Genomic DNA, 67,501 nt, shown 5'->3' on the forward strand with positions numbered 1-67,501 from the left:
TCTTTTCTTCTCTCTCTTTTTTTAAGGAACAAACAGAGTCCCAAACAGATCATTATGCATGCACTTGTAAATAATCACTACTTAGAACTAAAAGAAATTCTGTACTTTTCTCCTGACCTCAAGCCAAACACAGAGCTGAATGGAACCTTCTGGTTTGCTCTGTCTGGTCCCTTCCTGTGGTAAGCCTTGAACATAACATCTTTCTTCTCTTTTCAAATACAACAAACCACTGAAGGACAAAAACAGTTAGGTTTTTCTTTTTGCCTTCCACTGTGGTTTGTTGGAAGCTGCTTTTGAACTCAGCTGGTCTTGTGGTCAGAAACCTCCTTCTAATTGTCAGCCCTGGGAGCCCAGTCTGAGACCAGGGCTTTCTATACTGGGTGGGGAGTCACTGCCCAGCGTTTAACCAGGCTCAGCGTTTGTTTCTGTCGGTGTATAAATGCTGCATTTACAACATATGATTTGCTCTAACATTGGAACAGACAGCTGCAGATTGGTGAGGCCAAGGATTTGCAGGGAGGTGAAAGCACGCCCAGGGTCAGCTGTGGGCAGCAGGGATCTCACCAGGGTAAGCGCTGGTAGCCCGTGTGTGCCACAGAGTTCTGAGAACAGGAGTCAATTAGTGAAGTAGCTGCAGCATGGAGTCCTTCTTCTGTGCTTATTGTGAGTTACAAGACGTGTTCTGTTAAAAGGCTGAGTTTGAGGCAGCTATAAATAAGCAAAAGTGGCAAAGGGAAATTATAGAGTTTAAATACCTGTTTCATAACACTTCTAATTTAGGGCTGAGATAATGGACCAGGCTGCATACTGAGAATCAGATTGTCTTGTGTGATACACCTTTCATTAGAAATATATTTAGCATTGTGCTTGGCACCATACTAGGCCAGGGATTTGTTTATTTTTCTTCAATTGGTGTCTTGTAGACCTTGTGACAGCCTGTTGTTCCCAGGTGGCCCGAAGGTCTTAGCTGAGCTTTCCAGTAGCTGACAGTATTGCTGTTGACTTCAGGAGAATTTTTTAGTTGTAGAGAAAGATGAAGCTGGATTTTGCTGGGACTCAAATCTCTGGGTTTGCATTTGGAAAGCGTTTAGGAATCTGTTACATCCAAACACAAAAATTTTAAAATATTATACCTAACTAGATTAGAAAAACTAATGAGGATCTCAACTCCGGACCTGCTGTGGTAGGCCGGAGCATTCAAGCTAATTGAGAAGCTCTTAATAAGGGTATCTTATTGCCTTTGATGTGGAAAGCTGTCATCTTCCTCCTCTCATGCCCATCTCTTCCCATTCGTTGCAGCAGGATCCATTCAGAATACATTGCCATTGAGTGATTTCAGGTTGCACACTGCCATGTTTTCGTGTTCTTTGCAGGATGCCCATGCAGACCCTGCAGCTGCCTGCTCTGGCATGCAGTGCTGTGGTGCTGCGGCAGCAGTGGAAGTCGGTGCCTTTGTTTTTACTGCATCTTTCAGAATCTTAAAATTACAAAAGTATTACTGTGGAATGGGGCAGCTCTTGCTATAGCTGCGTCATGACCTCTGCTGTGTGAGTCGTGCTAGGCATTTGTGAGAATCACAGGCTAGATGTGAAGGTCTGCCTTTTCCCTCCCGCCCATTTAGGAGTCTGTTGCCATTCTTTCTATGAGCAGATCTGTTTCTCTGGCATAACTCTGCAATGACTTACTAATTGTCTTCCATTTTGTATCGTTAAGGTGGAAGGATTTATATCAATTACTTGCTATTATGGCGTTCCATGTGTGTCTCTGTGAGGCTGATTCCATTTTGGCTGGGTTCAGAGTGGTCAGAGATATCAGTATGCAGTACACTAATGATCGTGTGGCATTCAGGGAACACATTAAGGTCTGTACTGAGCTCATCAGATTGACGCATCTCGTTGCTGTGATTTGGAAGAGTAAAACATTTGCAGATAGGAGTGGGACATTAAAGGCTTCAGGCTGCTTTTGACACGTTGCGTTGACTTGAGGAGTTTCAGCAGAGCTTTGCAAAACTGACGCAATCTGAGTGATGGTCATGAGAAGCTTTTACCAGATCGGTTTGACGTGGCTCAGTGTCCTTGCAGTAGAAGCTGGAGGTTTTCTGTTTGAGTTGTTCTGGGCTTGCTTTGAGCTAGCTGGATTTCTGTTGCAATGTGTGGGTTCTGTGGGCGAGTTAGGTTTCTTTGAATCTGTACATTTCTGCCAGATTTCTGATGCAACAAATAGGCTGGGGAGTCCAGGTCACTTTTAACTTGGAAGATGGCCTTTGAAGCCTGATGTGTATAAGCTGCTACTGGCTGCTGAGTAGTAAGCCCTGTGTTGTTTTGCTCAAGGATGGACAGCAATGACTTATTTATTTACTTTTTCATCTTTCCCACTGCATGTGTTATGTAGGGACTTTGGGAATTCCTCTGAAATTATTAGAACAAGACTTTAATGCATGGCCTGAAACTTGATGTTAATGAGACGACTGGACCTCTGCCATGAAGCTAATGTGAGGAAACATTCTAGAACTGGTTTTTGATACCTTTTGTGCTAACAGCTTTAGAGTACTTCCAAAATAAAAATCAGTGCCTGGAATGTAGTATAGGTTTAGAATAAAGGAATGAATGAAAATAGCAATGAAGCCTGCAACCGCTACTCCAGCCTTAGATTGATAGGGATTACAAGTTTTTCTTCCTTACTGCAAATTGTTTTGCCTGTTGAGGACCTTGAAAGTGGATTGTGTAATCTAAATTTGAAATTCTGTTCTTGAAATACTGCCCAAACTCTCTGTGCACTTTCACATACTTACGTTGAGCAGGGAACTTCTACTTTGCGGTGTGAATCAATCACTTTAAAAGCACATTTAGAAAAAGGGAAAAAAACAAAACAGCAGTGAGTTTTTTTTTTTCAGGTTATATTTTTCTTAAGACTTTGTAACAGCCCAGCCATGTATAGTTGTATATCAAGTATTAGAATTGCTACCTTTTGGAACTGCAGCAGGTGTCTTGTGTGAATTCCTAAATAAAGGCAGCAAAAAGAAAAGAAATCAGTTTTATTTTTCTGTATTGTGACATTGTGCCCAGTATGATGCTGAGGTCTGTTCAAAGTGATGTGAGTCTGTGACAGTGATACTCAACCAGTGTATTTGTAACAATAACATGAATGAAGTTAACTTGAACCTTAATGATTTGCATGAAGTTTGGGAGCCTTGAAGTTTAAAATTTTTTGAAAAAGATGAGATGCTCTGAAAAATGAGAGAGAGCAGTGGAAATCACTTGATCTGTGAAGCTGTAGGCTTTTATTGCAATGTTTGTAAAGATAAGGGGTGTTCTGAAACACGTGTGTCTTGGCACTTCAGGGGGCTTGGACTTGTTCTGCCAGATCAGGCTGTGCAGACACCAATGGTTCACATGAGAAGGGAAAGGAGAAGCTCGGCAGAGCTGGAAGCTGCGGGTGATGTAGGAGGATGGCGTTCCGTGTGGGAGCTGAGGGAAGGTGAAGTGTCGGCATGTGAACACTTCCAGAGAAACAGAGCAAACAGGTGCTGTTCTCTAGGAATTGTGCAATTTACAAATGAGTATTGACAGACAAAATGCTGAAAACTGATGTTTATAGGGAGGTATAGGGAAATGTCCATTTATATGGTATTTTCCATTATTATCTTATAATTTAAAGCACACAGGAGGGCTGGAGCATTTCTGTTTATCTCATCTTTTGATTACTTGTTATTTTATTGATGGCTCTCAGTCCGCAGGAACCATTTTATGTGACCACGTAGTGCTGGGGACTGTAAAAGGGCAGTGATGTGCTCTTCTTACCAGAGACTGTGAGAGACAGAAAGAGGGTGCAGGATGGGACTCGGCTGCTTTCACTTGTTTGTTGGGTTCAAAGGTAGGGAAAGCGTCCGGCACTGTGAGAGGCGGTGGTATTGGTGGGCACTGAGATGTGTAGACTGAGTACAGCTTGAAATGTTTTGCAGTCATAGATGTTCTTCAGGCTTTTGTGGAAGGAAAGAAAGGGAATGAATGTAAGGCTTAGATTAAATGTTACAGATTCTGCAATCCATCTGCCCTCAAATACTTCTTCTATCTTAGTTGCCAGTAATGCATGTTTCTTCCCATACACATCTGGTGGCTGTGAGGAGCAGTTGTTAAATCTCCCATTAGGTGAAATAGGAGAATTAGGGTGGTTGTTTTCCTAAAGCAAGCCCGATATACTGATTTCACTGATGGCTACATGGAGCCTATCCTAAATGTCAGGGGAAAAAAGTATGGGGGAAAAAGTATGAAGAGCTTAAAAACCTAGGAGGTGGTAAATGGGAAATATGGATTAGTCATAAACAACAGTAGAGGGTAACAGCATGTGTTTTGAAAGGCCATGAAAATGTATATGAGCAACTTGAATTTGCATCAACAGAGGAGGAGAATTAGTACAGCAAAGTATTAAATCACCAAAAAAAAGGACTAGAAGAATACTGGTTCAGCAGTATTCTGAGCAGAAATTTCAGTGGGTTGGGAGGCTTGTGTTTTAATGGATGCTTTGCCAAGAGAATCTGTATGATAGCCAAAGAGGCAGATGGCATTTTAGTTCTAGGGCTGGCTAAGAGGCAGCTGTGGGCAGCAGTTCATAAGAACTACACTAAAACTCATGGGGCAGGGAGAGCAGGAAGAAGGACCCACGCTTTTCTGTTCTTGTTCTTAGCAAAGTGTCTAGAAAATATTATAAACTCGCAGGAATGATTGTTTTTTACCTTGTGGTTCTGTAGTATCTAACACAAGGGAACCCACTCTTGAGGGGCTGACACTATAGTTCAGACTCAGACAGTGGAAAAACAGATCAGATATTGCAGAAGAGCCACATACGATGCATCCACCACTGGAAACTGTCCAGGTGTAATGGTGGTAGTAACAGCATGCAGTCAGCTCTACAACAGTAGAGGAAGCAGCAGAGATGTGTCTAACATCCTGTCTCACAGATGGAGTGGTTCCTTCCTTAGCTGATAGCAGGGGTGTCTGCGTTGTGTTCTTCCTTAACTGCTTGCATTTCACTTAATTTTTTTTTCTCCTTTCTGCTTGTGGAGAAAATAAATTCTTCAAGGTGGGTTTCCCTATCACCTTTTATAAAAGACTGGGGACTGTTCAAAAAGACTGAATCGCCAAAATGGATTATTTTCCCCTGACGTTCTTCTGTGAAATCACTGGACTTAAGGAAGACACGTATGTGTGTTGTGTTCTTCTTTTTCTGTTTTTAAATTAGTTTTGACTGTACAATATACATATCAAACCTGCTTTCAGTTCAGGGACTGGGAAACTATTGAGATACCAAGATGCTGCCCAGGGAGGCTGTGGATGCCCCGTCCATCCCTGGAGGTGTTCAAGGCCAGGTTGGATGGGGCCCTGGGCTGGTATTAAATGTGGAGGCTGGTGGCCCTGCATGTGGCAGGGGGTTGGAGCTTCATGATCCTTGAGGTCCCTTGCAACCTTGGCCATTCTGTGGTATGCAGCTGCATAATAAACTGTTCTTGTGTTCATCTATTAAATGCTAGTAGAATGCAATGCAGCATGAATATCCCAAACTGAAAGTGTGGACTTAGGATGAGGCGCAGAGTTCTGCAGCCTGCAGCAGGTGGAGTGTATGCTTGTGTGAACACTGCAGGCCTTGAAACTGAGCAGGGTTTCTGTACAGGGAGGTGTGTAAGCAGTAGAAGCCAGGCTGTTGAGTTCAAAGCACTCAGGTCTCTCACCCTTTATTGTCTGCAGACTCACTAAAACAGGCACAGCACAATGGGGCTGCAATTGATCCTCCCGTGACACAGCAGGCAAATGTTTAATTAAGGTGCTACATCTTAAGAGTGAAACTTTTGTTAGCGATATCAGACTCTGCACCACAAAACCAGAAGAAGGGGACTGCAAAGAAACATTTGAGCCTTGAAATTTTATTATCTTGTCTGCATCAACCAGTAATTCCTTTCAGCACCAATAAAAGACAAAAAAAAACCTCTCCCTGTTATTCAAAGTACCTTGTTCTTACCAGGTCAAAGGTTGTGGTTTTCTTACAGGCAAAGAAACCAATGAAAATATTTAATTTTTTATTTTTTAATACATTTATAACAAAATGTCAGAAGGTGTGTGCTTACCATATAAAAACGTTAGGTCCCAGAAGGATACAATACCGAAAAAATTATTGAAATAAAAAAGGTTATTCTTCTTACAGGATTCTAAACCTCAGCAATAATACAAGATTTTAAAATCATCAAGATTGTATTTAAAACAAGATGGCATGGAAAAATGAGACCTTCAGTAACAATTTGAACCTCATAATAACGAATGGTAAAATTGGGAGCTTTTCAAAGTGCTCAAAATTGTAGGTATTTCTGTTCTCATCCTGTGGTGCCAGGAGGAGGTGAAATTCATTTCAGAGCTGATGATATGTGCTGACACCGATGTGTTGCTGTGATCCGAGGGTAGCTCAGAGGCCAAACTGGAGACAGTCAGATCTGCTTAATCTGGACCACCAAACAAAGGCTATTTAAAAAAAATAAATAAACAGTGGATTTCTAAGTTCCTTGAACCCTACTGTCTTATCCAGCAAGTAGGACCGAGGTTCTAGCCTGACTCACTGAGAATGCTTCTGGGACAAAACCTTGTAATAATTCTTGCACAAGACAAGTCAACTCATTAGACAAGACGGCTTCCTCCAGAGTTTCTCTAAGCTGGCCGTACCTCAGAAGGCTGCAGGCTCCCCTCGGAGCCATTGTGTTACAGTTTGTTAAGCTGCTTTGGTCTGCTTCAATTAAGCATCCAGTTGGCAACGACAATAGAACTAGCTGGCCACTACTTTAATTATTTAGTGAACACTTTCTCACGTAGCATGAAGCATTACTACCCTACCCTCAGTGGCTGAGCTGTGGTGGAAAGTAGGTGGCTCGTGTATCCCTTTCAGGCTGTCAAACAGTGCACAAAGGAACTGGCTCTGAATGTGCCTGAAAAGTTGCATACTGTTTTCTGTAGGTTGTGTTTTTGAAGTGATCTAAAGGTACTGATTTTATAAGGACCTGACATCCTTGAATCTTCTGGAAGTTCATAGTTTTCAGCTGTCCTCATTTATGTCTTTTGTTCACTTGTTCTAGAACTGCTATTGTAAAATGCAAATTGAACATGAGAAACAGAAGATGCTATCTAGCTTTTATAAAAACAGATGACACATCATGTACAGTAGCCATTGAGTGGCAGTTATTAAACCAAGAATAGCATTATCACCCACTTCTTGATGATATCTGAAACTCCTGTACAAAGTGGGGTAAGCAACAGTAGATTAAGCTTAACTCAAATTTCTTATTAATAACATCCTACTAATAAATTGTGTTGTGCCGTCCTTCAGCAAAGTAGGATTGACATCTAAAAAAGCTATCCAGGGTTTAATTTCCTGGGAATATTCTGCCCTTTTAAATTTTTTATGTGAATATGCTGTTACGTATTATCTGTCTAAGGCTTGTCATGATTGATATTCTTCCGTACTGACATTGTCAGAATGATCCTTTGTGAGATAGGGTATGGAAGAGTAGTAGTAGTGTAGATGAACTGTTTTTTATCCAGGATGTTGCTCTTCTGGAAAAGAAAGTTTCTGTACAGTTTAACGGTACATATGCTCTTTGACTTCTGCAAGATTATCAAGGCATCAGAAGGCACAGGATCAATGCAAAAAAAGCAAGGAACATCTGTACAGTGGTGCCACACAGCTGTACCTCCCAGCATCAGTCTCTTGCAAAGGTAGATCCTTAAGACAGTAAATTAGTTAAGAACTACTTAGACTGGTTAAACGTGTGTGCACTGTTTAAAGAGAACGCTTTACATCTATCCATTTATTGATCACTGAAAAGCTAAGAACATCAAAATCTAAAACGGTTTACTTCAAATTTGAAAAAATATTTTCAGCATATTTCAAAAAGTTGACAAAAGTGCCTCATTTTTGGTCAGCACAAAGCCATTGAACTAATTTTGAAGTAATTTAGACAAAGTTAGTTTTGCTGTAAATAATGAAACATTGTTTGGCAGTATTTTATGACTATGTCCCACACAGTTTCAAATTCAGCTCCTGCAACTGACACTTAGTGAAATTGATATCAAATTGTAATTTACATTGTTAGGAAAGCTATTAAAAATACTGTACCTTATATTTAATCTTACTACTGAGAAATAGCTGCTGGACAGCACACAAATTGCTACTGATACTGTTTGTTTTTTTTTCTTTTTTAAAAAGGCTAATAAAATACAAGCAAGGTAGAAAATAGGATTAAAAGCATTGTTTCAGGTACAAGTCTTTCTGAATTGGATGGAAAGATAAGAAACCAGAAAAACACATTGCACTTACGTGCACCCTCTGTATAAAGAGAAACATACAAAGTGGGAAACTGGTGGTGCACTGGGGCAGTACACTAAAATCTGATGCTGTAAACTCGAATTCCTAATTTTATCAAAAGGGGGAATTGAGTCTGGATCCATTTTTGAGTCCCCATGGGTTACACTTTGCAGAGTACCGCAGGGTTTGGCACAGTACACTTGCAAGAGGCAGTCTCTGCTGAAGGGAAGCCAGGACTGGGAATGAGGCATAGAACACGTCAATATTAGGGGCTCTGGGAGAGTGTGAGCAGGGGGCCTGCCACCTCCTGGGAATGAGCCAATACTGTGTGAGCAGTACTTTCGTGACTATGAAGAGTTTGCAACTTGCAAAATCGGGCTGATCTAAATATAAGTTCAGTTGTTTACTGTAGTTAATTAAGCCAGTACAAGAGGCTCTGCAGACTAGGATTTCTAATTTAAGTCTAATTTCTTTTGATTTAGTTCAAGCTGATTCCTAGCAGGTATACACTAAACCATAACAAGATCATCAAGAGTTTGTGGCCAGTATAACTAAAAGAAGAGTCCATTTAATGGAGTATTACACTAATTTTTCTCAACATGGGGAACTTGCAGCATAGAGGTAAGACCTCTAATACTGGAGAGGAATTAACCAATACTTAGTTTCTTCTGATTAAAACACAAGGGGTTTCATTCTTCTAGCAACACAAACCCTTTTGAATTGAAATCCCTGGAAATACTAAGAAGTCTAGCTGTGGACCTGACTCTCTCAGCTTTTTTTTTTTTCCTTTTTTTTTTTTTATAAATTAAAGTTACAGAGTCTGAGTAGGTCAGGTCATTGGGATAAGATGGCAAACTGGGGGCAGTCCCACATTTAAAGAGCTGCAGTGGGAGGACATAGGAATTTTATTGTAAAATCTCTATTGAAAGTCTGTGAGTGCATAACAAATGAACTGTGTCTCACAGACATGCATCTAGGCTCAGCTCAAAGGCAGTCATTACTGAACGCTGAGTCACGGTTCTGTTCTCTAGCTACTCTGCAGCTACCCGTGCTGTGCTTTCTCTTCAAGTGTACTGATTCCTTTGGAGAATGAAGTCAGTCCTGCCTTACTGGTTATACACTGTTCTATACTTTCCCCCAGAATGTCATTTATGTTAACTCTATATCTAACATGCATTTTACAAGCTGTTTCCCATTTACTCTTCTTAGCTAAGGCAGAATGTTGGCTCTGGTCTTCCCAATGGTACTATAGGAATCTATTCGCTCTACTGTAATACATACATCATCCCATACCATAATTCAGAACTGCCCCATTTGTGGGTAAGAAAGAAAAAACATTACAGGGGAACCTTGTTTCTTCTTAAGGGAATGACTTGGAGTTAGAAAAGCAAAGGCCCAATTCTGGAGTCATTATTCAGACAAAACACTTAACAGTTCCAGTGGCAACACAGCTGGAAGAAGGGTGATAAAATGTCGAATGTCTCAATTCTACTTTTTGTTACAAATATCTTAAAAGGGAGAGGAGAATATTGGTTTGCAAATTGAACAGAGTTTTCCTTTGTTTGCTTTAATATCTTTCTGTAATGATGGAAGGGTTTGCCAGTCCCAGAATGCCTTGCTTTGGCTGGTATCTGATTTTTGAATTAACTTCCATTCTGATATTCCCCATGGTATCTTACTATTTTATCTCAGAGTGGCATGCAGTGCGGGCGCATGCTACTGATGCAAGCACGCTACTACAACTTCAACAGGCTAAAGAAAAGAAAAAAAGCTTTAGCTTCTTAGTTATACAAAGAAATTGAGCAAAAAACCATTGAGCAGCACTAACTCACAGACTAATTACAAACTAAATTGTGCTATATATTAGTATAAAAACATGTTTTAGTAAGAATGGCACTGGTTCAGAAGGAGTTAGGACTTCCATCTTAGTTCCATTCAGTCCACAGTGAAAACATCTTAGTACAGGCCTGCCCTGTTGCCTGAGCAACTTGTGACAGTGGCTTTTGGCCACAGCCTTCAATTTCTTCCCTTTTTTTATACTCCACTGTTGGTACGTTCTGGGGAGTAGCCTGGGTCAGGTCTGGTCATTTTTCCTAACGTGGCACCAGAATAGTTCAGTCCAATCTTGTGATATTTTCTTAATATCATTAACATTTCCTTCTTCTAATCTCTCCAAGCTGGTAAGTTTTAAGGGTCGTCTTCTCCTGTAGACACCATGAGACGCATTGCTACTGGTAGGTGATCTGTCAAGCCTGCTAGCTGGGTAATAAAGCTGAACTCTTCTACTTCCTGCAGGTGGAAATAAAAGAAAGAGGAAATTTAAAAATTCATCTGCTATATCACGCACTAAGATTAATCTTTTAGCCTCTCTTTAGCTTTTGACTGCCTTACAGTATTAGTAGATGTATGGGACTAGTCTGGCACTGGCTGGAACTGATGGTAAATAAGTGCTCTGTCACACAGGGCATGTCAGTGTGATGCAGTTAACAAGGTGCACTGCTTAAGACATAGCTGTACCCTTTTCTTTCTGCTTATAATAAAGCAGTGTTATTCCAAATAGGCTTATCTGTAATGCTGTGGTAGGTAATCCTTAATTGGAAGGAAATCTCCTCTTGGAAGGGCAGGTTGTACTGTCTTGGGCGTGGCATACAGCTGAAAGACTTTGTTAGGCTGACATTCTCATGGGAACATAAGGTGGCCAGGACCCTGCTCCTTGTGTATCAGTTCCAGCCTTTGTCCTAGTAAAATGTTGTACAATCAAATTAAATTTCTGTATGAAATACTGCTTGCTTCCCAGCTTCTGAAAGCTGAATATTAGCAATCTCAATGTTCTCTTAACCCATTTCAGTTGTCCCCTCCTGTAGGCTAGCTACTAGCTTTGCCAGTACTCTGGAAATGGCTTGCAGAAAACATAGAGATGCAGTTCTGCAGGAGCTTTTTGGCTAGCGTGAACTAGCATGTCCTAAGGGGAAACAGTCTGTAGCCTCTTCATGGCCACGTATTTCTTTATGCAGCCAGCATGAGTCTTATCAGAGGCATAATCTGGGTCAAATCTATTCAAATGTTGGCTTGATTTGCTGATTGTGTGAATGGAAGATGGGTTTATCGTACAGATGCACCGTGGACATTTTTGCATTTGAAATGGAAAGCCTTAAAAGAGGTTAGCTGCTCAGCAGCCATGCCTGTGGAGTGCACGGATGGATGGAGTTATCATCTGCTGAGTATGTTGAATTGCTTGATTACCTGCTCTTCTGGTAATTGCAATGGGTTATACAGAATAAGTGTGAACTAGTTTGTCATTTTCACCGTGGAGTTCTGTTTAAGGCAAGATCCCCTGTGAAGAAGCAGACAGTGGACTGCAGGTTCTCAATCTAGTTACTCCATGTCAGCTCCTCCATTTGTATCACAGACTTGTAAATTTTCATAAGCATAATAAAAGCACATCCAGACGCTTTAAAAGATTAAAGAATATTCAGACTGGTGGTAGGGGAAGCATCAGCCAGAACATTTTGTCTGGCAAAAGTTTAAGGAATGGAAATAAGGTTTTCTGTTTATTTTGGAGGGCAGCATATGGTCAAGTGTTCCTACAGCTCCATCTAAAATGTATCTAGTAGGCTTACAAACTCAGTACTTGCATTTAAATATAGAAGATACCAAAGCACTGTGTTTTTCTTGGAATATAAGTTGGGACTCAGGCTGAAGGGGCTGCAGCACCATTCAGACAAGTCTGTTGTGTGAGTTGTGGCTCTTCTTTGTTAACTGTGAAACTCACCACTTTCCATTCCAGGTAGAGACCTTCTTCTGTATAAAGCATGTAGTCAATCCTCCTGCCGTTTCCTTTCAATGATGCCTTCCTCCCCTTTTGACTGGAACCATGGTTCTTGCTGGTGGGATAGACTAAGTATCCTTTCCTTCCTTCTTCACTTTCCAGCACCCTGTTTCATTAGAAAAAATAAAATTACATTAAATGCTGGCTCATCCTGTGCCTCTGTGCATTACACTGGATTCTCTCCAACTCCCCAGTAAAGGCAATGCTTGTCCAAAAAAACTGTTAAATGTGCAGCATGAAGAACATTTTCTTCCAGAATTATTCAATATGAGGTTGTACCATTGCTAACGGTGCTCTTAGAGCCTTGTTTGGCATCACTGATGCTGTGCAGCGGTCCTGCAGAGCTACCCTTGTAGCCAGGAGAACAAAAAAACTGAGAGGAGAACCTTGCTCGCCTGCTCTCTGTAGTATAATGCAACCCACAGTTGATTTCCAGCATTGCTGAATCCAGCAGAAAGGAAATGATTTGCAGGTAACCGTACAGCACACCTAAGGATTTCTGATACTCTCAATTCTGTTTACCTTTGTTTGAAAGGAAGACAGCCACGTTTACATAAAGGTTATGGATGAGTGGCATGGTTTTCAGGAGCTGGCATTTGGTAGTTGGTTTTGAGCAATCCTCTGCATCAAGTTAATGTGTCTTGAACCCTGAGCTACCACGTAATAGGTATTTGATTCCTGAATGTGACAGTATTTTCATTGCCCTCGTCTTGCACAGAGATTACACAGCCCCAGGCCATGCACGTAAACGGTCAAAATGAAGAATTACTTCTCCGGGTACAACTCCTGTATTTGGGCAGATAAGCTGCACCTTTCCCATTAAAAATTTTAGTTTGGCTTCTTAAACCTTAACAGTGTATTTTATACAGAAGGTTGTTAAGGTCCTGAGTAACTTGATTTGACTTTGAAGTCAGCCCTGCTTTGAATGTGATTTCTGGACTAGATAGCCCACAAAGGTTCCTGTTACTCTTCTACAACAATCCTGTGTTTCTAAGCTATTATGTATTGATTTACTGCAAACTTGCTTTACAATCTTGTGTTCTATTTAAAAGATCTACCACGGTACCTCTACAGACAACAGATGATTGTGCATGTGAATGTTGCAGGATAGTACTCAGTTAATGTAACAACTACAGTGATAGCTGTTTTGCATGGTTACTGCATGCAGAGAGGGACAGACTAGGTGGTCTTTTTTTCTGTCTGGCTCAAAATACAGAAGCAAATGTTTTTCAGTCACCTCCCTGAAAATCATTTTCCTTTACTACTTACCTGCCAAAGTCTTAGCACGAGGTTCTGTGGTTTCCATTGTAGAATCATAGAATTGCTCAGGTTGGAAAAGACATTAATGATCAAGTTCAACCGCAACCTAACCAAACTTACCCTAATTCTGACAATCCTTCACTAACTCGTGTCCTTGAGCACCACATCCAGACAGTTTTTAAACACATCCAGGGATGGTGACTCAACCACCTCCCATTCCAGAGCTTAACAACCCTTCCTGTAAAGAAGTTTTTCCTGATATCTAATCTAAACCTCCCCTGGTGCAACTTGAGGCCATTTCCTCTCGTCCTGTCACCTGTGACCAGTGAGAAGAGACCAGCCGTGCTGTGCTGTAAGCACCTTTCAGGTATGTGAAGAGAGCAATAAGGTCTTCCCTCAGCCTCCTTTTCCCCAGACTAAACACCCCCAGTTCCTTCAGTTGCTCCTTGTAGGGCACATTCTCCAAGCCCTTCACAAGCCTTGTTGCCCTTCTTTGGATCTGCTCCAAAGCTGATTACACCACTAAGCTACATCAAACTGCTGCAAGAGAAACACTGAGCCTGAACTTGGGTCCTGGTGGGTACAAAGCCTTTAATTTTACCTTGGAAGAACATAAAGTGCTCTTGATCACTCAGTTTAGAGTACTTGACTTTGATAATTTTTATGGGTTTGGGAGATTTTTTACGTGAATATACAGAATGAAGGAAAAACAAGAGACAGGGACTAGACCTTCACAACATGTTTCAGTGTTTGAGATTTAAATGGTTTCTCTGTCAAATTGTCTCTTTCAAGTCTCTGGCTGGTCAGAGAAGGGATGAAGTACTTGGTACAGTTGATTAGGTCTCATTAATGTTACAATCAGTAAGACTAGGTCAGTTGAGATCTGCAAATACTTTGTGCTTTCGGAAGATAGCAGCGGCAAAGCTACAGTCATATAGTTAGCTACTTAGTCACAAATTCTGTAACTCTCTGTGGACTTAGCAAAGCACTGAAGATTCCTTCAGTTTACTGTAACCAGTTTACATAAAAGTAAGCTTCCTTTTATATACTGTGCAAGTTTAGACTGTCATCTAATAACTCGTGTGAAATTAGCTTACTCTCTGCAACCCATTTGCAAGCTAATTTTAGAGAACTATTGCAAATGATTCAATACCTGAAAGCAATCTCTTTGATGGAACTGACTTCTTCCAAAAATTGTATTTATATTTGGCAAAGCCAATTAAGAAACAAAGTAGAAGAAACTGCTGATTAGTGCTGCAGTATCATTCACAAAAACTTGCATACATTAATTTAAAAGATGAATTTGTTTTAGTGTCAGTTCTCTTTGTGAATGTTTACACAGGGTGTTCCCTTAACTGCACAATTGGGCAAGGAAGAGAAATATTATTTTCAGATACCTGCAGAGAACAACTTGCAAGAGGGGTGCATCTACTTTTGACTAAAACTTCTGTCACTTTATCCGTAACGGTTTGCTATCTGTCCCTACAAGAAATAGGGAGAAGTACCAAAGATCAGGCTGTGCCATTCTAACAGGTAAATGTTCACAGTTTAGGTGAACAGAACTAATGACTGTCACAAAACTAAATCTGATTTATTTATTTTCAGAATTGTTGCCTTAATTTTTTATCTTTGCCTTAGGCAAGATAACAAGTAATTGGGCCTTTTTTTCCTTTGAACATCTCCCATCCCAATTAATCCATAAGTGTGAAAGCTCTGTCAGGCATTGCTCTGCTGTTAGTTTGCAGTGCTGGCTGCAGCTTCTTTGAGCAGAGGCGCATGAGGCGCAGCATATGTAAGGAAGCCATAAGCTTACTCCTCAAGGGACCACCTCCCAGTCAGGTGAGAAGCCACTGAAACTTTGTACTGGTGTTCCTGCCAGTAGGCTGAAGCCACTGGTGGCAATGGAGTCAAGAAAAAATTCATTTTAAATCACTGGGTTTTTTTTAGTTGTGTTGTGATGTGCTCTTCTGTTCTGGACTCTGTTTAGGATTTCAGAGGTTAAAATGGCCTCGTTCCAGTCCTGGCTTTAATGCGAATGTTGTGATAGAAGATCAGCTGTTTGCATTTCATGAAGCCTCTGAGCAGAAGCTTGTGCAGCTTCTAGCACTGCAGTAGAGCCTCAGATCATTACGCCCAGTTTATTAGTTGTTCTATAATTATAAATGACTTACTCATTATTTGTACCAAGTAGGTTCTCCAATTCCAGTGTTCTGCATATGCTGTACCTAACATTAAATAGAGACTTAAGAACTAGGTGGTTGTTCTGCTTTCATTGTCTAATTAGCTTGCTAACGCAAACTACTTCATTTTATTTATAAACTACAGCAGACTGCTGACGTAGAAATAATTCTCTGCATAGCTTACGTTGCCAATTTAAATGTCTGTTTTAAATATCTGTAAAGCTTGATCAAAGTTCATTACTGAAAAATTGTAGGAATGGTTCAATTTCAGGCCGTACTCTGTTTTGCTGAGTATCTGAATGCTACTTGTTAGCTGGAAGGGGCTCCATAGCTTCAGTGCTGGCAATGGCACTCTGTAATCTCTAAGTACTTCATTTAAATGTTAGGAAAGACACTTTAAAAATGCTTGCAATGTTTTTAAAGCTGGCTTTCATTAATGACTTTAAATTTAGCTGCATTTATTGGTAATTTCTACAACTGCAATTATCAGTATCTTGCAGGGGTGAGAGGACAGGCTGTCTTGGACTCTTGTAGAAGCGACTGTTTCTCTAATATAAAAGCACATCTACATAATTTACACATTCAGATACTCATTATCCTGCAGATGTGCATAAGAAGCTACTGCTTTTTTCATAGGTTTAAAAGAATTATCATATATTGAAGAAAACTGAATGCCACTTTTAGTAGTCAGAAAGTCTTAATGTATGTTCTGTTACCAGAATTCAAGAATGTTTTCCAGTTATCTCATACTAAAGTGTTGCATATACACTTAAGTAGCACAGGTAATGTTCTCAATCTCTGTGGATAATCTGATGGCTATTTGTCTATCATTCATGTATATGTGAGTGGAATTTAATTACAAGTAACTTTTAAGGGAATAAAGCAAAATATCCCCAAATTAATTCGGTGACAGATTGGCTCAAAAGGCTGCTTGAAAACACAGATTTTATTTTTATTTTTTAAAGAGCTCCAAGCCTGCTCTTGGAACCATAAAATAGAATGTTACTCCCACACACAGATTTGCATTTGCAAACTTGATTGTAGAGGCCAAATTACCTTCCTTTTAATTCCCCAAAATCTTATTAAAAAACATGAATTTAGTACACGTGAATAGAAATGTCTAGAAATTTTGCAGGTTTTTGAATGTGTAAAATCTGACTCAGTGTAACAAATCCTTATCTTTTGAATATAAATGAAACCAAGACCTTAGAAATGGAGTAACAATATAAAATAGATGTACATTCAGAACTGATAAGAGGAGAACTTCAGGGGTAGTCTTCAACTGAGTGTCCATTTATACCGTATGCTGCACTTTGTGAATAAAAACACCAATGTAAAATGTGCTCATGGACTGTACCATTTCCACTGCATGCACTAATTGAAGAATCTGTGCACACTTATTAATTCAGATATCTTAACTTCTTCAGTATATTTTCATAACAAACAGCTAGGACATCTTTTATACTTACTCATGGTAATAATATGCTTTGTCCATGAAACTGGTTATGAAGGCAGAGGAAGTGCACAAAGGTGTAGCACATCATTAACTGCAGCTCTAAAGTGTACAGAGCTAATTAATTTCTCTCCATTGGGATATTACTTAACATAGGTAATTCATATTCATAATATTAATATATAGGTAATCAAAAAGTTTAGCTTAGGGCTCTTGCAGATTAAGAGGGTTTTTATATATGTTGGAACTCCACTAGCACAAAACAAGTACCAAACTCTTCCAAAGCAATGCTGTACTAGCATCTTTGAAAGACAATCAGTTACATTCCTAGTTATGTCTGATGTTCTTGTTTTTAACAAATTCCTCTCTATGTTTGTGAGCTTGCTTCTTACTGAGATTTGCAAGCTTTCTAGTTAATGGGTTGTTTCAAACTTTGTTTGTTTGTTTGTTTATTTATTTATTTGAGGAAAATTACATTTCACTTTTGTTTTGGTCCTTTACAGTGCCACTGCCATGGAACTGACTGCCTGTAGAGAGATCTTCAGACAAGCTGTCTGCATGCCCTTTTTGGTAGTGCTCAGAGTTCCTCCTCCTAGGGCCTGTTCAGGTAGGACTAACTCTAGAAACGATACACACTGACAGCAGTTGCTCTCATCTTTTCACCCACTGAAACCAATTCTGTCTGGCTTTGAGAAGGAGCTGCTTTTCCTTCCCTTTCCTTCCTCTACCCCAAGACTTCCACAGTAAAAAATAAAATAAAATAAAATAAAATAATAAAAAATATATATTTTATATATTTTATATATATATATATATATAAATATATAAATATATAATATATATTTTATATATATATATTTGTATTTTACAGTCCAAAAACACCACAATTTATGAAATGTTAAATAGCAAGCAATGAACTGGTTTTTTAAAGAATTGTTTAGAATATGTGGGAGAACTAGGAGTTACATACTTCTGCAGGTTGTCTGGAGTGAACACTTCTTCATCATACAATCCTTCAGGATCCAGCAAGGTACCTGTGAGCAGAAAGGGAAATGTGACTGTCCCAGCATGTGCCCTGGTACTTGCCTCTCAAAAAGCGTCTGAGGACAGTGTATGTGGCAGGGGTGGGGGACAACTCTGTTCTGATTTGAAAATGCTGTTTATATTCACTTCTGTGTTACACAAGTAATATCCATAGCAGTTACTACAGAGGCTGCATCTCACACCTGACTAAATGATGCTTTCAGTCTGAGAGATTATTTTTAGAACAAATGTAATAATACAGTTTGTAACAGTGAGGATGACAATACTTAGTACCTTTTCTTTTGCTGTCTCCCTCCATATGTCATCTTTTCCACTTTACCTACAACACAGTGCTTAGCTAAGTCTCTTCTGTTTTCCTGGTAGGCTTTCCAATCAGAACTTGAAATTTACTCTTACCTGTTGCAGTCTCCTGTTCCTTACTAATTTTAGCCTTAATTTTTCTCTTGTATCCTATTTTCAAACCAGATGCACAAGAAATTAGCAAAAGATAATAGGTTCTAATGACAAGGAACTGGCCTGTTCGTTGCTTACAGTCTTAGATGAGCAGCCTTTGCTTAGTCTTTAAAAGCAACTTCTCTCTCTAAACCTTTCAAAATATTATCTGTGCCTTTTGAGTTTAAAGGGCAGAGAAACTTCTTTTCTGTTACAACAGAGTAAAACCACATCAATAAGTAGTCCCAAATTCTTATATTTAGCATCTTCACAGTTGTAATTGCTCCTATAGGAAAAAAAGCTGTTTGTTCACTGAAAACTGTACTGAGCTCTGAATTTCAGCATGCTTGAGTATCTGAGTTTTGTGAAATCTTGTACAAGGTGAACCCTACAAGTACTAGTAATTCAGCAATGTTAGGAACATCTTCACAATGTTTCTGTAACACCAGACTGAACACTAATCAAAAGGTGCATGTTTTCACTGCATACAGAAAGCACAGAAACAATAATTTGGCTCTCCCTTTGCAAAGTGAAAAAAAAGTATTATTTAAAAAGTAAAGTAAGGGTAGGAAGGCATTCAAGTAGCTTGATGCATAAACTCTGGACTGGACTTGTGTTTGACATGTCTATTTCCTTCTTAATTAAAATTCAACAAAAAACACTGTTAAGATTTACAAAGTACATGTTGCTGCCTTTGAGATAAATTTCTTGCAAATATTTGGTCTTAGTCAAACAGTTACTGCCAGTTAGCTGTACTGCCTGCTGCTGATAGGTGTTCTGTGAGTGACAGACAAGAGCTGATATACTGATGGTTAGAGAATATCTTACCTATTGCCCATGGTTTATCCTCCCCGGGACCAATTCGACATGGGTCTTTGTAGTGTGTAAACAGAGAATGCTGTTGCTCCAGCTTGTCCTCTGCAGGGAAAGAAGCACAAGAAAAGGCACATCAGCTGTGTGTTGTAAACCTGTGGACGATTGTTTGTGTGTTCTACTGCAAAATAAAAGGTAAGCCTTCCTTCCTACTCAGTGTACATGCATTTTCTAGAGAACTGATTTGAACTAGTTTGGCAGTTTTACTGCACAGCAATATCCTGTCTTAACCAGAAATTCCAACAAATACTGCTAATTAATGTCTGTTTTCCTACCAAGTCTATCTACAAAAGATAGTATGTATTAGTTTCTAAACTGAAGCGAAGGTTTCTGACGTATTGCTTTACTCTGCCGTTCATGCTTGCATTGTATATGCTTATACTCATACAAAACTTTTGTTGAGATCAGATGATGCAGAGATTTGGACTGACTTCATAATGGCGCTGTAGGTGGCTGCTGGGGATTTATATATACATCTCAGTAAATTTGGAGATAAAAGCTAGTGCTGTGCTTGCTTCAGAAGAATTGACTGAATGCGTTTCAAGCTGTAATAAATAAGACAAAGGACAGGCAATTGATAATTCACTTGAGATACTATCTAAAGCATTAAAGGCATTCTAAATATAATCATCACGATCTCTCAGCTTTCAAATTAATCTTTTCTTAATTGCTACTCTGTTTCTTGCATTTAAAGCCAAACAGTGCATCAAGCTCCTAGGATCGCTAAATTTAACAGTATCCCTAGAAAAATACATATATCACAATTTCAGATGCTCAGTATAAAAATAAGTGAGTTGTAGTTCTGTGCACCCTGTCACTATAACATAGTGATCATTGTACGTAGGAGCAAGTACAGTCAGAACTCGAAAATACCAGCTGCTGCAATTCCAGTTTTGTTAAATAGCAAAGAAACTGGCAATAGGTCCCAATTACTTCCTTTCTTGAAGCACTTCCACCTTTTACAAGGTTAAAATTTCTAAGCAACACAGAATCTTCTCTTGGGATTGATGGAATATTCACCTGCATTTGGAGCTGCTGCTGCTATCACTGACTGTTGGCAAGACTACAGATTATGAAAGTAGGCATGAGAATGGACTGCTAAAGTCAGAAACTTTTGAATTGTGAGCTGTGCATATTTAGAGACAAGGCAGCTTACACATCGTAGGAATCAAATTTGTTCTCCATTTGCAAAATAATGTTCTTGCCTGGTATAGGAGCTGTTAACCTCTCCCTGTTAAGGAGGAAGCACAACACAGGAGGCAATGTGGAGTACAGTAATACTGAGTGTCCATAGCACTTTCTCACTTTGACATTAAGAGTGATTAACACAGCTGATGGTCTTTCAGCTAATGCATCCACCCCAGCTGATGTGCCTCACTATATGATTCCAGCTTTTTTCCCCAACGTCTAACCAGCTCTCTACATTGGAAATTTCTTCATAGTTGTAAGGAGACTGGAAAAGGATATCTGGGAGCCTTGGCAGAGGATTGAAGGACTGACCTCCTAAAAACTTGTCAGATGTGCAACGCAGAGAATTGTTCTTTCAGTCTGAAAAGCCAATTGGCTTGTTTGGTTTCTTTCATTTTTCTGGAAGAATCTAGAATGTAATCTGTGCAATTACTTATTTCCTTGGGCTTTCCCTTGTGATATCATATGGATGCAAACTTCAAAAATAAGACAGGCTAAAATTTTGCCATTATCAATTTGCCACTGTGGCACTGATAGTTAGAAGTCAGGGCTAACTTGAACTCATCTGACTGAAATGTTTTTTTTTATGATAAGCTATAAGGTTAAAAACAATCAAATTTTACACTGGTGAGACAAACCTGACTGGAAGGTGTTTCCAGTAAGTGAGAATTCACTGTTGGTGATACCGTTCTCTAAAGCTAGGAGGAAGAACTTAGTTTCAGAATATTTGTCAAAAGAATAAGGTTATTCATGAACCTGGAGGTCTATGAAAACTGTGCTGTAAATACATCTAAGAATAGAAGCTTGATATTCATGCAACAACATTAATTATTTGCTGTATCAATCTGTGGAGTGGGAAAGAGCACAAAAAACAACCCATACCCTGAATTACAGAAAGCTGATTATTGAAGGCAGAAAAACCCAGCAGTTCAGTTGCTGCAATCCTAATGAATGTCCCTAAAACAATGAGTAATGTAAAATGGACAAGAATACACGCCAACTTTAAAACACTGCATTAATCTTGCTTAGTGCATAAGGAAGCAAAGCAATCTACAAATAACAGATAGCCAGCTTAATTTCACTTCCCAGACCAAGTGAATTTTAAAGGAGAACGGAGTATAAATAAGTTACAGATAGCTTATAAGAATGTGTTTTTGTTATGGTTTAAATGTCTTTATTATTAGTTGCAACATTTACAACTATATTTACAAAAACAAATAGTTGTGTTTTCTTTTGCCATAAAAAAGACAAGTCACAAAGGCATTAATTTTGCTTTGTACTTTTTTCTTCAAGGGATTGGTTAGAGTACCAAAACTTCTCAGCCAGAGGATGCTGACCATGCACATTACCTCGCAGCTTCACTCATGTCTTTCTCTTCATGCTATATGGCCCCTTATGCGGACTATCACAGTCTGACTGGGCAGGATCCCCTTTGGTATGCAGAAGCTAGTTTATTTCCTTGAAGGATGTATTTGCCTTCAGGCCATTGCATCCATCCAAGAATACTGCAGCTGGAACTGCAGTCAAACAGAAGTAGCTGTGCCCATTTGTATCCCCCAGCTCCTGTCTCCCTTCACTGGGACTGCTCCAGTTGCCTCCTCAGCCTACTCTTACAGCAGCATGGCTAGCTGAAGACTCTTACTGACTGAATTTCCTCCTTTTTTCCCTACTCCTGCTACCTTTGTATTGTCCTAAAAAACTTGGTTTCTCTGCAGCATTCTATTTGCTTACTGCTTACTGTTCATCTCCACTATCCATAATGGATTCTCTGACAAGTCGGAGCACCTCCTCCGGCCATTCTGAGTTTATTTCAGATCACATAGTTGTGATTAAATTACTTTTTGTACTGATGAGCTAGAATTGAACAGTAAGGCTGTTTTGGGTTGGTGATCTCTTCTCAATTAAATGTTTCTCTGACTTTGCTAAAATCTTCCATTACAAGTATCTGATACGAGCTATGAGATGAGAGAATGATACCTATTTTTATGATCTGACAACACTTATTTTGCTTTATTTTGTTTAAAATTATTGGAGTAGTTGTTCCTCTCTGTCCCAATTACCTAGGCTTTTTATGTAGATTACAGAATCAACATATTATGATGTTTACATATTCACCTGCTAATCCACAAACTCAATAGTCTGAAGAGGTTGTTCAGATATGTTGTTGATGCCCCACTGCTGGTGACACCCAAGGTCAGACTGGATGGGGCTCTGAGCACATGATTGAGCTGTATTTCATAGAATCATAGAATTGCCTGGGTTGAAAAGGACCACAGTGATCATCTAGTTTCAACCCCCCTGCTATGTGCAGGGTCACCAACCACCAGACCAGGAGGCCCAGAGTCACATCCAGCATGGATGTGTATATGTCTCTTTTCACTGCAGGGAACCGGACCAGAGGGCCTTCCTACTCACATAATTTTATTTTTCTAATTGCTGAATCCTCAATTGAAAGCTGCAGCTTTAGCTTAACTGTACTCCGCATCCTGTAACACAGTGCACAGATGAAATCTCTATGACTGAACTCCCCCATCACTGTACCTGGCTTATGCCCTTATCTCAGTACTTCAGTTCTGGCCCACTTGTGCAGTAGGCCTTGCAGCTGTCAGCTCTGCTGATCCACATGCCAGCTCCAAACCAGTAGTTCATTGCCACTGCATAAAGCAAGCAAGGAGCTCTGCTGGATGCATGAACTGTACCAAGCAGGAAGCAGAGATGATACAGAAGCACCACTCTGTTGGCTGTGTAACTGTTAACAGTATACTACGTATGTTTGAAAAGACTGCCATCTGTACCAGCCATTAATTATGGTTCAGTGGTGTTCTTTATTCTAGTGCCCCCAGCTTCCAAATATAGAAGAAAACATTTAAAATTCTTTGTTTTTTAACTCTCAATAAAACAATTTCAACTCAAATAAAAACCACGGAAGGTACACAGCATCCATTAATTTTTTCCAAGATTGATTTAGTGATGTTGAGTTCTCTATGGGGCATTAATCTCTTGCATCTGTGTATGTGCACCATCAAAAAGCTATTAATTGCAAGAATTTATTTTTCTTCTGCAAAAATCCCATAGCACGCACCCCTTTTATTAATAACTAAAATTATATGATGTGTTTTAGCACATTTACCTTGCACAAGTAACACTAAACAACTGGATTCTTCTCCATTGTTGCTATTGCAACAAGTTGCACATCACTGCCCTTTGTGCCTTAAAAACCATCATGTTTAATAACTTGGCAGAATTTGTGTGAGCTGCTGTTCTTGGCTCATGACAAGACTAGTACTTTCATTAAGATGATTCTTAAGCCTACTCTTGCACAAGCCAGTCAGTAGTTAGTACACTGCTATAACCCACAAAATGAACATATCAAGAATGAACATATCAAGAACTCTGCTATTCCATGTTGGATTAGGAACACACAAGGAAAAGGCAAAGCTTATCTTACCGGAGGAGCAGTTATCGAAGTTGAGATCTCCGCAAATTACATCAAAAGCCACCAGCTCCTCTGGATTGGCTGTGCTGGAGGAGGAGGTAGATTTTCTGAATTCAGACAGCCAATCTTGAAGCATATCCAGTTGCTCACATCGAACAGTAGTGTCTCCTGTAGCAAAGAAAAAAAGAAATGTCAAGAAATAAGGTCTTTCTTTTAGTGTGGCATTCAGAACATTGCATGCCTGTGGTGCATCCAGCAAAATCACTTGGGCCACTGCTGTGGCCCAGTTGTCAGAGCAGAGCATGGTCAGAATCTTACCTGTTTCTCTTAGAGGATATTGAGATTAAAGCAAACTAGGAAGACAAAAATAATGTACAGCTATTTCAATCTCATTTTCTCTCCTATTATCCGTCAAACATAATACCTTCAGCAGGGCAGATATAGGCACCTTCTCTTTAAAATAAGGAAAGAACCCCACTAAACTTAGCACAAGCCTAGACAAGGCCAGTTTAAGTCTCAGATTTATGAGAGATGTAAGTGGTATGCTAGCCTTGTTTGCAATAAAAGGAATTTCACATATATAATTAGCTATTTTAAAAATTCTTACATAGAATAACAACAGATGAAAATCCAGCTTTTGGTTATGAAACACTGCACATATGAATCTGTGTAGGAAAGTGTCTCAGTTACGTGGTTTCAACCAGCTTTTTCTGTAGGATACCTGATACAGTATGAACAGATAGAAGTCACTAGAATTCTTTACAAACACTTCAGTAAAATTTAAATTTCTGAAATTAGTACTAACGGGTGAACAACTTCTGTAGTTGTTTAAACGTGGACTCATTTTTGTAATTAATAATATGGTGATATTATTTGCTATGCTATTGTTAGACATCTTGAGAAAAAAAGGTGAGAAAAAACTGCATGGATAATAGCATACTCAATGCTCAGCCCAGAATGAGGTTCGTTAGGAACCATGTTTTGATGATGTAAATATATTCTTCTGGAATCATAATAGACACTCCTGAAGAAACAGGAAGACAGGACACCTGTGCTGCAGGAAACTGACCAAAATAATCATGTTCCTGGCCTGGAAGATGATATGATACACTAAATTAATGATTAGGAATTCAGAGTAAATATCACCCTTTGGCCAAGACTGGACAGCATGTTCTGCAGTAACCCACTTGATCTTTCTTTGCTTTCTAAATTTAAAAAATGAAAAATTTAACTTTCAAATGTTACTCGGATATATACGTCAACATTCAATTTACTCATACAGTAGTAATCCATCCAAGGAAGGGTTCTATTTATGTTCAAGTAAGAATTACTAAGCTGAAAGTATTTTTTCATATTTTTAAAGGTACATGTACAACATATGTACCTTAGGTAGACTGTACTTCAGAAATGAATAGTCAGATTCTTTTCAGTGGTTGCAGGGAAGTTATCTTATGACTACGAGTGCTGAAGTTGTGCCCCTGTGTTTATAAGTGATATGTATGATTGGTTGCCAAGTGCTTTTTGTTTGTGAAACTGACACAAACCAGCTCTTTTAATTATGGCAACTACCTCCTCTTAATTTCAAGCACATTAGGTGACAGTCTAAGAAAGAATTAATCACTGTAATCATTTTAAGAGAATCAGTAAAAGCTTCATATGGGGAAAGAAGTAGGAAGAGACACATTCTAGAAGTAATTGTTTACTATATTATCTTTCTTTTTCTTTTGTTTTCACTGTACCTGTCATGAAATTACAATTTTGCTTGTTTCAGACATGAAACGATGTCGATTCAGAATATCACTTCTCTTCAAACAGAAAATTTGTTTTCAAATTCCACAATCATAAGCAAAAACAGTGAGCCCAAAGTCACTTGTTCTTACTAAAATTTTCTTTTAGCCTACAGACCATTAACCAAAATGATTCTACTTTGCGAGTCTGTGATGGCTGTTAAAATGTTGTAAGTCACAATTAGGAACATCAGTTATGTATGTCCAAAGCCGCTTTCAGTGGTGGTGCACTGTGGAGATCGTGAGTATCTAAGTCTGCATCCTCTCAGCTTGTTAATCAGTCATCTCACCTGAGGTTGCCATCTGCACTTTATAGGCTTTTAAAATGTGAACTCTGCAACGTGCTGTAACTGCATTAGAACACAGATTTTAGTCATCAAGCCTTCCTTCTCCTAACACACTTAACCTGGGAGTGGTTGAACTTTCCAGAATATTGGGGGCAGGTTCTGTTAAAGTAACAGTTAAATGCAAACAGAATCAAAAACTTTCCACCAAGTGTGGTTTGATACAATCTTAAATAAATACATGAAATATTCAAAAGAACATGATCAGGAAGAGACCTTCAAGTAGGTTCTGACAGTGACTCATCTCTTCAGACTGTTAATTCAAACAACAAATAATCTGATTTTTTTTCCTTCTAATCTTCAGTTATTCCCAACAAATCTGTAACAGTTGGGCTGTAATACGCAAGCTCATACAAGAGCTTTTTGAAACTATTCCCTGACCTACAGATTCTAGCACTTGTACATAATGTTCAGATAATACCCTAATCACACTGCTCGACACAAATCCAGTCCACTGAATTCTTGGAAAACCCCTTTGCTACCAGAGTGCACATACAGTGCAGAAGTGCACTTCACGTATTTGCTGATCATGCATACCAGTATACTACACAGCACAAGAAAACCCTACAGTTAAGATGTATTTAGACAAAAGCACAAGAAGTAGGTCACATGGAACAAATACAGCCCACAGCAGGTGATAGTGACTAACTACAAACAGTGTGCGTGACTAACGCTTGCATTCTGCTTAACTAAAGATGCAGCTTCAGGGAAAGGAAGAAGTTGCAAGGGCCTTTTGGTAACCATCTAGTCCATCCGCTCTGCCCAAGCATGCTCACATAGGTGGGCCCCTCAGAACTGTCCACTTGGCCTTGGAGTGTCTCTGTGGATGAAGACTCTCCAGCCTCTGGGCAGCTTGCTCCAGTGCTCAGTCACCTTCACTATAAAGGAGTTTTGCTTTGTTTAAATGCTCTTTCTTGCATTTGAGTTTGTGCTCATTGCCTCTTACTGGGTACGACCAAGGAGAGCCTGCCTTTGTCTTCCTTACACCCTCACATCAGCCATTCATACACATTAATCCCTGCAGAGCCATCTCTCTCATAGTGAAGCTTATTCACACTCACATACCCTCCTTTTGCATCACCTGCATCTTTCTATCCTAGCTTATCTGTAAGGAGAGAGAGAACCTCTGGCCTGCCTTGCAACTACTAGTTTGGTGTGTAATGACAAGACTACGGTAACTTATCTTGTTCTACACAAAGTCCTGATTATATATTACTTAGCTGTCTAAGAGCTATCTAATTCATCCCTGAATTGTCAGAATCCTGTTTGCATTTTCTGGAAGTATCTATCCGGCTTGCTTTTGCTTAGGATGAGTGATCAGGTAATACAGCCATTACCAATGAGGGCATAAAACTACGACAACGACCTGAAACAGAACACAGCAAAGTAACTTACTAAACATAAAACCCACTTAATAGACACACAGAGGCAAAATTCTCCAAAACAGGAAACTACTGAGAAAAACATAGAAGAAAGAGATTTCTTCTGCATGCAATGCAAAAACATTTCAGGAAGACGTTATGAAAGACAACGGGCAGCATGCAGCATCATTACTAAAAAAGCGTTAACTACGTAGTGACATACATCTCCCTTGTTAACAGTCACGAGTCTCGTAGCAGCATTGTACAACGGAAAACCACAGAAGAAAGCACTGCAGCTCTAGAAATAGACTAAATTCAGAACCTGTGATAGTCTGCTATCTCCAGTTCTCCCCTCTCTGACATCTCTGGTTCTCCCCACTAGAGGTCATGGAAGCAATTGCACTTACGCACACGAAGTGAAGTGTGTGCAATGAAGTGAGCTGTAGCTCTGTTACCAACAAAAAAAATCCCCTAAATGCAACTTAAATATAACTGTTTTCTGAGATTAGTATTAAATTGTTATCCACCTTCCCATAGCTACACAGCAGGTGCTATACATATCTGGAAGCAAAACTTTCTAGTGAGACTGAGTCTTAACAGCTCCCAATGATCTGTAGCATTGGAGATGAAGGTAACTGACCTGGTCAGACACCGAAGTAGAGGAGAAGCCAAGCCTGAGTCCAGAACAGTCATTGAAAAAAATAAACACTTCAGAGCCTGCCTGCTGCTGCACTGAAGCAGCATTGGTTAATATTAACAGAAGGGCACTAGGAAATATCTCCCCAATATGACATTCCACTTTCCTTCTTCCAGCCTTCCCCTCTAATTAAATGTTCAGATAGAATCACTGATCTGATTGACTGCCACCAGTGATTAACCAGAGAATACAGATTTGTGCTAATTGCTCTACACCCTTTTCTCAGTATCTGGGCTGGAAAAATGCAAGTAATCGTGTTGTGAGCAGTTCCTGCAGTCAGCATTTCCAAGTTCTTTGCTAGTTCCCTTCAGCTTCAGATTTCATGGAAGGATGAAAGGGAATCATGGGAAACCACAGCATAAACAAATACTTCACCTTCGTTCATTGTAGGATAATCAGAGCTGCCCATTTCATTCACTTCTGAAATGATCATGTGAAATCTGGCTTTAGTTTGAACTGCAGATAGGTGCCAAAGGAGGACTGCTTTGTCCTCCTCAGAAAGCCATAAGGAGCACTATGGAGAACTAACAAAGCATCTTATAGGCCTAGCCAGGAACTGGAAATGGGAAGATGCAGTGCAAGTTTTTAAAAACAGTTCTCAGCAGTGATCAATGCTGGAGAAGATGAGCGAAAAAAGGAAATGTAAGATGTGAAGCGTAGTCAAAGGGAGTATAGGTTCCAAGTCACAACCAAAGGACCCACCCAGTTTAGCCATGAGACAGGCTGTGCCATGCCTGACTGTGAGATGAACTAAGCTGTCATGTGTAATCTATCCAAGCCAGAAGGAGCTGGGGGAAGCAAACACAACAACAGCAAAAAAACACCAAAACAACAACAGCAACAAAAGAACTCTGTTGTTCTGCTCAGTTAGATTGCAGCTAGGTAAGGTCCCCAGTCAAGTACAGCACAGCCTGTAACAGCTGTGTTAGTGTAAATGAGAGGAAAGGCAAGGATAGACTGACACGGTGTGCATAAACTAGCTTTGCTACTTCAGAAATGTATATAGAATCACTGCCTAAGGATGTTTAACACCAGAGACATTACTGATCACAAGCCATGATTTCAAACACTGAGAAATCTCTCACTCTCGAGTTGAGTTCTGCTTAAGCTGCGTATGGATTGGTAAAGCCAGTTCTGGAAAAATCTGAGTTGCCAGCACATGCCAAAGACTGGATTCACACTAAATGCAAAAAAGAAGCATGTCTGAGGTTATGAGAGAGCATCCAGCGTCTATTATCTGGACCTAGGCTGCAATAGCTTAAGGCTCCCTCCGTTTGATCTCTTGGTAGGATGTCTAATAGGCATGACTCAAAGGGACTTGGGAAGTAGGTAGGTTCTAGGCAGCAAAATCTTCCCAGAACATTAAACACTAACTGAAAAACATAGAAAAACCATGTAAACTTAACAGCCCCCTGGAAAATAATAACATTCTAGACTCATTAAGGACCCCCTCCTTTGTCACTGAAATGCAGCTATTTCCAGAGTGGAAATGGAAAACCCCCTTCATAACAACATTCAGGAATAGGTACAGAATTGAGAGGTTAGATTAATCTACATCTAATTCTAAAGCTTTACTGAAAAAGGTAAAAGTCAGCTCTGAACAAATTGTAATTGCTTAGAACAGGGTTTAGCTAGCACATCTCTTAGAAAAAAACAAAACAACATTAGTTCTTCATTGATCATAAACAGTTGGATCCCTTCATTTTATACTCATGTAAGGACCACAACTGTCAAGCACAAGTTTGTGTATCCTAGAGGGGAAGCTAAATTGCACCCAGTCCTGTGACAAGATGATTTAAATGGTTAACCTTTTAAGCAGTGCTTGTTGTTACAGATAACACATCTTTACACAGTTGAACCTGAGGGTTTTGTTTTTTTTTTTACATTTTTAAAAAATGTGTGAAATGTCTTGAATCAGATGATATAAGTTGAAGTATTGCTCTGCCAGACTTTTATGAACTTTAGTTTTCTACTTCATTACATAAACTAATATGATTTATCAGAGGACATTTAGACTCCTAGATCCTTGTCTGTTCTATCTGAACATTGCTTGAGCCAGATAAGCATAAAAATACAAAGCAAGAGCATAAATAGGAAAATGGAAAGTTACTTTTTTTTTTTAATACTTGGAGAAGCTTTAGACTGACTTAGTAAAAAAGAATGTTAACTCCCCAATATGTATATATTTTTTTCTCTCCCATTCCTATTTAGTATTTTAGGGATGTCATAATGTGGTTTTAGCTAAGAAAACATGCAAAAAGAAACTGGACTAAAACCAGAGGCTTATAACTTAAAGAATAGCAGCAACAATCCTCAGCTCTACAACAGCAATCTCACCGTACATTACCATAATTCCAGAGTTAGAAATAGAAAACTGAACAATGTTACACTGTTAAAACATGTTTGAAAAATTCATGAATCTTCTTTAAAACTCTCAGGTCTCTCTAATGCACTGGGAATGGTGGCTGTCTGTCTGGGTTAACCTAGACATACTGTAGAGCATAGGTTCAATGTTCTGCTGTTTACATTGCATTTCTGCCTTGTCTCAACCTGCAGCACACATTGTGTCTTCAACTAGTCCAGGAGGGCTGCCTGGTGCTCTGCAGCACTCACTCAGGAGCCCAAGAGTCACATCCAGTAAAACTAAGAGTTTGCATTCCTCCCTTTGCACAAAGCAAAGGCTTTTAGATTTGACTGTTGTTTCATTACTACATCTGTTGTAAAGTCTGGAACTAATAGTTTTGAGCTGAAGATAGGAGGGAGATGTGGAATATTTTCCATAGACATTTAATTAACAAGTGTTCAGGCCAACAGCTAAAATGGAGAAACTTCACTTCAAAACATATGCATAAGAACACTAAAAATGAAACAGAACTACCAGAAGTTACTAACTTTTCCTGCTCTCTCTTCCTGGAGTTGGTTTGTAAAATGGAGGTAAGGTCACTGTCTAGTTCTGCCTACTGACAGGAGGAGAGCCAAGTGTTGAGATACTATCATCAGAAAGGTTTGCGATGGTTAAAGACGAAACAAGCCCAGCCACAACCTGATGACCTACATGAAATTCCAGTCTGCTTATAATGAGCAGTGGAATCCACATATTTCACAGTCAGACATCTGCTATTAAAAAACATCTCGTTCTTTTGTGTTAATTCAATGAGGATTTTTAACAAATCCTTCCAAACCCCACTTAAGCGTTATTGTATCTTATCTTTAAGGATCTTAGAAAATGCTGTTTCACAGAACAAAGGAGACATACTGTGCTGGTTCCTGCTGTAACAAATGTAACAGTGGGATTCCTTCTAAAACACATCTAAGAAAAATTTTGAACAACGGTATTAACTTGCTAGCTGTTTATGTATGAAATTGGCAGGTAAAACCAGGGAATTCAGGCTTCTTTCAGCCTTTGATTTCTGCTTGCATAACTTTAGTTTATACAGTAGCCACTGTATGGGTTCATAAATGCAGCTAATGGTAACAGTAATGTATTTGCTGAAATAATGGTAATTGGTCAAGAGAGCAAAGGGAAGAAAAGTTCTTAAGGGATTTTTTACACTGCTTATCTTGTAATACTTAATTACTCCAAGAGAAAAAATGCAAAGATTTTGTGGAGTATTTGTCTATTTTTCTTTCTTCACTCTTTCACCACTGTCCTCAATGCACACTGCTCTTTGTGGAAAACACTGGATGAGCAATGCTGGCAACTTTTGCACAATACCAGCTGTAGCACAGAAAAGTGACAAATTGTGAGAAGCAAATTAAGACAGTACCTGCAATAGCTTGCAAGTGAGTGCAGGAAATGTATCCCACAATTCTTTGGTCCTGAGGTGTACTTCCCACTTGCACCTGAAAGGAAAGGAAGAGATAAAAGGTCATTAATGGAGGAGCTCATACAGCTCCACTACCAACTGCAGTGGTGCAATGCTCATACATGCCACCAGCCTTTTTCTTCATTTTTTCCACCTAGTTTGCTTTGGGAACACACAAACCCCTCAGGAAACACCTGATCGTCACACTTAGCATTACTGAGGTCCCATTTTGCATCTAACACACACACCCCTTCCTCATCACCACTGCTTTAAAAAAAAAAAAGCCACCATCACACACAGACACAGTTTTATCAGTTTACTAGGACAGGTGAAAAAAAACAAGAAAACTAAGAACCAGCTGATCAATTCTATAACTGGAAAGCAGGCTTTGAAGCAAGTGAATTTAGAAGTCATTTGTACTTACCAATGCCTTGTTAACTTTCAGTTTTTGGCCCAGCTAGAAAAGCATGCGATAAACATCTTGGATTATTCTGTCCTCAAGTCTGTTTCATTCTCATTTAGACAGGATGAATATTGATGGTGCTCCTAGTGCTGTTTCCATAGAATTAACCTCCTTCATGGAGGCTGAAGGCAGAGGAAGATGAGGAAGATGTACACATCAGTGTTGGATTTACCTCTAAGCTAGGGGATTCTGTTAAACTCACAAGAATGTAGCAAGATCTCAAAGAATACAGAGATCCGCTGGATGGCTGTCACTGAGTACTGCAGGAGTTTGGCTGCAGAACTCTTCCTCCAGCAGGCTGCCTTGGACTGAATCTGTCACAGTGTCAGAGGTGAATTAGAAGGAGTATCATTCCAATTTCTTACACAACGTATGTGGTTTCAAGAGAAAACTGGGGAACCGTTTCTTTAAGTCCAGGGCAGGCAGGTGCATGAATACTATTTTCCAAACTTAGTAACTCAGAATCAGATTTTGACGTCAGCATCAAAAACTGTCGTAAAGTCTACTGGTTTGCAATTTTGCAATGACTCCTTCTGCAGCAAAGAATTGTGCATGTGATACATCTTCCATTGTTACCTAACGTAACCACACTGAAAATACTGCATGTAAAGTTCTGTCTCAGAGCAGGAATGTGCTTCTTAGCATCCTCTTAGTGCCTAATGCAGATGGAATCATTTTCCAGAAAAGCATAAAAGATTTAAGTCTAAAAGCTGAATGTGCGAATAGAAGTTCTAGTCATTTGAGAAAAAGAAGTCAACTCAAATTGGCTTTAGAATTTCCTGTGCAGCCTTAATGGAGTGCTTCACAAGACCTTGTACTCTAAAGCAAAGTGATATGTAGCACCACACACATATTAATCAGAAATAAGAAATGCAGTGTCCCTGTACATGCATATCTAAACTGAAACGGACTTGGGATCTGTAGCTCTCCAAGAGTGACAAGAAATGGCCTAGACTAACTGCAGCTACCTGCAGGTGTGTGGGCACAACACACACCACCAGAGGGACAGCACCCCTTGGCTGTGCACTTGGTAGGAACAGAATGCACCTCTGAGGGAGATGGGAGAGGTGCTCTCATGAACACTGTTCTAATTTAAGAACCAAACAAGAACAAAAAAACAAGAGCAGAAGACATTAGTGTAATTCATTAACATAATTAGCATTGGAAAGCGCAGAATGGAAGTATACCCAAAGCTGCTCATCTCCCAGATTTCCCATTTCCTCCAACTTCTTTGACTTGTGGGTTTTATTTTAAGTGGCAGTATTGATGTAAACAGCCAAGCAGAGTTGTTTTGAGTATAATCATAATGGAGGAAAATATAAATATGACAACTACTAAGAGAGAGAAAATAAATATTCTTAGTCAGTCCCCAGCTACGGGAAAAACATTAATACATTAAATATGGTTTGAAATAAAATAGTAATAAAAATCTGATTATTTAGTCTAGTTTGGTATTTCACAGATGAAAAAGGACAGTGAGGAAAACTACTTGACCTCCCAAATACTACAAGCCCTGTAATTTTGTGCAGAAACATTCCTTTGTGTGGCCAAGTGCTGTAGCTACATTTAGAATACTCCATTTTCAAGGCTATATTATATTGTGGTGATTCTGCCCAACCAACTTCGTGGCAGTCCTGCAGGAAGAGAACACCCACTGTTCACTTCAGCCTGCAACGTGGATCTTGGCAGAAAGGTTCCACTTCCACCAAACCAGGTCAGCACTTGACAAGTAAAACGTACTTCTTGCTTCTTAGTACAGAAGGAACTTCTAAATTCATATTTACATAGAAAATATGTGTAAGTAAATAAGCCAGAGTAGTTCATTCCTCATAAGCCTAAACATAGGTCGACTTCAGTTGGTCTACATTAGTAGATCAGTATCAGTAACAAATTCATAGATACACTTTTTTTTTTCTTATAAGGAAGTATTCAGATATTGCATTTTAAAGTCTTAGATGTCTTGTGCACCACTTTGCTACTTATACAGAAATTTATTGTAAAGCAATACCTAAGTCTAAGTTCCCAATTTTCTAAAATAGGTCAGTCATTACAAGAGCAAAAAGTCATATGTGCTATACTGTTAAACTCTCAGTTACCTTGAGATTTAGTAGCATCTCCTCTATAATTTCTGAGTCGACAAAACTTTTTCAATATTATTACACTGAAGTATGCAAAATTCTTAATTCTAATTCTTACTACATTTGCAAAGGCTAAGTAATCAAACTACTCAAACTTCTTGAAAAGTAAAAGCTCGAAGTGCATTCTCTATTATAACACTGAACATCTGTATTCTCTTAGCTGCTGGAGGGGGAAGAAGCTCTCTGCAGATGAGAAAGAGGCGTTTTTCTCTTAAAAAACCCTACTAACTCTGCTGTGGTTGTATTTGGGCCTGGAAATCAAAATGCTAGTTTCCACTGCAACATATTTACATTAGTTCCCTGCCTGCGAATTAAATAAGCAAGTGCAAAAACTGACAGCTCTAAATTTTTCTTTTTAGTCACAGGAGACTGATATCAAGTACTTTTCATTAAAAGATTCCTTATGACTTTATGCCACAGAGCATTTGTAGAATACACTGGAGATACCATGCTGACACTGTCATCTGCAGTGCAAAATTGTGTAAATTCCTATTGCTGTGTATTGAAAGCTTCTCCAAGACAAAGTACTACTCTGTCCTCCAAGTGGATGGGTAGCAGGTAATAAATAGTGTTAGTGAAAGAAATCGAGTTAGCAAGGCTGCACTGGAAGGATTCTTGTTGACAAATTTCTCAAGTAGCAACAGTTGAAATTTTACAACTAGAGTGAATGAAATAACTTTGAATTCTATCACATTACTTGCTGTCATGGGAATTTACTGAGCTAACTGGAAAATCTTGCACATTTCATGTTTATCATTCTCCAGTATAGAAAGTATACAAAGCTATAACATGACAAGTATGGTCTTGAACAGTTTACATTTATACACATCTGTCCCAGTAGTGCAAAACAGCTCTAACCTATCTGAGTCTCAATAGATATGCAAACAAAGAAACAGGGTAATGCTACCTAAACACTGGGGGCATTTCAGTACCAGCTTAACAAATAGCTTCAGATCTGCCATTGCTGTGTTAGCAAATCATCAAATACCTGGAAGTAAACATTCTTTTATGCTTAAAAATTGAAGCTGTACCATTCAGGAAAAAATCACACTCAATTAAAGATTCGAACAAGATTCTTAGACACTGTCCAGTAATGTGTAGACAATAATAGTTTGTTAAGAGAGAAGCAACCTTTTGTGACATTTTGTAGAAGCTTCACAGCACCTGGAGGTATGTAGCCATTCTAACTAGGCAATTTCTCAACTCCTGTGTGTGCCCTTTAATACAAAGGGTTTACACACATACGTGTTTAAAGGATATGCCTCTGCCTTTTCTTTCATGGGAAGGAAAACCAGGTGTGCAAACCAGGAAAGAACTAAGATTTTGGCATACCAGAGAAAGAGCTGGAGGGCTCATCACCCCACAGTCAGCATGCACCAAAAAACCCAAAGGTAACTACTCAGGGAGATGGGCTGTTACACAGAACAGCTGTAGCTTTCACCATTATGATTCAATTACATACTGGTCCACAGATGAATCTCACCATTCATTTTATCAGAGTATTTGACAATTAAATTGTCACTTTTGTTACTAGAATAGATGTGAATTGTAGTACTGAGTCCTTCTCTATCTTGTGAGGAAGGCATGTCTCCAAAGCGTACAGCTCTATGGCAAACGAGTTTGTGGTCATGACATGAACCAAGCTAATGATGTTCTTATTAGGAGTTAAAACTAGTCAGGCTAAAAAGCACACCTGTATGTTCCATGGAAAAAAAACCCTTCTGCTCTGCAAACTTATGAGGAGCATCATCTGTGCAGGGGCCAGAAGTTAGTTCATCAAAACACCACAGAGAATAGGATCAGGGTACACAAACAGACTTTACAGTAGATGTGATAGTGACGTACTCCCACAGAAACACTCATCTTGCCATACGTAGCCAATATTAGTAGCACTAAAAATATGTGAGGAGAAGTTTAATGAATTATTGCAGATAAAGCAACTGTATGCACACAGGAGCCATGTTTCTGCATGCTCCTGGTTCAGGCCTGGGATGATGCTCTGAGACAGCCAGGTAGCAGCACACAGCTCTACCTCCCATTTCAGCTGCTAGGAGAATGTTATAAGACCTCCTGTGTAAATACAGTGAGTAGCATTAAGGAAGAAAAAAAGAAAGAGATAATACAGCTTTCCTCTTTCAACTTTTCTGTAGTCTCTGAGATTGTATCAATTCCTCATAGACTTTTTTCCTCCCTTCACCTCCTTTTTAGCTATTTTCCAAGACTAAGAGGAAAGTCAGCACCAAGCTGGAATACCGAGTCAAACTGCCCTAATTCCCCCTCCTGTTCAGAGATGATGCCAAGGAAAAATTGCAGCTACTTATACTTCAAACATTCCTGTCCCACAGAAGTGATTTAGATTAGAGGTAACTTGCAGAAAAGATGTACTTTATTCCTGCACCCTGCCCTCTTTGTTGTAGTTATTTTTGGTGAGCGTAGAGCCATTGCAAAACCGTGCATCCTATATTAGCACATTGACAACTCTGCTTTTTGCCTTCAGGGATGTGTAGTGACTTCTAAAGAAGATATATTAGTTAAATTATTAATATATGATTATCAATATAATTAAGCATATTAAATAACTTTTTTAAAAGTTTTACATGTTAGAGATGAGCACAAAATTCTGTTTGGTGCTTTGCAATTCTTTCTAGCCACAGTAGTGCTTGATCATTTCATTCTTTTTTTTTTTGTAGCTGTTATGTGACAACAATTGCTGCTCTAGCAGCTGAGAGAATTAGCTATTTGGCAAAGCTTCATTAAGTTTATTTTTGAGAGAAAGTGGCTGTAAATTGGTGCCACAAATGAAGGGCTCTTCCTCTTTTGAAAAGGATAAAGCCTACAGCTCTCTCCAGCCTGCATTTCATCCTCCACAAAAGTTTTAGCATGTCCCTACTAATGAAGGAGAAAAAGGTCATGATTAATAGCTTACATTATATCAAGGTGAAGTAAACATGGTAAAGTATCATGGGTAGAGTTACCTCTTTACTTTAAAAAAAGAAAACCATGAAAAACCTCTCAGCAAGTTTATTGGATTCTGTCCAATTCTTGCATTAACATTTTAAAGCAAAAGCTGAACACGTGGAAAATGTTTAGGTTACCCTCCGAAGTTAAATGGAGTGGCTTTACAGTTAGCTAAACAAATTCATGAACAGCACTACACATTTCTTTTAACATCCTGGGATAACTTGAATATAGGACAACTGATCAAGGAGAAGAAGATCTGAAATCTCCAGATGATCTCTTACTGGCCTCAGCAGCCATCCTGCTTTTCTGTGTAATCTTTAAGGTTATATAGGTTTTGCAGCTGCGTAGCATAAGTTAGCCCTTCATAACCATCCACAACACAGGAAAGCTGTTATGAGAACATAAAGAAAGCCTAAATGACCCAAGTGGAATTTACATGCATCAGTAAAATACAAAAGAATCAGAGAGGGTAATTCAGGGAACCTGCTTTTATCATAAATAGCAGATGCTTGGGAAGTAGCAAGTAGATTCTGCTTGGAAGGAATCTTTTACTGTCTGTTAAAACCATATCACCTCTTTTTGAGAGCAAGGCTAGGTTTGCACATAAAGCAAAGGTTGCTAGGTTTCCTTTAAAACAAAGAATAATAACATGTTCTCTGCACAGTTACTGTAATTCCTGTGAACAGCAGTAATTTTCAGAGAATTTGAAAACTAAATCTGTTAATAAGCTTAGGAATTAATATTAATTAAACACAAGTTCTTTCAGAAATTGAGCAAAACCCACAAGACTTACAATTTTTCCTTTTTGATTCCAACAGTCTATTATTCAAACTACCCACATAAGACTGTGGTTTTGCTTTTGCTTTGTTATAATACTGTGCCTTAAGTCAGAATTCTTATTTCTGCTAAAACCAGTGTTCTTGACAGATGCCAAAGAAGCGAACAGTCTCCTCCCAAATTACAGTATGCAGAACAGCCATCTATTCCATATACTTCCACATCTCCCAGTCTCAGTGGGAACAAAACCACTCCAAAACCTCTTCTCATTTAATAACCATCTTGAAAACCTCTCTCTTGTTGACCTCTCTTACCCAACTGTGCATGTACCTATCTTGCACAGTTTAGATATGCATTAGTTACAGCCATTACAATTTAAGGCTAGGGAAGAGGAAAAATTCATCTGGAGAAGTTTTGTCAATTGGGTGCATCTGGAAAAACCTGGACAGACTCTCCAATCCAGGTGCTCAATGGGTGAGGTTATGGGTGAATTTTCTGCTTTTATTACACTAGAGCCCCAAACTTGCACAGCATCCCAGAAAGCAATATAACTAAGGATATTGTTGCATACCACTAGTGCTGTCTGAAGATGAATGTTAAGACTTTGAAACCTTCTAGTAACTTACAAACTTGTGCTCTCACTAATACATTTAAACTTGATTTGACTGCAGTATCATAATCCAATTTCTGCAAGGGATGTGTATTTTTAAACTCCCTTTAAATTCATCAGAAATACTCAGAATTAAAATTATGTAGTGTCAAACCAACAGCTGCAGAAAACTGAGACTGCTGCAACACGCTATATATAGTTTCATGCAAGCTCGTTTAGAATCCCCAGCCCAGGATAGCATCTGTGTCACTCACACTTCTTTCTTCTATCTGTAGCAGAGCAGCCGTAAGAGACAGTGAGAGATATAAGACCTACAAAGCAGGCTCAAGGGTTCTTTTCTTAGGCATTTTAAATTAATGTGAAGTGCAACACTAGAACATGGAGTCACAGTGGAGTCTCCCACGAGCCCTGCCTGTCAAAGTATGGAAATAGATTGGCTGATTTATATATTTGCTGACTTCTCCTCTGAGCCTTCAGCAGCAAGTATGAATAGTGGTTCAACACTTCAGACACAAAATTGTCACTTAGGTGCAAGTTATGTTTCCCCCTTATTATATGCTATTTTTTTCTGTGACTGCGTTCCTTCTGTGTCCCACTGAAAACCTCTTATACTGGACACAGAAACACTGCCAGAATTTGAAGAGATCAAAGTGTTGAATATAAATTAGTCCTCCACTAATGTAGAAAACAGGCTTTACACAATAGTTGCTGACAATTGTGTCATCCTGCTGCCTTCATCCCGGCCTGGAGAACATCAGCCTATACAGACGAAAAAAACAGCCTATGATCTCTGTCAGGAATGTGCTAGCAACAGCACCTTTTGTGGCAGGTATCTTTCGGAAGAGAACAGAGCAAGACTAGCTGGATTCCTTTGCACAGGTGTTCAGATATCTCTTAGGTAGCATGAAGTCATTAGCCTGTAATTTGCTTCCTTGTCTGTTTGGTTTGTTGCTGCTGTGACACCCCAGTTGTTAAAACCAGATTCAAATCACCTGACCTTCCTGGGCTATAGCTTCTCCTTCTGTTAAGCAGATAGCAACCTTTCTTTGTTGTGCACTTAGAGATGTATGAATGAAAACAGTACATAAGAGCCAATCATTATTGTAGCTCCTGATAATAATCCTTGAGCTGGATAAGTCTCTCAGGTAAAGTAATTCTGTGTGACTAAGCAAATCTTTCAAATCCTTCCAAATCTCAACCTGAACTTTACAATCTAGATGATGAATGCAGAGAAGAAAAGATGGGGACAATGGATAATTTCCTATTCACTGGAAAGATAACTTTCCTCCAAAAGGAAAAAATGTACAAGACACAGACCCCAGACAGCAGGTATCTGTTATGTGACACAACTCTCCCAGAACAGTTTTGCCTTTCCATTCAAAATAATTCCATTTGCATTAGAAGTTTGATTCTGAGACCTTTTATTTATCTCAATAGTTAGATCTGTAGCAAGGAGATAAACAGTACTCATTAAATGATAATCAACCATTTCCTTCTCTGAACATTCCTCTGAATTTAGTTGTTGGGTCTTCTCTGGGGTTTTGAAAGATTTAAATAAAGGTTTCATCCTCCCAGTGACTGGAAACAAGGTGATTTTATCTGTATTTTCAGAATGTTCAAGTCTCCCCTCACTTCCTTTTCACACTTTTTTAAGCAGCATAGAAAGCAACTGGTCCTTTACTCAGAGATGGCAGCTATGCAAGAACAAGCTTCTAAAGTATACTACAGAAACAGTATTCAAGTAATACATTTCCTACTCCAGAAATAGGAGCGCTGTGCTTTCCACCAGAATATAAACTTAAAGAATTTGCACAGGTCAGAGACAATTAACACCATGCCACTACTAAATGCGAGGCACTTAGGACGATGGTGTATTTTTGCAAGGCTGTATTGCTATCCTCGAAATCACACCAAGATAAACTCTAATGTAGGATTAGATTACAGCACATACGTAGAAGGTAATGCATGAGCTGTCCTTGGCCAGTAAAAGAAGTATCTAAAAGCAGTGATAAAAGCTGCCTGTTTAGAACAGCGAAGTACTGGCCAGAAGGACCCTTTGATTCTCCACCCTCACTGTATGATCGTGGTTAGCTTGCTGCTGTCCCCCTGTAAGACTTGAAAAATTCTGAAGTGAAGGAATCGATTCTCAGTGACTTCAAAAACAAACCAGGCTTTTTGCTTATTGTAGCTTTTGTCTCAGGACTCCACACACATGCAGTTAGATTAAGCACTACATCAAGAACAACAACCTTCAAACCAATTTTGTTTCAAAGCTAAAATAGATCGTTCTTACTTATTTTTCTTTTTTGATCAAAGAAGGAACTGATTACTCATACCAACGTACAATTCAGAAAAAGCCATTTTGTATCAGGACACACTCAGCTCAAAATTAACAGTATTTTATGTATAAGATGCAGTAACTCAGAATGACACAGATCCAAGGTAAAACAGTCTCTTAGCTGGGACAGAGTTTTGTGATATTTAAGAGATAGTAGTCATCGTTGAATCTTCATATTAATTGGTCCCTATTCCCTGCTTAACTGTAACATTATTTAACAACTTGAATCCCTAATTAAGTTCATCATCCCAGTGGAATTTTTAAAAGAGGCTTAATTTTCTGCAAAAGAAATGGAGACATTACTGTGTGCCTAGAAGGGTAACAAATCATTGACTCAGCAACAGGCAGCTGAAGGCAGATTGTTTTTAATCTCTTAATCCATAATATATGCATATGCTGAAGGACAGTCTTTCTTACCCTGGTATACTGCACAACACACGTGTTTTTTGCACACAGCACTTCATGATGAAAGAATAAACTTCATCTGGTTGTAAAAAGAGTACAGTACAGATCATTTAGATCCAACTTTTTGGAAAACCTGTATATTCAGATATAAACAGGCTTTTGTTTATGCCACATACTATTATCAAAGAACGCGAGAGCTAATACTTGCTTTTTTATGCAACTCACAGTAACACAGAACACATGGCCTAGCATCTGACAGTAATGCCCACTGTGCTGTACTTGTGTTATGACATTTAGAACAAGTGCATTTTATTGATGAGGTTTTTGGAAAAGGAAACTAAAATTCCACAAAAATTACTTCAAATTTTGGTGCTTAAAATTATACTCTGGTCTTACCTCCCTCATTATTCCATGCACGTCCAACACTTCGACATTTTATCTAGGCCACAAAACTTATAAATCAGTTATATCAGGTAATCTAGACCTGAAAATTGCTTTCTTTAAACAGAAACGACTGAGAGAAAATAGCATAACTCGTCACATGTGTGGAGTCAATATTTATGGCTTCAAGAAAAAAAAAAAAGCTCTTACCTTGAGAAACAAGGCTCCCTTGGAAGCCAAGGAGTCCGTTCCTCTTCCATTGGGATAACAGTGATAGGCAGCATCCATAACAGGATAGCGGCTGGCAAAAAGTAGACCACTGTTCACAAACTTAAAGCTACAGCAGGCATGGCAACCGTAGACCCCAACATCATAGACAATGTATTCAAAATAGTGATGAAGCTGCTCTTTCAATTTCTCTGCAGCTCTTTTGTCAAACACTTCCTGCAAACACAGAAAGTCCAAGTTGGCAGGGAAGAAAGCAGAGATCTCATGATCAAAGGTCTCATCCATATGTTTCTTTTTCCGTACTGAAGTCTTCTTCATGATTGAAGCTTTATAGAGGAGCTTGTTGTTAACAGTGCTTTGGTCCACTGTCCCATCTCCAACACGAACCTTAACCAGTGACTCTCTTGAGGCAGAGTAGCTGTCTAAACTGCCGGAATCTCCATCCTTCTGTTTGTGGTTAGGCGTTTTTGAGATCTCTGTGTCGCCTTCCAGCGAGTGTTCTGCCGTGCCGCTGGCATTAGCCTGACCATTGACAATGTCTGTTTCTATGTCTGACATGTGGCCGTTATCCTCTCCGTTTATGCGGACAATGCAAGTATTTTCCTCTCCTTCATTTGGCTCTCCAGATCCAGCTTTATCATCTCTACCATCCTCACTGTTGTTGGAGCCAGAATTGTCTCCTTTGTACTCCATTGATGTTGTCCTTTTCATGCCAGCGTTAACAGTACGATTAGTGCTATCTCCACCCTGGGGGGACACCAAGCTGCTGAAACTCGCTGCACTTATGGATGTGTTGGTAGGAGAATCTATATATATTTTGATCTGTGGTCTGCTTGCCCCATTTCGGATCCTTCGGCCAATCTCTTTAGCCCTAGCCTGTGTGTTGAAAACATTATTAAATCTTGCCAGAGAATCTGGCAGCAGGCAAACGTTGGCACTGCCAAAGCAAAAGCTTTTCCCATTCCCTGCAGCCTTCCACTCACTGAGCAGCGCGGCTCCATTGGCATGGCTCTTGTCTTTTAGTCTGGAGTAGATATATGGCCTTCTGGCTGACTGGAGAGGGGACCATAACAAGAAGCCTATCAGAGCAAAAGGAAGAGAGGCCACCAGCAGCGCCAGGTAGATGGGAGTGGTGATAATGATGCAGAGTGCATGGAAATAGCATGGATCGTCTGCTCTTTGACGCTTTTCATAGGTAGTTGGAACAAAAGAGGCCACAAGCCTATCTGCAAACCAGTAACATGGGAAAATTAGGCCCCAGGAAAAGGAATGCAGAACTGACAGAAAGCTGTTGGGAAATGGGGAAGTATATAAAACCATTGCAACTTAGTTATGACAACAATTCAGGGCCTACTACATGGTGTCACTGTGTCAAGCATCCATAGCAACACTGGGAGAGGTTTGGGGAAAAAAAGGTCCAGTCAGAAGTTTGTTTTTTCCAGTAAGAGTCAATAACAAAACTGTAAGAGCACCATTTCACTGTGTTGCAGTAGAAAGAAAAGAAGGCCACGGTTTCTGTTTGGCTTTTTGGCATCTGTATTTGTCAGAGCATGTCATTGTTCACTGCACGCTGCCATAACGAAATGCTCCAGAGACAAAAAGAAAATCTGTAAAAACAAGAGACATAATGCATATGTAACAGTTACTAAAAGTTTAAAGCAAATTTTCTCATACTGGTATTCCGTACAGTTTAAATTATTTCCCTTTTTTATTTAATTTAGAATTTTCAGCAGTTGTACAGACCATGGATCTAGAGCAACTCCAACCATGAGAGACTGGTATTTCTGTAAATTATGAGAGATGCTCTGAAAGTAATGCTCCCTGTTTTATTATGTTGGCCCAGGATGCCAGAGGTAGATGTTGGTACTTCAGTAGAAGTTGAACCTTCCCACCAATATCCTTTTCCATTTTGTTGCCATGAGACAGATGGCAGCAGAGGGGCAGTATGATAGCATGGCGTCTGATGTAAAAATGCACTTGAAGCAACAGAGAGGAACTGAATTCCTCAGTGCAGAAAAAATGGCACCCACTGACATTTCACTGATGCTCGGGAGTGAATGGGGGATGTGAGCACAGCAAGGCACTGGGTGGTGCATTGCAGCAGTGGCAACAGAAATAGTGGCCACCTCTGATGGTGCACATTTTTATGAGTGCAGCATGCAGGCTCTTGTTCATTGCTGGCAAAAATGAATAGCTACTGGCATAACTATTTTGTAAAGTCGTGTCTTGTGGCTGAGAATCTGCTCTATCACATAGTGTTATTATGCTCTTTGTATCTGTTGTACTTTCCATGGAAATAAATAGGAGGCATTACTTTTGGAGTTACCTATGTATTTCAGTACACCGATCAAGCACAGGACTCATGCTGTCACAGAGGACATTTCTACTACAAATCTAAGCCTTAAATTGAAATATATACTTTGGAGTGTCTTTCATCCATTCATGTTGATATTCATTTATTGGTATCAGCTGGCTTCAAGTCCTTACCAGCAGTGGAGCAGCTGTCTCTGGGCAGCTCGTATATCATCACTGAAGTTAAGCTTACATAAATTGCCAGAGTTCTTGGGAAAAAATGCATTCAAGAGCAAAAGCTACAACTGCTATGAAAATGGTTTGCTTTGCTGCACTTCGCAACAAAATGGTTTGACTTAATTCTAACACTTCCTACAGTTGAGTATGGCTTCAAATATTTAACATTCAGTGTAGTAAAAGCAGTCAAACTACTTTGCTTTAATACTTAGGTATTTTACTCTCACTGTATGCTTAGAACTACAGTTCAGTGTTACACAGTCCACAAAAACATGGAACAAGATTGCCTGCAGACTTCTTACGTATTCTGTGTTTCCATTATTTGGTGCATGCTTAAGCAAAACTTAAACTATCTTAGTTTATGGCATTGTTTTTAAATTCCAGTTTTCAGCTTTGAATAAAACAACACTAACTGAATATAAAAAATTAAAAACAACAAGACGAAAAAAATGAAAAACCAAACAGTTTCACTTCTTTCCTCTGAAGATAGAGAATGTCTTTCAGGCACTATCATACCAGGTGCAATATTTGCAGTAGTCACAAATGCCATCGCTAACCAAAGGCATTGAAATGTTGGGGGCCTTGTAAAGGAAGCTCAGCAGTATAAAAATACATATAAGCTGTATATACAAGTCATTGAAATAACCTTAAAGATTGTATAATGTTTTGATAACGTGAAATGTAAATGTTTCTTTACTAAACGCATAACCATATAAATCAAACTTCATGAACCTTGACAATACCATCACCAATTAACACAGTGTCACTCTCCTCAAACAGAACTGTGACAGTATCCAGTAAGAGCAACAAGAAAAGGAAAGAATGGAAGTACAAAAAGCAAAGCAGCTCGATCACTTATCAAGCACTCTGCAGAAGCACAAAAGAAAGCGAGAAAGTTAAAAAAGGCAGTTTTATAATGAACTGTTCTCTTCAACAGCAGAGTGACCAGTGAAGGCAGAATTCTCATTTATCAGGAATAAAACTTAGCATGCACTGAATGACAACCATTCACCAAATAAGAAAGTGGGAGAATGAATACTGGACCATGCTTTAAAGCTCTTCTTCAATTTTAACATCTTGGAGCGATGAAAATTCCAAGAAAATGTTTATTAGCATAAGTTCAATTAAAATCTGGGGCTTTCAGAGAGCCAGATTCAGGAAAATGGTTTGATGCGTACTTTAAATACTCTGCAGGGCACATGGAGACAGATGGACATTTCTATTTCTAGCTAGTGGCAAATAAATCAGTGATAGAACAAAGAGGATACAGTGTTATAAAGCAGTGCTGCCTCAGTATCAGAAAAAAATGCAATTCCTCTGTTTTCTGTCACCTTTTAGATTTCCGCTCCTTCAAACTAAGCCCTCGCAATGATTTATGTTCCTGCGGGCAGCATGCTGTTCATTGTGGTACATATGCAGTGCCAGACTGCCTACCCAGAGTGTACTGTACAGGTCAGCAGTGACAGATAGTGCATTCAAATACATAGCTTAGCTAACTCTCTTTTTACCACACACATTTTTGTTTAATGATGATAAGAAAATCCTTCCTCCAGCCCTGCTGAAAGGGAATTTAGACTGATCACAGTCTGAGGACATCAGATTTGCAGCCATTCATTTCTGGTAGGCACGATGGAATAAAAAAAGGACTTTAATAAAGAAATAGCTGAAGATGAGTTAATTTTGCAGAAATTTCTTCTGTGAAAGGCAGCCCTGGGAAAAGCAGTAAGTGTTAATCTGAAAAATACAGTTAGGTAGTGTCAGGGGCTCGTAACACAGACTGATGACAGGAATCAGTGCTGAAACAGAATGAGAAAAAGCAAGTTGGGAGGGGATAAGACGATGAAAGTCTTCAAAAGTGAAAGCAAGCAGCTGGTACCTGAATGCCACAACAGCAGCTGGACAGTTGCTCACAGTCAGTAGCACATCCTGCTAACAACAGGCAGATGGGCCTGTTTACTAGGATGTATGGCCCTGTGTGTTTTGCCCTGGTGGTATTATCTAGATGGAAATTGCAAAAGTTGGATTAAAGAAGATTTTTCTTCTTAATGATTAGCTTAGCATAATTTTCACAATCTTATACGTGTTTTGAGTTGAAATAAAAAAGTGACTAATCAAGTGCCAAATAACAAATGCTTGGCATTTACTACTTAGCAAAGGCATTTTATAGTGTTGATAATAAGCAGAAGCCTAGCAGATGCATTTTTCTGAAGGATTTTTATGTCTCTTTATAGGACTCCTCAAAAGAGATTCTGGCATCTACAAATCACATGTTAAAAATAACTTCAACCCTGTGCAATTATGTAATTACTATTACACAAGGAAAACTGTAAGAGACTGTAAAGAAGTTATTCTCTTGTACTGCTTAGAAAGCTTTCTAAAATCCCTGATGATTTACATAATCACTGCACGGACGGGAAGGTTTCTTCTTTACAGCAGTCCCAAGGATACAGAGAACACTGCTGGCTGGGGTACATGAAGAGAGGGTGGACTGCAAACCTCACATTCCAACTTGCAAGCGAATGACCTTTATGGTCAGAAGCACAGTTGGGTTGCAGACTGTAATGTCAATTTGACCTTTGCTGTTTTAAAATCACATGCCAGGGACAAAAAGAAAAAAGCAGAACTACAACAGATTCATAACAATATGCCTGATGACATCTTCTGCAGATAGATATTTTCTGAAGTATACAATGACAGGGTGTTACAGCTCCTAGGGAAACATGACATCAAATGACAGTTTGTAGAACAGTCAACACCTTTTTGGTGATGCGGTGCAGGAAAAATTGAGCCAAGATACCTCATGCAGGTTCTGTTATGGACTGCAGCATCAATAAATTACAACATCAGCAGCAAACAGAAAACCAAAGAACGTTCAGCCAGAATGGCCTCAGAAAAACAATTATTCATCAACATACTAAATCTAACTACAGGCATACTACCGTATGTATTAGTTAAAAAAAGGAAGAAAATTAATGTAAATAGAAATTCTGTGGCACAGCAAGTGCCACAAAGCAAATCAATTAAAACTGAAATCTGTTTTAAAAAACATTTAGCAAGAATGTAACTTCTTGTCAACACTAAGGATTAAGTGATGGTTCAAGGCTGCATGGTGACTCTTACCCCTCCTGTGCCTTACACAAGGATGGCACCTTTGAAAATCATGGGAGATCTGCTGGACAGTTTTTGCCCAGGTGCTAGCCCAGCTGTAGTGCAGAGGCAGCAGGGATGCATGCTATCCACTTTATGCTATGAGTCCTAATAGTATTCTCACAACAAATGGTACAGCACTACAAAAGCTCTGGTACCAGAGCACATTTTAAAATCGATATTTGGAGAAAAAGGAGGAGGGAATGGTGATGGGAAGGAATGGGGAATGGAGAAGGGGATGTCCTTTAGTTAATTCTTCAGTATTACAGATAGAAGACATTGGCACACCAGGACCCTAATTAAAAAGCAGTCGTCTTGGAAGTAAAATGGTATTCTGATTAATAAATCTTATAGATGAAGGAAATTGCAGTTTGCCACAGCTCTGTTGCAGAACTCGCTGGCACACATGAATAGGAACTTAGTTTCCTACTTATTTCTTAGCTGCAAAACCATATGCTTGGTGGTGCCTTAAGGCAACCCAAAGAGACGAGAGAGAATCATAAGAAACATGTCTTACCATCTCTGCAAAGTCTTGAAGGGTGGGGGAAATGCACCACGTGAGTCAGCTGCACCTTGGAAAACATGACGTCAGTAACGTTTCTCCTGATGCAGTGGTTCAGATGGAACCCAAAGCTAAAGTGCCTAATTCCTCCTGATGGTGGATATTATTTGGTAATCCAATGCTTTATTCATAGGGGCTTGAGGGATTAAGGGAGAATTTAAAATACTGCAGTGAGACAGTATATTTTTTTATATGACTACAAAGAGGTAAAACATAGCCTCACTTGGTTGTTTTTATTATATTCTAAGTGTTTGAAGGCTAAAAAAAGACCTTAATTTTTTTTTATGGTGCCAGTATAGAACATCTCAACTCCAGTGATAACAAGATATCAGGTAGAAAGGTTTCAAAGATTTTTATGATTATAATTATGCCCAGAAGTGCACTAGAGACATCACAGATCAAAAGAGATGTTCCTAGCTCTAACATAGCTTGCAAACTAAATAAAGGACAATAGAAGTTGTCAAATAATAGAGAAAGAGAAGGAAAACTAAGGTTGTAGTAATAAGGTTAGGCAGTCTAGAAATGGTCAGAAACTTTTTAACTTCCTTTTTCTCAGAAAACCGAATTACACTTTTGAACTCAGACAACTCAGATTTCTTCAAATACACTATTAACACCTCAGCAGTTTTTAAAAATATATATAAAACACTGCAGGAACACAGTGAAATGAAATTGTGAAGTGACTGACTGATGTGGGAAGTTCCTCAGTGGGTGCTGGGTTTATTCATATTTACATAAATTCGTTACAGCTTGCTTTCCTTGAATCCTGACAATTGCTTGGACTTCAGTAAGGAGCACATTTCTAAAATTGGATTACAGAAAAGCAGTTATTGAGAATGTATTAAATTTTCTCTTAGTTTCATTTCACTATTGTCAGCTGGTTATCATTTGAAGCAGAGAAACACAGCTTACAGCCGTGCAACTGCTACACCATATGAAATTGCAAAACTTAATGTTTGGAAGTGAGAATAGGCAAGGCAAGGATCTGTGTGCTTGTTCCCTTTTCCATATCTCTTCAGAATCACAATATAGGGGATATGGAAGAGAAAAACAGAACTCCCACACAGCGTGAAGGGAACAGACCAAACCAGAAAAGTGAGAGAAAAATAGCAATGGGTCGCTTTTATGAGCATGGCATGCAGGCTCTTGTTCACTGATGGCGAAAATGCCAAGCTAGTGGTGGTGACTGTTGAAAAGTAGTGTTCTGTAGCTGAGGATTTGCTCTACCAAATAGTGTTATTGTACTCTTTGTTTTAGCTTCCATCAAAATAAGAGGCATTGCTTTTGGAGCAGCCAATGTAATAATAATAAAAGCTTTTCAGACACTTGGGTTGTGTGCTCAAAAGGAGCCTGTGAACTATTGATGACCCTCACTGAATTAATAGAAGTTTCACATTTCAGCAGACAAGGAGCTGTTAATCACAGCCTTGGTAGTCTAAGGTACCTCAGCAAGGCCTGCAAAGCACTGACATCAACAGCTCATGGGCTGCCATGTTCCAGCCCACCTGACAGGCGCTGAACCAGCAGTGCAGATGTAGCTCTGGCAGCTGCACCCCGTGTACGTCTGTGGGAGGTAACAGCCCTCCTCACTGAAAACAAGCTGGCTGTGGCTGCCCTCCTGCTAGTGACCTCAGCAGAAAAACCAGGCTTCACACTGTCACGGCATCCCATAAACCTCCTTGCTCAAAAAGCAGGTTTCTCTGCTGCAGAGCTGAAAAGCTGCTTGTGATCAGACTGCTCTGCGTGCTCCGTGCTCTACATTCATGTGGCATGGCAACAGATTCTCATCTCCAACAGCAAATCATGGCAAGTCGGTAGTCCCAGATCACATTTTCCCTGGCCAAGATGAATACCCACACAGCTTCTGCTACGCAAGTTAAATAGGATTAGCTTTTAAACTTTATATTAAAATATAAAGACAATTATATTAATGTATGGAAACACATCAAAGATACCTAAACAAATATAACTGATTGAAAACATTAAAAACATTTTTCTGCCTTTTTTCTTTCAAAATGGGTGGAAAATTGGAGAAAACAACTAGCTTTTATATTCCTGTGTGCAACTTGGATTCCACCCTGACACAACAGATGTTACTTGCTGAAAACTTACTTTTGGAGTCAAAACTGCTGATGGGATACATCTTATCTTCTAAGCACAGAGGAAATACTTTTTTCTTTACATGCATAAACTGCAGTGAATATACAATCAGCGTGCAGCTTTATTGAGGGATCCCAGCAGGCCTGACCCAAACCTTACCAGCCAATTCTAGGTTCTAAAACACACTCCCAAAACTTGGGGCATTCTCTGACTTGAATGTACCAGACCTGAACATGAACTGCTCGGTTGGGTGCTACGTGGGATTGCTGTCCTAGGGTATTTCATTCCACTCCATTGCAGAGGCAGGGGCTCATCTAAGAATCCTAACTCTGGAACCTTCTGTCAGTTATTTGGATTTCAATGTCAACAGAAGCAGACTCTGTGTTTCTGTAGTACCTTAGAAGGACAAGTTGCACGAAAGGACCTGGTTGCCCCTAAAACTCCTATGGCCATGCAATCTAAATAACACAGTAACTAGTTGCAGCAGTAAGCAAGGATGTTACTTTGAAACATGGTTTAAGTGCACCCTTTTAGTAACTCTCTGAGGGCTCGATAATGTATTTACATACACACATATTCTATATGTAAGTCCTAAACCAGCAAAACTATGTTTTCCTCATACAAGAGACAATCACCTATTTCAAAATTATTAATTCTTATTTATGCCCTAGGAACTGGGAATCCACTGGAAATGGAATCAATAGCAAATCCTCTTAAGGTTTAAAATAACAGAAACATTTCTACAGCATGAAGCTTTACGGAAGGCTTTGCTATCAGGCAAGAAGTAGTCAAATAAATTCATCTGACCAGTTGGTGATCTCACTCAGTACCTGAAAAGCTAAACACTCCCTTTTCTGAGCCCTTATTTGGCGTACTTCAGTAGTGAGACAACTGCAGCATGCAAGCACATGGATCTGTGACACCAAGCTCTGTTTATACAATAGAAATGGAATGGGCTCTATTTACAAAATCACCTTTTGGTGTGTCTTAGCCTCATATTTTATAAGAGCTGGCATAATTCAATAATGGCTAAATAAATCTGATCTTTGGAGATGGCTTGTTTAATGAATCTTAGTGAGATGGAACAATATTAGCTTTGGGTGTCCAAGAAACAATTGAAGATAAAAATTTTCCTGCTCATCTTTCACCTTCTAAAACCTACAGAGGCCTTACTGCAGCCATGTCTGGCCCATTAATTGTCAGGGGGGTATGTGCTGCCTCGAAAATGAAAAGCTGTTCTTTCTCAAACAGCACTTCAAGCCTTCAGGCTTCTGGTGAGTCCAGTATGGCTCTTCAGACAGAATTATAACGTCATCAATTCTCCCCAGAGTGTGTATTTTTATACTGTTCAAGTAATTCTCACCAGCTGGCAAAGAAGTTACTTTACCCTACAGTAAAAGCCCAACACAAATTCCTGCCAATAAATTTCTGTTCTTAAAAGAAAAAAAAAGAAAAAGCTCACCTAGAATTCTCACGATTATACACAAAGGAAATTAGAATACAACTCAAGTTAAAACACAGGTATCCCTATGAAGAAAAACTAGTTTTTAGTATTTGTTCATGTTCTACATAAGGAGTATTCAAGAACACAGCATTTGTATCTTAAGCAGATTTCCATGGACAGCCTGAGATTAGATTCCTTAAGCACTGCTTTCCTGCTGCACTGACAGTTGTGTTTCCTCCAGATTCACAGAGATCTAATTGTATGGTGCCTGCTTGTAAAAGAATCAGCATTACTCAAACCTCAACATATAAATTCTGAACTGTCCTCCAAGCACCTGCTATCAGCTCCTCTGATGAAAGTGCATGAATGCTACAAAAGAATTCAAACTCAGTAGAATTTCAAGCTTAAATAGTTTGGGATGCATAACAACAAAAGCAACAACAACAAAAAAAACCACTGGTGTTACTCGAGTGTTAAATAGCAATTTGCGTTTCCAAAAAAGAGAAGAAAACCCAAGCAAACAACACAAAGCCACACTCTGCATTTGATTTTTTAAAACGTGCTCCAAATTCAATGAAAAATATAGTTTTATTTCTAAGTCCATTTCACTGTAAGACACCGTTAGATGAATGTACTGCAGTGCTTTTGTTTCTTCTTACAGAACAAGAAATAGAAGCAGGTAGCAGACTTTTCTTTAAAACACTGACCCAAGCAGTTTGTACTTCGTCTGAGAGAACGCGTTCATTTGTTGCCATCTTTAGATGAAGTATGGATGGATTTTGCTCGGATATTACAAAACTATTCATTTCTCAAGTGCACAAATCAAATATTTAAGACCACAAGATCTGTTTGAAGATTTGTATTGAAACTACTCCTAAGCACAGAGAAGATTTTGGACAGGTTCATTCCCTGTTTCAGCTGTGAAACATCGAATTGAACAGCAGTGCAGACCTGTTACCACTCTTCCTTTTCTACACTGGAATCACTGTTCATAATTCTGGATACTTTTCAGAGAACAGTAAGTTTTACCTAATAAGCAGCATGCCAATAATCCACTCAGTATCCAGCTATGCAGCTCTGCTTCTAAATGTTTCCAGATACGTTGTACAGCACCTTTTTTAATGTTGTTTCTCAACAAAATAGTACTCTTGGAACAAAAATTCTAAACTCATAAGAATGCAAAACAGAAGGACTGCAATGTGTTTGCCAGTCATCCAAAACTTATTTCACTTTTTTTTTAGGCATTGGCGTATTTAGAAAACTCTGATCCTTCCTCTGCCTTCAGAGACATCCTGACAAACCAGGAAACGTGCTCAGCATGTTCCAGCCACCTTTCTGTCACAGCACAGGAAGCAGCGTTCAGTCACAAAACATCCTTTCAAGTCTACGAACACTCTGCACTAAATGGCCTAAAACTCTCCTTGTTTTCTGCTGGTAGAACAGACCTCAGCTCATGCCAGGGTGCTTCCAGCTTTCCAGGTTCTATGTCTTGAGATCCCTACTCCACACGCTATGTGCTGTTGTGCACTAGTCGGTGGGAACTTGGTAGAACAAAGTAAAATCTCTACCTCTTCTACCTCTAAATAAGATATGAGCATAAGACAGTAGAAAAAATTCACAATATTTTAATGGAAAACACAGTGAACAAGTAGAAATGAACAGCTACTGTTTGGTTATGCATACCTGTGTACAAAGGTCAGTTTACCATTCCAGAGGCTTTAAATGTTTTTCCTTTAAAAAAAAAATACAAAACAAAAACACCCCAAACCAACAAAACAGTAACTTCAGGGCTGTTTTGTTTTTTGTTTTTTGTTTTTTGTTTTTTTCCCCTCTGTTCTTAAATGCAGCAATAAAGACCAGGACCATCTACAGGTATTTTACTTCATGCCTCCCGCCTCCATTTTTTTAATGGCTCTTGCAACAACAACGAAATATCAAGTCTTCCACACCCACAATGAGCAGCAGAAACAGAGTAACTTATTTGCATATTTAAAAGGAATCCCTGCAGTATTCTGGTATCATCGCCAGCAGGTGATGCACACTAGATGCTTCTCTCAGCCATTAGCAGACCAATTTGTTTAAATATTTAATACGCTGTCTAAAATTTCTACTGAGTCAAACTATCATCAGTCTTTTCATTGTGCCTGAAAGTAAGGTGTTTAACTGAAATAACTGTTACTTAAATTGCCAGAGGCGGTGTGCATGAACACACAAATATTTCCAGGTTGTACGAGTACTAGAATACAAGACAAGTCTAAAGACGACAATTTTTGAGAATGGGAAGCTTTGACTCCTAAATAGGCCTGGGCTCACCCCATAAACAGTTTGGCCTCACTATTACACCTAGGATGCACAGCAAGCATCCAGAATTCTCCCTGCTGCTTTCACTCAGTCCACTAAGCTTCACTGTTTCTCCTATTTAACAAGAGGGCGAGAGCACAAATAAATACTGCTATTCTAGTGTGTCTGGGGGAGGAGGGGGGGCAAACAAACAACACCTGAGCATACTAAAATTTGGTCAAAATATGGTCAGTAAAAACAAACAAACAATAATAGATGTCTCTTTTTCACCCACCAGATTTCTGAGGCATACTCAGAATGTGTGTAACTCCATTTAATTTGACATAATTTGCTTTTAACACTCTCTGTACAGTTAATTCCACCACAAGTTAAACAGAGCTTTGGTTTTGTAAGACCTGCATCAATATAGCTGTCAAGTTTGTTCCATTTCTTGCAGCACATGTACAGCCTGTTACTTGCAAAAACCACCCTCAGACATGCACAATTCCTATACACATTAATTAGGGTTATAAATGTGCCAAAAAGTATATCATTTTAACAGCATATTCTCTGTTAGTATGGATGCCTAAAGGTGAAATGCCTTTGCTTCACCATCCAAACTGATGCAAAAAGTCTTATCCTGCCATTAAGTAAAGCTCATTTTGTGAGCTGTGATTCACTTCACAATCCAGTATTTAAAGAGCCATTTTGTTCATCAGAAATACAGTCTTCCTAGAAAAACAGGCTTTCATATGTCCAACAATGGAAGTGAAGCTGTTTCAGCACTGAAATGGAATAGTCTAGTGTAGATGTGCATTACTTCTTTCATGCAACTGGACAGCTGCCGAAGAAAGAGGTGCAACTCATGGAACACCACATGCAGGACTCTTAGCATCTCTTTGGCTCCGGGTTGCCCTACCGTGTCACAGACCAAAATTGAGAGTCTGTGCTTTGAACAACACAGCTTCAGTGTAGCAGGTTAGCAACTACCATAATCTGAGGGACAGCATGATCTTTCTTAGCTGTTAGTTGTATTACTACCTCTGCAGGCTGCCCCTTGCCCTTGCTACAATTTGCAGGCTGTGCAATTACTTGAACATCACTAGTGGAGATGCCACTTGCTAGTTGGCATGGCTCGTACACCTGATTTGCCCTTAATATGGCTACTCTCAGAGATAAATTGTGCTCGTGAAGATAATGCATACTGGGGAAGTAACAGAGCTGCATTAGAATATTATTTATAATATTCTGATGATTACGTATCCCAAATTTTATAAGATTTGAAGTGATACAGAAGGAACATACTGTTAGTGTCTTACATAATTCACCCTTGAATAGTTTCTTAAAACAGCATCCCTAGGATGCCTGCTTTTGAAGTTTAACAAGGTATACATAAAGAGAGTAATAATTATAATGGGGGTGTGTAATGAGCTTCGCCATCAATGGGAGTCAAAGTACAGCAGATTTTTTATCTCAGGTAATTACTGCTATGTGCAGTAAATGCACCAGCAGAACTGATGAAATTCAGGTTTTGGATTACTTGTGACAGAAATTCACAAAAGAGAACTTCCATTTTTGTAAGTATCAGACAGGTGTTAGGCTGATAAATTGAGGACCAAGAGACTACAGCTTTGTATACTGACAGAGCTGTACAGCAGAGCACAGGAAGCAGAACTGCAGATTCCAGCGTGCCTTGGCTACATATCAATTCCACAGATGCAACTGGTTTCTTATTAAGTTTGTCGAACTTTCCATTCAGCTTACTGCAGTATGGTCTAGAGAAATAGCTTCCTTACCTGCGTATAGCAGACTGCTATCACAGAAATACCACGGACCAGCATGATCCACAAACTACACGGTTATCCTGAGGTGGATGACCTCTCCTAGGGAAGAGAATGTATTTACCTGCGAGCCATGTTCAGTCGCTCTTGAGCTTAATGTCCAGAAGAACCAGGAAGTTCCTGATGCCCCGCGGCCAGAGCAGCCAGGAAGTATGCGGATGCATTTTGCTGTAAGCGCAGTCAGATCAAGGCCAGGGCCATTGAGTTTGCACAGTGTGCTGATTACGAGCTTCATTCTGGTTAAAAGGATTATTAATGTGCTTTGATGGGAAGAACAATGGGGAAAACTCTTAAGGCTGGCACATGAAAGATTAAAACATCGTATCTTGTCAAGGACAAGAAATCCTCTTGCTAAAAAAGAAAATATGAAAAAAAAGTTTTAGCGCTCTGTTTTGTTGTTGTCCTATGTTCTATTTTTCTCAATGACAGTCTTTTTGTTATCTCAGACAGTCTTATACATTCAAGTAAGTCATTTTGTGACTGAGATCATGCCAAAATTACCAAGTTGTTATCCTGAATTACCTGAGAATTGCCACTGACTCCAGCAAGGCAACAGGCCCAAGCAGACAAGCAGACCAGGCTTGGCCACTCGCTTGGCTGGTACTGCAGCTCGACTTCCAGGTTAAGAGAAGTTAAACAAACAGCTCAACACAGGGCAGTTTGAGAACTCCTGCCAAAGTGAAGCTGCTGTTCATCTTTGAAGTCATCTGTTAGTTGTTTAAATGCAGTTTACCAATTTCTTTTTACTACAACACAGGATTTTATGTACTGTAACATTATCTGGAAACAACAAAGAACAGCAAGAAGAAAAGCACTAATTCTGTGTCTGCTGATATTTCTCAGATGCCAAGTAGGTGCTTCCTTTTACCAGGTTCTTCTCCCAATTGGCCAGGTATTCATAAGCTGTTAGCATTTATCAGTTACATTACAGCTACTTGTTGTACTTGTGTAACACTCCTATTTCTATGTTGCATTCATACAACACCTGTGCACTGGAAACTGTTAAATATTTGCTGTAACTCAGGATCCATGTTTTAAAGTCCTTCAGCGAATCCACCTACAGTGGCTCTTGGTTACAGATCTACACAGCAAGTAATTCAGCCAAGTCTAAACCTTTTTCATAGAATCATAGGTTGAAAAGGACCACAATGATCATCTAGTTCTAACCCCCCTGCTATGTGCAGGGCCACCAACCACCAGACCAGCAAACCAGTTTTCAAACTGTAGCTGTGCCTTGGTAGAGGAAAAAAAAAAGATGAGAAATCTCAAAATTTGTATTGCTTAAACAGCACAGCCTCTTATTACCTTATAGGTCAGAATTCAACCCCAAACATTCCTCTAATGCATTGCTATTAGGGGAATGTTTGGAAAGTTAATCTAACAGAAGGCTTTGTAGAGAGAAGTTTCTATTAGAAGAAAAAAATCCCAAATACACACAACAAACAAACACATCAAAACAAGTTTTCTGAATGTCTGCCTACACAAGAACATATGCAACCAGGGCTCAGAACAAGACTTTCTTCTGTAATCTTGGGGTAGATTATCTTACAGAAACATGCTTAAAAACACAGATTAATACTCATCAGTACCACTACTATACTTCTAAATAAATGTCAGAGTCAAGAATTTGAATAATACTGCAAGTGCCCTCTTTTATTACTGAACATAAAGGTGATGCTACCTGCAGATTATGTTAATACCACAGCAGCCGAATGCCAGCTTGTCTCCGGGACACGAGAGACTTGGCTGCGGGTGTCAGATGCCACAAATTCCTCCAGGGGAGATCTCATATTACTGACACTTCTCCCTTAATTTGATCACACTTCAAAGAAAGGCGTGTAAAAAACAACAGTGAAAAGGCTAACAGGGCAGCATGCAGAGAAGTTAAACAGAATTCAATTAAGACAGCTTGTACGTGGCACCTGCAAGCTCAAACACAAGGAAGCATTGAGACAAATGACTCAATCCTCACTCGACTGGATTTTTGAAGCATAGGGACAACTCACATGAATCTGAAGTAAACATTCACCTACAAAACCCTAGGCTTTAATATGAAATACTGCAAATAGAGAGAAATACAATGTCCTCAGCACAGCGTGTAGAAGGCATTATGAAGTGTGATTATAATCCATTGTGTAGAATGACCCTTTCTTAAATTCCATCACTGCAGAAATCATCCAGATGGACCCTTTGCTGACACTAACACAATCTCAGTGTCCAATATCAAAACAAATCTGAAGATTGGTCAACTTTTTTGTACGGATGCATCCATTGTTCTGGGAAGGCTCGGAGTGGAAAAGGAACACCTGAAAACAAACAGCTGTATGCATACATTTAGCTCGAAGAACCACCTATTACTACAAACCCCTGGCTTTATTTGGGGGGCAGAATGATGGCACACTTAAAATTGTGAAAGCTCAGAATGCCACTGATCTAGCTGTGCCAGTTTGTTCTCTAAGCCTAAGATTTCAGTGCCAAAATTTCTCTATAAAAAAATACGTATTTTCAAAAGAGAATAATCTCCATACCAACTGTACTGATAACTTGGTTATTTGGTACGTTAGTGACTAACTCCTCTTATTATTTTTAATTCAGTCTTCTCTCCACAGTGTAAAGAGAAGGGAGCTTCTCTTCAGCTAAATCTTTGCCTCCTTTTTACAAGACACACAACATGTCATGCTAAAATAGCATCGAAAAGGAACTCCACCATTAAATAATTGTTATGAAATACAAAAATCACATTCAAGCACAAGCTAACACAGGCTTCACACTGCAGCAAGTTCCCCAGCCAGGCAAACTCTCCCATATCAAAATAGCATCAGCATACACAGATACTCAGAAACAAAACACGTTCGTACTGTGAATACCCTCAGTCTCTCTCCAGTTACCTATGAAAGAGCTGCTCTCTGTCTGAAGCAACACACTTGAGACTTTGCAGGAAGAACAACATGCAGGAATGTTCATCAGCTGTAACTCTGGCAACCGCAGGGAAAACAGCTGAGTAGGATTACTGGATATTGTGCCTCGTGAGGAGGCTTCAAGCTGATGAGGTTTAATTATTGTAATTTCACTTTCACATGGTGAAGTTAGGACAGACTTAATTCAATGAAAGAAGGTCTTATTCATGTGCAGGTAAGCTAGGTAACATTCCCATTAAAGTAACTAGAATGGAAGATGTGTGACTTCACTTTCTGTTTTGTTTCACAGTACAAATCTGTTAGCCCTGGCTTGCTGATTTACTAGCTATCAGGCCTGCTAGTTCCCCTTTCTCTCTCCCTATGGTCTCTAACAATATCTTTGTTTTCCTCAGAAGAATTCCTTTTAATCACTCCTATTTCTTCATATTTCGGGGAGTATGTCTGTTACTATTGTTACACCACAGAAATACCCAAAATCATAATCATCAACAAAAGACAGCCATTCCCACAGTAGGAAACACGAATCTTACAGTGTTCCCCCTCTCCCTCACTTTTTTTCCAGTTTTCCTTTCAAACAGGCAGGCATCTAAGTACTGCTAGCACATCTTTTCTCTATCCATTTCTAGTTATTCAGCATATTAGAGCTTTTAAGGTAGCATTTCTACCTCCTCCTAGATCAAAAGCCATACCTTCGAGTCATGCTAAAATAAAGACAAGTATTAGAGCAACGAATCAGAGATACATCTCATCACCACCTTTCATCTCAGTGGCAGTTGTAATAGCAGGATGAAAAACTGACTGAACTGCCAGGCCAGGACCAAAAGGACGACCTTCACAATATTCAAATACTGAAATGCTGAATAGCTCTCATTACATTTTTTAGAAGCATCTGTAAGAAAGACTTCATGATCCGAGAAAGGCGGCCAATATAGGACAAGGCATCAACTCATAACCTTCTAAACTTGCTTCACTGTTTCTGACATCTCCGTATCACGTATGGCTCAAATGTAAACGCAGCCGTGTCTCTGTGCCACTGCTCAATGCAAGCAGCTGAGCCAGGGTGATCCAGAAACTGCTGAGCAGCAGCAGGAGCTAGGCAGAAGCACAGCTGTGAAGTGCTAATCAAACAACTTCCCTTGCTGATATCACTTAGTCTCTGGCTCTGTGTCTCAGCCATTCACCCCGTAAGCCTTTAGGAAAGCAGTAACCATCTATCTTGATGACTTTGATGAACCACGTACTATTCGTTACATAAGATTTACTATTATTATAAGTTATATTCCAGAGTGATGACATTCAAAACTGACGCATTTTCATCAGCATAATTAATGTTTGTTGTATTATCGCTCAAATAAATACATACAGTTGTGACTGGAGAACAGCGCTCAGCTGTAAGATAGTGCTCTTCATCCGCAGATCAGTGCAAACGCAGCTGGGAATTCAGCTCTTGTGAACGGGTCATCAGCATGACTGGCATGTTAGCATCTCAGCCAAGGAGCAACACTTAGAGGCATTCTTTTTAAGGTTAATGAAACGGCTCAATATGTACTTCAGCAGTGATTACTTCTAAGAAACTGGTTAAAGACAAATGGGCCTCACTTGAATTCTAATTCAAGTTACAATTCAATCTGAATAGTTAATATAGGTGTTGCCTGATTGTTATGAATATATGCTTGTTCCTGGTCCTGTTGCATCCTGCTTAGTTTTGTTCAAATTAATTGCATATGGTGTTACTGATTAAATTCACTGGGAAAGAACACGATGCTCATATGTAATGACTAATCCACTCTCAGCTTATTGATTCTAAGTTCCGCGTCACTACGTCAGTTCACCTGCAGAATATGTGAAATGTGTGGTTCATGGAGAAAGCTCATACCAATAGCAGCCCTAAGAATTTAGCATTATAGTCATATACCACTATTTACTTAATTTTACATTAATTTAGCCACACTCTAAAGGTTTTTTACAGTATACATGCACATAGAGCCCAAATGTCCATTTGGAAGCATCTGGTATTAACATATTTTTATTAATATATTACATTTACTGTAAAGTCTCCCACTGGACTCCTCGAGGGATTAAAAACAGAGCACATAGCATCAGTTCCAAAGATCTAAAAAACAAAATAAAAAACCAACCACGCATCCAGGCAGCCTATTAATAAAGCTTTACCTGAGCTACAGCTGCATAAAATTTAGAGAAGACTAAAGTTACCAGCTAAAAGTAAATAAACATGTCTTTCTTAGGCACATACCTTCCTCACCCCTTCAAGATAAACCAACTTCTTTCTCCTATAAGTACCACTGCAAACCTTTTGAAGATAACACTTAAACTATTTGAAAGTGCACCAAAGCTAGCTAAATAACATATGGAATGAACGTAAGGAGTCTGTGTACTTAACTCTCTTAAATGCATTCATTTTAAGAATATATTTATGATAAACAGCCTATCTTGAATTCTAAATTTTCCATTACTCAAGCACATACTGCTTGTAACAGTTCAGTTGATCAGACATCCTCATTGTGAATACAGAGTTTTAGCCAACAGCAGATCAGCAGCCACATTTCGAGTCTTTCCTTCTGTTACTTAACTCTCACAGCGCAGCTTTTATCCACGCATTTCCACGAGCAGCTCATGTTTGAGCAAGAGGGAGCTGTTGGACTCCCAAGATAGAATCCATCCACCCGTTTTGCACAGGGGCAGATGATGACACTTAGGCCAGGCACTAATGACACTGAGAGGACTCAGGGCAGGAGCTGGGACACTTGTCAAAGAATGATCTGCAGCACTGCAGAACTTGTCTTCAAGAGGGAACTTGTTCTGTGCCAGGCTACCCGTGCTCACGACTTTCCTCACCTAAGACTTCTGTATGAAGTGATAAGTGTGTAGGTGTGCATGAACTTTCATTTATGTACTTGCATGTATTAACTTTGACTAGTAAAACTATTAAGCTATTTTATAGTTGTACAGATAATAGCTATGGAAAAGAACTGGTGCTGGTATTTTTTGCACAGGTGTGCATTTTAATGTCACCAATCTATCCTTCTCTATTGTATCAAATATTCCAGTGAGTGATTTCTTGCATGCAGACAGTGGGAAAATATTTTTACTTTATGATAGAAAATCTTCCTAAAACCAGCAGAAAGTAATTAAAAATAATCACAGATAACACAAAATAAACCATCAGGAATTTATCTTCTGCCTGTAGAGATGCCAAGGGAAAAAGGACCAGTGGAAGATGAAACTCCCCCTGAGTAAATATCTTCTGGGGATGAATTCAATATAGAGTGCATCCCTGTGGATTAAGAAACTCCAGACTCATGTAGCATATACTTATCTGTTCATTTTCTCCCAAATATGAAAAAAAAAGATACACTAGCACAGAACAAAAAATGTAAGTCTTTTCAACAATTAAGGAACTAAACTGACTGCCCCTTTTATGGCTCTGAAAACTACACCTACTAAAATCAACTTCAGTGCCACTCTAATGGGTGCTGATCTGCATACTGTTATGGCAACACATGCAGGTTTTTCTCAGAACAGAAGATGCTGCTTTTCCCAAATTAACTGAAATCAGCTCACAGAATGTTGCTCACCACGTAGAGCTGTACTACTAGACTGTCCTCTCGTAACTGTCAGTCACCCATACTGAAGGTAACTTATGATATGCAATGACATGTTCCTCATAGTTCATAATGCTAAGAGCTGTGCTTTAGACAGCTGTTTTTCAATACCCTCTTGATCCCTTCCAACCTAGCAGGAGGAAAACGTGCCATCGGTTTGCCAAACCTGGGGCTTGTTTTTGCCTTAAAAAACGTAGCTGGTATTAAGGCTCAGTCTTCTGAATTCCATACGTGTTTGCTTTTCTTTCCCCTCACAATTTCTGTAGAATTTCAGTCACTTCATTTTCTTCTTGATTATAAGTATTTTCTACTTTCAAGTTTTGGGAAGTTCTGTATCTTAGTGTTTGGTGAGCAAAGGTACATAAAAAAAAAAAAATACTCCATGGGACTTTGTGCAGCAGCTCTGTTTCTCTGTTGTTGCTTGTAATTGTGAGGGCTTTGTATTTGATAACCCAGATGGTCCCTTCTTGTCTTACATTCTTTGCAAAGGACACGAAGTACTGTGAACTGATGCCACATGGTACAGAAAAATCACTTTTTTATTTTTAATATCTCACAGTTATTGTTCAACTTTTAGGCTTATTAGTGTAGTTTCAATAAATGAAAAACAATTTTCAAATGAATTTTGTGTTAAGAATATAAGCTCTGAAATCAGAAAATTAAGCTAGTTCTAACAGACAACAGAGGTACAAACGCAGCATTTCTTTCCCCAGACCTGCAGCAGAATACAATTGCTGAAAATAAATGCAATCCTGAAAATATAGGAAAGAAACATCTAACATGATAATGCTAAAATAGTTACTGACTTATTTTTCTGTAGAATTGAATGTTTCACAAATACAAGAAAAGCAACCTGCTGTCACTGATCTACATCTTATCCTGAAAGGTTCATGTTAACACGCGTAGTCAGGTTCTGACCTCACAGGAACCCTTTACATGGCATACAGCACAAACAAACAGCAAAACTGGTTTTTAAAATGACAAAAGGGAATGGCAGGCCCAACATTAGTACGTGCTCCTGTGCTCATTTCAGTTATGCATGGTGTTAGGTATCAAGACTAGCAAGTACTTTTGGATAGATAGCCCTGACCACTGTAACACCATTCACATACATCTGTCAGCAAAACATAATTTACTTCTATAGGACACAAGCCAACAGGGCATGGAAATTAGGAATAAACTAATCAGGAAATATCATCAAATGCAGTTTGCAATAAAAGTGAAGATGCCGACAGGAAAATTTAATACATTACTATTTATGTAACAACGAGGAACCAAAGCACTACTGCCGGTTAGGCATCTCCTTCAGAACACAATGCTCACCACTCATCCTATTCAGACATCTAGATCAGCTACCAAACATTCATTATGGCTTCCTCATTACTAAGGATGTGTTTTGGAAAGCACGATTTGTTTGTAAGCAAGTAGCTATTAGATTAGAAATGTTTGTCCTGAAATTGTAAAAACAGTATGAAGCCTTCCCAGAGACTTTCCTATTCAAAAGCCTTTCTAAACCACCTTTGTTTTCACACAAGAGACTTTTAAAAGCCGCAAAGAACAGTTTGGTACTCAAATACCTTTAAATATGTCTTTGAAGCCACCAGGGAACTCATTCAGTGTTACAGCTCTTTTTCCATCACTACAAATCAGAGCTTTGTTTCTCTTCTATAAAAACAGCAACACAGATTTATGCAGTTTCTCAGATTTAAGAATGAAATACGAACCTCCTTACATAGAAAGCATCAGAGGTGGTATTTTCTGATCTCCATCCCACCTTGCAGGATTCAGAGAACTTAATGCACTGCCACTTAACAGCAATAGTAACAACCTATCCCACCTGTCCAGATGTAGTCTGGCTGCACGAGCTCAGCTTAAGAGAAATAATCAAAAAGAATGAGAAAAATTCTTCAGGAGCCTCTGTAATAAACGGTAGCAAAGGTGAAAATGCAGCAATCAGTCAACTCAAACTTTGCACCAATAAGAGAATTGTTTGCAAATTTACATGGGGAAAAGGTAACGGGCTGTCACATCCACAGTGAGCAGCTGCTTCGCAGAAATAATTACTTATTGTTTGGATCACTTCCCCTCCCCATGTTTGCTCACTAACGAACTGCCAGATGTGAAATTCAGTAACTGGGCCAGGATGGGATTTACAAGACAATAATTTGGTTGTCTTCCTATAACTCAGTAACTAAAACAATCAATATCACCCCAGACTTTGAAATGTTGTTGTTATATAAGCCACTGAAAACAATTACAAAAAAAAAAAAAACACTGTTTCAACAACTTCTGCAAACCAAACAAAGATATGGGTGAAGCATTCATCATAAAACAGAAATGAACATTTTATATAGTTTGAACTATTAGACATGAATTTATTTTCAAGGTTTAACATCCTCTTTGGATTGAAACCAAATATGATGTACAGCAAATCCACTTTCGTTATCAGCGTTTGAAAACTGATCCAATTAACTCTTCAATGTTCCTACTGAGTTGGAGATATTTTACACTAATCGTCTGCATAAAAAAACTCTATCCATGCTGACCAGCCATCACTTGCTTCCAGAACTATGTTAAGTGAGACCACTTTCAAAATTGTTTGCTGAAATCAGCTTCTGGAGTCAAAAGTGAATCCTCACTGGGAGCAAGGAGTATAACTACTGCTAACACATGCAGCTACCACGTGATACAAATACAAAGAGCAAGCATGACCAGGAGGTTATTTTGAATATCAGGAGGGCAGGAAGCTTTAATAGAGGCAGGAGGAGCAACCTTTTAAAATTAATGTGTATATATATGTATATATATATATATATATATATGTTAATATTATATATATATATGCACATATAAGGAAAAGACTAGGTTAGTCTGCTTTTCATGTGTGTACATAAGTCATAGAAGTAGGTTTTCACCTTTTACATGGAATATATAATCGATATAATGTTTACATACACACATCATTTTTGCAACCTTTCCATTTGCAGACCCCCTAAAACAATTTAAAAGACTACTCCAGGAAGATGCTTCTCCATTTCTGATTTTGATTTAAGCCTGCTAAAGCAACCTTTTTACATAGTTTATTCTGTGGTTTGAATCTACTGCCTGAAGTAATAGATTACTTTTCAAGTAACAAAAAGAAATACATTTTGCTCAACTGTTAGGAAAAGCATACTGAGGATTCTGTAGAGAAAACATCTATCAAACTAGTATTTAATCTGCAATAATAGAAGACTGAATATTCCAAACACATGAATGTTTTTTAAATGGGTAATGGGTATTCCATCTGCACTGAAGATCAGCTTTCATTCAGATGAAAGTGTGAACTATTCTTCAAATTTCTGCTTTATTAAAATGAAGTTTGCACAGAATTAATAATTACACAAGAAGTACAGAAGTCTGGGTGAAATCAACCATTAAAAAAGTATGTGAAGGAAGAAGTAATGTGTTTGACACAGCCTTTTTGTGACACTAGTCTCCTTTACAATGGAAGTTCTTGCAGCATATGTGAGAGAAGAATCTGATCACAAGATCATTATCATATTGCTGCCACATCTTTCCTTAAAAAGAGAAAAAAGAAAAAATCATCATGTTTCTGTATTCTGAGACAGACCGTGCTCCCTTATATCTAATTACAGGAATGCAATGAGATGTGATTCATTTTCATATTTCAGTCTTTTAAGTGTGCTCTCAAAATGGTATCTAATCTCAAAGTGCTCTAATGCTGTATTATTCTATCGCCCGAAGCAATGCATGGAAAGAGACCAAGGGGGAAAAAAGAAAGACAGAAGGTTATTTGCTGAGGATGTCCTGGGACAAGCAGAGAAACCAACTGCGATCAAACAGAATTGAATATATTCTCACAGGCACCTGAAAGTCATTTTGTTTTAGTCCAGATAGCCTAAAAGACCCCTCTGAAATTAGACCCTTTGGTTTCCTGGGCAGTTCATACTGAAAGCTACCTTTACAGTTCAGAATTCAAAATAACTGATAAAACGTACAAGAAACCAGCTGGAATTAGCTTCCTAAAGACATTCTCTTACTTGGTTAGAATTCTGACAGTCATCTCAGAGCTTTACACAAAGGTGCTCTTGGCTGCCACAGGCTTATTCTTCCAGTGCAGACAGGCACTGACACAGTTTCAAAGGAAACGAGCAGAGCTCAGTTAAAGACTTTTCAAGAGCACTCACCTAGGGAGCTATTCTCAGCTGTAGAGTTTCTGGACTAAGTAATAAACACAAAACAGTACTGGAAGTAGAAAATAGAGAACAGGACTCCAATCTCTGTTCCATCTCCAAGACACCGTGTTGTTCATTCCTTGTGTCCTAAACACTCTCTAAAAAATCAGTGGGAGAAAATGACAGAGCAGAAATACTTGAAGAGTTCTCACAGTATTGGTCAGGGCTGTAGTGCCAGTCAGGTGCTCTTGAACAGCCACACTTGGCCCAGTAGGCCAGGACAAAGGTCAGAGGACCAGCAATACACAATTCACCTCAAAGGGATAACAGAAACTCGTATTCAACAGCAAAAGGCCTTTCCTAATGCATGTATAAACTAAGGAACATTTGAATTATTGGGGTATGTGCTTCTGATGTAAAAACTTTGCCACACAGATAAGCACCAGATGCTAGATTTGAATCACAGAATGGCCTGGGTTGAAAAGGCCCACAGTGCTCATCAGTTCCAACCCCCTGCTGTGTGCAGGGCCACCAACCAGCAGCCCAGG

The 67,501-nt window shown here is 39.1% G+C and overlaps 1 protein-coding gene across 1 annotated transcript; it reads right to left on the bottom strand.

The window, feature by feature from the left end:
* Window positions 1–8,219: 8,219 nt before the first annotated feature.
* Window positions 8,220–59,200, bottom strand: SMPD3 (sphingomyelin phosphodiesterase 3). Its single transcript, XM_010717823.3, has 8 exons — window positions 59,123–59,200; window positions 42,314–43,938; window positions 31,992–32,067; window positions 24,048–24,203; window positions 19,367–19,456; window positions 18,033–18,096; window positions 12,113–12,275; window positions 8,220–10,629 (listed from the first exon to the last, which is right to left on the bottom strand). Exons 2-8 carry the CDS (start codon window positions 43,649–43,651, stop codon window positions 10,528–10,530), a joined length of 1,989 nt encoding a protein of 662 aa, XP_010716125.1. The 5' UTR covers window positions 43,652–43,938; window positions 59,123–59,200; the 3' UTR covers window positions 8,220–10,527.
* Between the last annotated feature and the right edge of the window lie 8,301 nt (window positions 59,201–67,501).

The sequence above is a fragment of the Meleagris gallopavo genome, chromosome 13 (assembly GCF_000146605.3).
Source record: "Meleagris gallopavo isolate NT-WF06-2002-E0010 breed Aviagen turkey brand Nicholas breeding stock chromosome 13, Turkey_5.1, whole genome shotgun sequence".
Classification (NCBI taxonomy): domain Eukaryota; kingdom Metazoa; phylum Chordata; class Aves; order Galliformes; family Phasianidae; genus Meleagris; species Meleagris gallopavo.

Bases quoted from the DNA above. Each gene is read 5' to 3' on its own strand.
- SMPD3 (XM_010717823.3), bottom strand. From the start codon at position 43,651: ATGGTTTTATATACTTCCCCATTTCCCAACAGCTTTCTGTCAGTTCTG. The intron at 19,457-24,047 runs GTAAGATAAGCT...CTTTCCCTGCAG, and splicing joins CTTCGATAACTGCTCCTCCG to AGGACAAGCTGGAGCAACAG. The intron at 10,630-12,112 runs GTGAGTTTCACA...TTCCACCTGCAG, and splicing joins TCTACCTGGAATGGAAAGTG to GAAGTAGAAGAGTTCAGCTT.